Here is a 72,089-nt window from a genome sequence, read left to right as displayed (position 1 = left end):
AACGTTTCAGTCCTAGGACTGTCAGTGCTATCAGTGCTATGCTATGAATATGCATATAGGCTACAGGAACGACAGACTAAATAATGAAATAATTAAACAAATTATACTTTTACAAATGATCATACAACAAAATATGAGGAATGGTCATATGAAATTGACAACACTGTGTTCAATTGTATTCTATATATTATACTATCTAACCTCAACCCTATGAAATTAATATGCAATATAATGGAATGAATGAAGGGATAATTAGAAATGAATATATGCAATGAAGGAATGCAATACAATTACAATGTAGACTGTTAGTAGACACTTCAACAATGTCCAAGATGAGAGTAAATGACATGAAGCCTAGTAAAAATATGTATAAAGGTTTCTATACAAGAAACAAGAATGGTACGGAGATGTTTATAAAATCAAATATACAGTATGTCTCAGTCTATGGCATGAAATATCAAATATAAAAAAACAAATACATAAAATGTATGAGGATGTATCTAAATATAAATCACAAGCATGGTAATGTGATATTTAGACGATCAAATAAAAAAAAGATGAAATAAACAGTGTCCCTCAGTATGGTGTGTAAAATATTAAATATCAAAAATCTGATATACATCGCATATATGATGATGTATCTACATAACAGGCACATGACGTTATCAAATACACAACGGGTGAAATGTGCAGTGTTCCTCTGAGTATTGTGTCAAATATTAACACATCAAAAATACATCAAATATATGTTTGTGCTTCTCTCTCTCAGCTCAACATACGTGGTAAAACCAGAGAGAACTGGATGGAACAGGATTCAGGTAAGGTAAAGGTACATACTTGATCAGACAGCGAAAATGGATAACTAGTGTGTGACAGATCGGGACAGAAATAACTCCATGAACATGCACTGGACAAACACTGAGACACAGGCTGAATCCATCAGTGAGAACAGGGCAAAACAATGGATAATCAACATAGGTGGAACTAATATGGTGGAAGACAGGCACAGGACAAGATGAGGTGCCATCTGGTGGAGAACCAGGGAATTACCAGAGGAGACTGGGGAGGAACAGTCAGGAGGACAAAACTCCTGCTCCATCACGGCATCAATGACTTCCTAAGAGGACGACAACATCTCTACTGTTGTTACTTGTAGTTCTCTTCTCTTTCTCTTTTTCTTCCTCTTCTTCTGCCTCTTGTTCCTCTGTAACATATAGTCTCTCCTCTGATTCTTGTTCCTCTGTAACATTTAGTCTCTCCTTTTATTCTTGTTCCTCTGTAACATGTAGTCTCACCTCTGATTCTAGTTCCTCTGTAACATGTAGTCTCTCCTCTGATTCTAGTTCCTCTGTAACATGTAGTCTCTCCTCTGATTCTAGTTCCTCTGTAACATGTAGTCTCTCCTCTGATTATAGTTCCTCTGTAACATGTCTCTCCTCTGCTTCTTGTTCCTCTGTCACCTGTAGTCTCTCCTCTGCTTCTTGTTCCTCTGTCACCTGTAGTCTCTCCTCTGATTTTAGTTCCTCTGTCACCTGTCAAGGGGGGGGGGGGGGCAGTGGAGCAGAGGGCACAAGTAGCAGGGCGCTCTTGTGTCACTGGACTGTGGGGCACTGTGTCACTTATTCCGGGCTGACCACCACCGAGAAATGGGCCACCACACAGGAGACCCTGGCGTCGTCACCAGCGTCGTCAAAGGCGAGGGACGGGCACTGGGCAGTGTAACCACAGGAAGCAAAGGCAGCAGTGGGGTCTCGTTTCACAGGACGAAAGAGGGCCCAGAGGAAGAGGGGCGAGGACCCCCTGGAGTTTAAGAACCCATGGTATGGGACTAAAACACATACACGCATATTACAATCAATTACGATATACTATTGGCATTATGCACAAACATGTTAGACTCAAGGGGCTCTCGTTTATTTCACTCTGCTGTCTCACAGTGTCTGATAAGAAATGGACTGAGCTGGATGCAGGGCAGCACAGAGCTCATGCCATGCGGCTGTTGGATGGTCTGGAAGTGATTGGCTGAAGGTGGCCAGGGCCATCCTCTATGTGGCTCAGGTTAAAGCCATCGCCACTCACTTAGACTGTCCTCCAATGTGTTCAAGCCTATGACATCAGTATTATGATGTCACATTGATGACATCAGGTACCTCCATGTACATAAGGGCACAAAGGGACACAGACAGACACACAGACAGCATGTATGGGGCACTATAGTTCATTGTCATGGAAGGTGCCTCCAGTGTTATAGAAACAGTCAATGCTGCAGAATCCTGCAAGATCATTTTCTGAATACTTTCCCAACAGTTTTCCTCTACGTCCATGTCCCCTGTAGCCTTCAGTGTCCTGAGGTTGCGGCTCTGTCTGCAGTTCGAGATCTTGAACGGGATCCTGTATGTCTTTGAATGGGCGAGTAGGCGACGAGTAGGCGATTTAGACCTACCCGCGATTTGTCAGACCATTCATGGGGCGTAATCAGGAGCTACTGACCTACTTGGAGGCGGAGCAGTCCCCACAACAATATTTACGATTCTGTGCCTATCGGTACATAACTCGAACGGCGCTGAGTAGGCACAGGCGAACGTCACACCGTTCAGGACGGCAACTCGGTCGCTTTAGCTCCCTCGGTGGTCCTTCACGGGGTGACAGTTCGCCTGTGACTGCGCACATCCGTCATGGTCCGAAACCAAAACCAAAACCGAAACTGAACTATTTAAGTCATCTCCGTTGGTAGGTCAGTATGTCTTGATAACACCCAATGAATGGTCTGATAAATCGCGGGTAGGTCAGTATGTCGCATATTTCGCCCATTCAAAGGTCTAATAAGAGGTGATAATGTCCCATTCAATGCATTGATAGCATCCGAATCAGGTGCTTTTCCTCTGCACACACGTCATGCGAAGTCCGGCCATTCAGATTTCAACCACCAGGGGTCTGGCAGTACCAGGTCTCCTGGTTCCCTTGTTTATTTAAGCCAGAAGCCTACAGCTGCCACCCAAAAAAACTTCTCTCTGGCCTTGCTTCACAAGTTGACTGCAGTGAGTGAGTGACTTTACCTGTAGCATAGAGATGCTGTGCACATAAAAAGATGGGAGTATAAATGATAGCTTAACTATATACAGTGTGGGCGGCCATGGCTGAATGGTTAGTGAGCCCGACTGGGAAGCCTCCAAGCCTCAGAAATGTGTCGAAGTGTCTCTGAGCAAGACACTTAACCCCAAGTGCTTACCCGAGGTGCTGCCCCCATAGCACCAACTGCTCCTGTTACTTAGGATCGGTTGAATGCGGATGCAAATATACAGTGACAAACCTGAAGAAAGAACCAGCAAGCTAGTAACAATCAGACATTTTCAATCCATGATAAATCTAGACACAATTGAACATACAACTTACTGTCAAGCTAGGCAAAGTGTGCTTCCTGCAAAAAGTAGTCCTCTCTCACCACCTCCCAGAAACGTTTACAGGTGAGAGCCAGGGTGCGGATTGCAGGGTCGCCATCCTCCAGCACCACAAGGACGAAGATCTTACATAAAGTCAGCTCAGGCAGCTGTGAACATGCAACGAGAGTCATGACAAAATGTTGTTGGAATAATAATAACAATGTATTCATAAACTAAACATACCCTTTAGTATGCCAGTGTATGTTACTATGTTGGCTTTGTGCGTTATCGACATAGGATTTTTTTCCTTGGCAAACAGTGCAAAAGTCATGGTTAAGGTATGAGGCGCTTTGGCAGTGTCTCTACTTTCTGTGGTGAATACACATCCTTTGGCAGAACAGCTGGCAATTTCTTGTGGTTCAACAAGTAAAGAACAAGTGAGGTCAACGCGGTTCCCTCAGGTGGATATAGAATGTCCTCAGTACTGTGACCTTCAGGATCTGATTCAGCAAAGGTCTTAAACACATCACTGTCTGTCTGTACTTCGGACCTTTAGGAACAGTTCAGGTCGGGTCTGGTTCAAGTGCCATTTTGCTATCGACTTATGAGCACAGGATTTTTTTGGCTTTGAGCATGGGCCCTGCCAAGAAGTTATGTCATAACATACAGGCACTCTCCCTAACTGAGAATAATATGAGGTTATTATGGACATCTTGTGGCACATCTTCTTAAGGCAATATAAAATTGTAAACTGTATTCAGCACTGACACATAAACTCTCAATGCACCACGACAAAATGTGACCTCTTTACTCAGTGGGCTGTTTTCAGACTCTGCTTTCTCCTTTCTGACTAAATTATTATTTTTTTGGCCACTTCTTTCCGACCATATCGGACAGAACTTCCTCCTTCAGTGTGACGTCTGGTTTGGATGAAGTCGGACGGTATGTTAACAACCTGACATGAATACACTGAAACCCTAATAAGTCACTTCTGGAAAATTCTGACGCCTGTGTGCAATTTTCTAGCTCACAGACAACTTGGTGGCTGTTTCCCCAGGTGAACTTGGGGAGTGTGGGGTTTCTCAGACCAGAAAATGTTCTTCCAACAGCAAAAATTGCCTTTTTGTGGTCTAATTATTGGGATGGAAGATGGTGATTAGCAGTTATATCGGGAACTGATGATGAGTGACGTCTATCTTGAGGTTTTTCTGACGTCTATCTTGAGGTTTTTCTTCTCTCAAAGTGTGCACTCATAAACAAAAGGGGGCTCTTAAACAATGCGTGCACTCAATTAAACACAAAGTGTGCACTCATAAACAAAAAGTGTGAAACACATCATAACCTTAGGACATGAACAGTAAGGTTTACATTTGAAAAGAAAGTCAAGTTACACAAGTGTAACTTTAGTAAATGATTCATTTACACTTTTCACATGTCTGGAATGAGACTCTGAGAGAGACTCTACAAAAAGGGCATGTTGTTCTTTTGGCCCTTGACTGGACTACTTTGCTGCGACTCATGGCTTGGAGTGGAGTGGAGGCTACAGATGCTGTGGCAATTTGGGAGGCTGCAGAGCTGACAGTGTAGGCTTCTGGGGCGACAGTGCAGGCTGAGTAGGCCACCGTGGAGGCTACAGAGGTGACAGTAGATAGATTACATTATAGCAGTATTTGTACTTGTATTTGTATGAACAGGCATGAACTGAAAAGGGCAAGCACAGTGTTAAAGGTGATAAAGTTGTTATTGTGTACTTCTTTTGGATTCAATCATGATAAAAAAAAGTTGTTTCAACTGTTTGTAAACCAGTGTTTATATTTACCCTTGTTTTTTGACCAATATTCCTTGGCGTCTTTATCTTTGTACTCATAGGTTTGGGTAGAACTGCCCCAGAACATCTGACTATTGAATAGGAGTGCCTGGTGTAATTTGTGGCCATTTCTATGTATTATTATTATTAATCCATTATTTGGCCTTTCACTATGCAGTTTTTTCTGTTAGTTGTCCTTAAGCTATGTTTTTTCCAGATACATGGTGTACGATGTGGCACAGGTGAACCTGAAGTACCTGCTGAAGTTCAACTACCAAACATCCTTGTGAAAAGACATGTAGTTTATCATTTATCTATACTTTATCTAAAAACATATTGATTACTATATCAGCTTTGTACAGAAGAAAATGTAGCGCATAGTAATTATTTAGGAATGGAATCATCAACACCGATCAGATGCTGGAAATCAAATCACCAGGGATCAAGTGATCAAGGGATCAATAACTAATATTATTCTAACGTTAATTTGAATACAGTTTACATTATTATATTGCCTTAAGAATTAAGTCATTTTGTAAACTGGATTTCTCTTTGCAGGATACACAATGTACAGGCGCAATGTTGAGTGTTCAAAAACCTCCCATTTCCACTGCTGCTAATGTGGGGAGACTAGAACCCAGCCAACTATAATGAAACATGCAGAAGTGCGCAGCGACAGCCTGCACTGCCTGCATCGCTTTGCCAGAGTAAGTGATGCACATGAACACACCAGAAGGAGTGGTCATAATCGTATTACCCCTAAACACAACTTTTAAAAAAACATTGGAAAAACGCATTGTACTCTCTAGGTCGTCCTCAGACGAGCCCTCCATATTTGCTTCCAGTCATCCCGACTCTCCATACATCTGGCCAGCTCATTGGTGCTATGGGCTCCTGCATCCTTCTTGCGCGTGTCCACATATGTTAGTGTGGGGCGTCCTCTTGACCGGTGCCCATGTGTTGGTTCCCACAGCACCAGTTTGCTGGCTGGCAGCTCTCGGTGCCTTTGGCAGTGTCCTGCTAGTCTCATTCTCCTTACAGCAATCTTCTCGCTCACCCTTGGTATTCCCTCATACAGGATTCTGTTGGTAACATGCGCACTCTTGCTGATGTTAAGCACTGCACGCAGCATCCTGGTGTAGCACCCGTCCAGGGACTTCTCAAGGGCTGGTTTCAGGGTCCAGCATTCACTGCCATAGAGAAGAACGGACTCTACTGTCGCGTAGAAGAAGCTGAGTTTGATTTGGCGGGGGAGATTGGAGTTCCATACACTGGTCATGCCATTCAGGGCCCTCCATGCAAGTGCCTTCCTCACTTTAAGATCTCGCTCAGTTGAGTTGACCCATGAGCCCAGGTATTTGAAGTCCTCGACTTCTTTCAGCACAGTGCCTCCTGCTGTAGTCAGAGGTTGATGTTCTGGTGGAACGTTGTAGGTGAGGACCTCAGTTTTCTTGGCGTTTAGCCTGAGGCCGACCTTGGCGCACTCTAGCTCTACCCTGTTCAGTAGTTCTTGTGCTTGTTCCACGTTGTCCGAGAGCAAACTGATGTCATCCGCATAGTCAAGGTCTGTGAGGACCACTGCGGGGTGTCGCCTCGACTTCCTTGGCGTTAGTGTGAAGCCAAGTTCCTGCTCTCGCCCACTGATTGCTTTCCTGAGCGCATAATCGAGGACTATAATGAAGAGAAAGGGGGCTAGTGTATCCCCTTGCATAACCCCAGCCAGGATGTCAAACTCCTCGCTGTTGCCGTCTGGGGTCACCACCTTGGCCCTTGTTCATACAGCAAGCCAAGGCTCGACTGGGCACAACAATAAACCTTTCATTTCAATGTTGTCTGGCAACGTCTTCACTCATCGTGCCATGACGTGTTGCAATGTTGCCATGTGCAAGTGGTAAGACAAAAACTTGTCAGGACTTGTGGTGGGACACACTGGCACCTTCTTGGCTGTGCTGGCACCTGGCAGTAATGCGTACCCTGCGCATATCATGCCATAGCTGTTCTTCGCTCTGGCCTTTGGTGTGCTGCTCAATGTCCATCAACTGTGTTGCAGACAGACAGACAATATATGTCAATATATTGATTATAAAATGTTCTGCATTTCAGACAAGCCAGAGGTGTGTCATGCGCTTGGAGCGGTGGAGGCGCTGTCTCTTCCAATAGGTTCAGCAGAGAGTTCAGCATGAAATACTTTGTGAATAAGGGCCTTGTGAATATCCATATGCCATCATGATTTTTTTTTTAAAAGCCTAACACATAGGCTTCCTGTTTTTCTCATGATTTAAATGCCATTAGGCTATCTTTATTTCCTCATGTTTTAAGCTGCTATGCATTGGTTTAACTGTTTAAATGACAAGATGTTACAATGAAGATATTGAATCTTTCGTTTGGAGTTGACCTCATTACCACGTTACAGTCATGTACGACTGTAGTGCACAGTCCACTGTTCAAAAGCACAAGTTCATGACATATTTCCAGGCATCTCTCTATTTGTGTGAATTTCAGATTCCATGTCAAAGTGCACCGCAGCAACTTCACTGATAAGTCTGATCCCAGCTAATTAATTTAGACACAGAAGGTTGTCAGTTGTTTTAAATATGGCTCAATGACATGACCGTTACTCTTCACCTTAAGAAACTACAGTTTTTTTTACAGGCTAAAAACTCAAATTTTTTTGCTACCCATCATCTGTTTGCTCTCCTGTTTTTGTTAACGACTTGAACCCCAGCATCCATATTCTAGGGGGAACATAAGCCAAAAGTAGCCGATCTATAAGCTCACTACGTGATGCGTTGTGAGCTTGTAGATTGGTTATTATTGGCCAAGACATTTGGTGTAGGCAGAAAAAAAAAGACAACTCAGGTCCAATTTACCAAGTAATAATAATAATAATACCTGGAATTTATATAGCGCTTTTCTGAGTACTCAAAGTCGCTTTACAAAGCTAGACTAAGTAGAACACAATCAAAACAAAACAACTTTAATAAGAAAATACAGAGAATAAAAAGTTAAAAAGGCTACAGAAGGCCAGGGAATAAAACAAAAGTTGAGACTAGGGTGGTAGGAGAATCAGCTAGGTGGGGAAAGCAGTAGAGGGTCTAAGTAGTAGTAGTAGTAGTAGTAGTAGGTGCCAGGTAGCGGCTTAGGGCGGGATGTACCCACGAGGGTCACAGAGTGGCCCACAGCGTTGAAATGATATGACAGCAGTCAACAGGTCCAGGTGCGGATTGAAACATACCCGCAAGGCCCATAGTCTGGGCCTATTGCGTTGAATTGGCGTCGGGTAAGTCGAGAAGGTGGTCTCCTCTCTGCTGGTTGTGGTAGATGGTGTTGTTAGCCTAGGCAGGCTAGCTGTCAAAACGCTGTCAAACGCTGAGGCCAGCTGAAGCTGTCAAACCGGCGAGTGCTGCCAGGCAGTCAGCAGATACACCGCAAGCCGGATAGGCATAAAACTGGTGATCAAAGAGGCCGATCGCGTGTTCTTGTGTTGAAAGTAGTGTGTAGTGTGTCAGATGGATACAGGACAAAAGGACGGTGATCAGAAGAGCAGGTTCATGGTGTAATGTGATAGTAGATGCAGTACAATAATCCAAGGTGAAAAATTAATCTCTCAAGCTGTGAAGTGCGTGAAGAATACAAGAAGTGCGTAAAGAATACATAATTAACATGGTGTTTTTGCAAACATACAGAATACCCTCCCACATATCTTAACTAAGCACATACTAAGTTTCTCTTCAGATTACAAAGGCCATCACATATTTCTAACATCTTGCAAAATTTTGGTAGCATGTTGATTGGGAAGGTTTGGGATACAATTTTAAAAACCTTCAGCCTTCTGATTGCCCGTTGAACATGAATGCGCACATTTGCAACGCCTCTTTAGTCAACTGTGCACGCTTGAGCGTGAATGCTGGAATCAATTCAATTTAACCTTTCTGTCTGATAACTGTTTTCTAAATGGATTCTAAATCCGCGGTCTTCCAGTTTTAAACTGGTTTTAAACTGGATGTGAGCCGCTACAGGGAGCCAGTGTAGAGAACGAATATATATATTAATATCACGCTCTCAGTTTGTTTGCATTTGCATGCTGATTCAGTCTGGCTGGTGACAACATCTGTAGGTGGTCGCTGTAGTTTGACTGTTCATTCTTTGCTGCAGTTTTCGTCTCTTTCTGGCCCTTTTCGGCTCAGGTCCTAAAAGCAGCGTCGGGTAAGGATTTTCTGAGTTTGGATTTCGGTCAACGAAATGAAAAGAACAAACATAGACTTGCTTCGGTGGTTTCTTCAAACGTAACGCCTTTAGCCACATCTGTGAAACCACAGATGATGCTGGTTTGGTGTGGAATGAATACCGTGCAGGACAGGAACACGCCTTCTTCGTCAAGGTTCGGTGAATAAGACACTCGTTGGCCAGCCACAGTTTTAATTTTCTTCTAATACATCAAGCACTCGCGTCGCCGTCGCCGTTGTAATGCAAGGTCTGGGCCGTCTTCCTCTTTGTTTTTCAAGGCGGTTGGCAATCATATCATTAAGGTGCATTTACCGCCACCTACTGCTGGGGGGGCGGGGGGCCGTGGGCCGGAAGTGAGAAGATATGGAATGAAGCATAATTTTTTCCCTCTGAAACAGAGAAAAAACTCAATGGCGCCCTCTGTTGGAGGCAATGGCGGTGCCCTGGATGATTCTAAGAATAAGGTGAATTAGGCCACAGTCCCCCATCTGAAAATATTTTGTGCCCCCATACAACTATTCCTTTAATGGCAGATCTACAAGCTCACAACACGTTGCGATGTGACGCGGTGTTAGCTTGTAGATCTGCAATTTTTAAATAGCCTTACTATAAAATATGGTTGTTGTTTTTTTAGCTGCAGGGACCCCCTGGAACCCCCTCAAGGACACCTGGGGGTCTGCGCACCCCACTTTGAGAACCACTGCTCTAGGGCACCATCCCCAGCTAATAAGTGACCAACCAGGCTGCAGTGATATGACCCCTAAGCTTTCTTATACAGAGGAATCAGCTTCCCTTTTTTCTTTAGATTTTCAACATCCCTCAAAAGGTTTGGATCATTAATCAAAACTTCCACAAATGTTTTTGCAAAGTCCTGCAGTCTTATAGTCCTGTTGTGTATAGGCTCCCAGAAGCTGTCTGTATTTCTCCAGGGCCACTACAGCCAGCTCACAGATTGGGGCGTTAGCAACGATAGTGTTTCGGTCGACACCAACCTTTCGATGTGCCACACTCAGCTTTTTTCCTTTCTTGTACGCCTTTAGGACTTTCCGGTACCTCTTGATGACCTCCTTAGGATGGCGTGCTGAAACAGATATAAATCTGGTTAACTATAACAAAGTATTGTATCGACACAGGGAAACGTACACTCAACATTTGAACAGTTGAGGGGATCAGCCTAACTACCTTCCTCTCTTTACATTTACCTCTCTGTCTCTGCCATGTTGCTCCGTTTTCTTCTCTTTTTTCTTCCTCTTGTCTTTGTTTTTCTTGTGACTGTGGTGGTGGTGCTTCTTCTTTTTCTTCCTCCGTCTGTTATTCGATTTCTTGTCTGAATCAGAAGAATCAGTTGATGAGGATGAGGAACTGGATGAAGAGGAGCTGGATGAACTGGAGGATGAAGAGGACTCTGAGGATGGAGTATCAAGAGTTGCATCAGAGGACAAGTTGGCAGAGGAAGATGTGTCAATTGTCCCAGCATCATCTGTAGCTAAAACATAATAGAACATTTAATACCAAATGTATTACTAAGTGTAAACACTATATCAATAGTCAACTCTCAAATAAATTCTCGACATTAACATCTTCCAGGTATTAACTGTACATTTATATTGTTAGGGTAATAAGTTCCACACTCATGCTCCGATGCAGGTATCGTCACCGAGAAATTTGATTTTAACTGTACATTTATATTGTTAGGGTAATAAGTTCCACACTCATGCTCCGATGCAGGTATCGTCACCGAGAAATTTGATTTATTAGACATCATGGTTAAAAGAAAAACACATGCTTCTCAGAAAGGTCAAGGATAAAAACACAATAAAGTCAGTGACTTATTTCCATTGTGGCCCTTGGTCTGAGACAAACACAACGTAAAACAGGCAATGGAACAATAAATAAAACACTCTAGAACTATAATGCTTAACACTGATTACGCCATGAATAAAATATATGATAATAAATAGTGTCCATGCTATTCTGCAACGTCAGAATGACCACTCAAAAAAATGATAAATGATGATGAAATAAAACATAGCAATTAACTCACGACCATGTTCACATGATATGGAGCACAGATATCATAGATCATACATTACATAACAGTATTCATACAGATGTAGTAAAAGGCATGGCAGGCCTTATTTGAACAGACCCGACAGTATAGTGCCCATGCAATACTGTCAGGTGTGCACACATGTTTTCCCAGGAATGTGTTAGGCCTACTTACTTTGACCAACTTGGTGGAGGAGGGAGTCTCTCTCCTTGGTCAGGTCCCTGATTTCTTCCGTAAAGACGTGCTCCTTCTTCTTGGCCTCACGGAGCTTATGCTGGTTTCGGGTCCATTTGGTTTCATTTTACGCTCTCAAGGGTTAAATAATAACATATCCATTACTTAATTTACAAGAAGTCTACACAATTAGAGAATGTAGAACAGTTATTTTGGTAAACGTTTGCCTGTCATCTCTCCTATGGTACCACATCAATACAGCATGGAATTGTGGACAAAATATTAACGATATCAAAATATTCGAAGTTTTGGGTCCGAGAGGCTAAATCTCATCAAATGGTGGTCCGTGGCTCAAATGCCAAATAAATAATGGACCTTGATATGAAAAACTTACCTGCCTAACTAATGAGCACATGTCAGATAAACCATCAGATCCATAGCCTGTTAAACCATCCATGCAACGCTTCCCTCTTCTGTACAGTTATACTAACTAGACCATACCCGGTGCAGTGCGCAGGCGAAAGTAGTTGCAAGCGAGGGGTTAGTGCGCGTCCTGTCACGCGTCCTCCTCCCGCGTGTCCCATCGCCCCGTGTCCCAAATCTCTCCTTTTGTTTATTAATGTTCCACTGTTGAAGTTATAGCTTGGGGGTTAGGTAATTACAATTTATTTTGCCTTAGACAGTCACAATGAGTCGCAATGTCTGTTTCACTGATCACCCAGTATGATGATAAAAGAACAATTATAAATGTAAATGACTACTTCAACATCAGAAAGGAGCCTATGCTGATGCTGTCTCTCCCAATAAATTGATTTGTGGATGGCCGACGCCTGGAACTCTGACTTTATTTCAGCAAGGGCTAAGAGTTAAAGAGGTTTTCACAGCTTCTGGACATTTAATAATAAACTTTATTTGTATAGCACCTTTCATGACATGAAATGCAGCTCAAAGTGCTTTACAGAGCAATAATACAATTACAGTTACAACCAATTTAACAATAAGGCAAACAAAAGAAAAGCAAAAGCATAAAACAACGTTAAAATAATAGCAAAAGGCAGTGAATCAGGCAATACAGTGAGGACCTGGGTAACAATACAGAGATTTAAAAATCAACCAAAACAGCAATAGCCGGTGACCTTTCACATTCCAAAGAAAGTACACATACTCTACTACATTTCCTAAGTGTCCTTTGAGACTGTCAATTGCACAATGGTGCTTTTTAAGAAATGCCAAGTTGGTGTTGCAAGGATTTTTATTTACACATTAACCCTTCCATTGTGTTAGGGTCTTTTTTGACCCGTTTTCAAGTTTGAATAGGTAAAAAGTACCCTTTACATTTCTTTATTGGAACGAGGCTTCACGATATCCTCAGAAATAGCCATTTGACCCGGAATGAGAAGTGTGGCTCAATTCCCCCCCAAATTGTCAATATTCAATGTTTACATGTTTGAGAGTGAGAGAGACTTTTCCTCAATTAGCATTTGCTATCAGGAGTAAGTTAAATAAATGTATTTTTACCTTCTATGGTATACGGGTCATTTCGGACCCTAACACCACTAGTGTCACTATTTTTAATAATTTTAACATTTTTTAAAGTTAAAAAACGAAAACAAGTATTTTTTTTATTATATTTTTTTGGAAGTGTGTTCTAATTATTATTCTTAATTATTCTATTATAGCTAGATAACATCATTATCCATTGCCTTCATTATAGGAAATTTAATGAGTGAATTTTAACATTTTTATAATAGAAAACGAGATATATTGAAAGATGAAACCCTAGCCCTAACCCAACATATGATTTTAAAACGTGTTTACATGGGTATGAATGCATTACAAGTCAGCTATGAGGTGGGAGGAAAAAAAAATGAAAATACGTATTTTTTGAGTATTTTGGGCTGATTTAAACACCACAAGTGGATGCAGTTTTCTAACACAATGCAAGGGTTAAACAAAGATGTAATTATAAATAAAAAGCAACATTTACATATATACAGTGTTGGGCTATATTACTTAGGAGAGTAATATGTTACTTATTACTCCTTTGAAAAGTAATAATATTATATTACTTATTACTTGGAATCAAGAGTAATATATTACGTATTACTTTATATTACTTTCCCCGCGCCCCCCGCAAAAGAAAAGACGTGTACAGTGTTTAGCCTTTTAGAACTGAATCCAATTTAATGGAATTGGAACAACAATAATTATCCTTACAGGAACAACATCAATCTGAACTGCACACACTTGCCGCAGCCTCTCAAAAAACTGTATTGTATACACATAACAACAAACAATAAAGTAAACTTTTTGAACATTTCTTAATCTTTTCAACATATCTTACACCAGTCAATAAATAATTAGCCAAAGTGCAAAACTGTAAACAAGTAAAACAAATAAATACAAAATAAAGCAGCAGTCTCTCTGACTTTTTAAACTTTCAAATGCAAATAAAATATAAAATAAAGCAGTAGTCTCTCTGTCTTTTTAAACTTTCAAATGCAAATAGAATATAAAATAAAGCAGTAGTCTTTCTGACCTTTTAAACATAATGATTGTCACAAATCACGATACAACCAAGTGTTTCAAAAGGAAGCCAACAAAACCTGACAGTCTGAAGATATCTTATATAAAAAAAAAAAACGAAAACAGCAGCAGCAGTCTCCCTGACTTAATGATTGTACATTGTTTATTTATCTCTGCCCTGCCCCTAACATAAACAAGGTTCACTGACACTGTTCAGTGAAGGCTTTGAATTATTGCTTCTCTTGCTGCTTTTCTTTCACTGGTGGTGTGAAGAAAGAGTGATTGTATCTCATTAGCACAAGCTTTTCAAATCGCGTATCACCCAATCTGTTTCTTTTAGGGGTGAGCACCAAACCTCCTAAACTAAAAAGGTGCTCCACAGGCGCGCTAGACAGGGTTGGGGTGTTGTACTTCAAGAAAATCTTTTTAACGTTGGAGAACTTGTTCAGACAATCAAGTTCGGGCCCTGACCTCAAATAATCCACGACTTCTTGCTTTACAGAGTAGATGTCCCCATGTCCCAATGTCCCCCACCTGTATGAATGAATGAACCACTGTAAAGCGCTTTGAGCACTTGGAAAAGCGCTATAAAAATGCAATTCATTATTATTATTATCATTATTATGTCCTTGGGCTCTGGCGCAAATTCAAAAAAGTCCCTTTCAACATCGTTGTGTCACGCGGACGCACCCTCCTCTTCTTCAGCAGCAGGAGCGATTTTCCTACACTCAGCTGTCAGAAGCTCCTTTGCATGCTCCCTCTTACCCTCATCGCTCAGCCATCTGAGTTTAAATTTCGGACAGCTGACAGCAGCAAGAAGTGCAGCATCATTGTTGTCCAGCACCGCAGAAAAACGAGTCTGGATGGCCTGAAAAATACAATTTGACCTATTTATAGTATTGCATTAATTTATATAGGGGCCGGCCGTTTGCTCTAAAGCAATGTTTAATTTTGATAATTGTACTGACTGGCTGCTTTAAAAACAAATGCAATGCAATTATTCGATATGCAAAAGATAACGGTTTAGGAGGATATATGCTTACCTTCACAATGACGTCTGGAAGGCCAGCTGTCATCCGTGACACTTTGTCCTTTGTTTTAAGTGTCCTTATCATTAAGGTTTGGAAGGTTGGCAATAAAGACCCATAATGGCAGTTATCCCCTTGTAGTAGGTCCAACGCTGCTGTAAGGGGCTTCATAACAATGCAGTACTCCTGCAGGAACTGATACTCTCTCTCACTGAAACTCTTAACTCCTAGTTTCATGCACAGATTGTTGCGCTCTGTCGCGGGGATTTCGGTGACTCTGGAAACCGCCTCGTAAAATGAATTCCACCGTACACATGACGGCACCAATAGCTTACGGCGGCTGGCCTCCTAGATATCTAGCAGGTTTGGTATTTGGCTCTGTCGCCGACTGGACATCATACAGTATCATACAGTATGAACAGGGTTGTAATCACGCTGCGAGGAGATCCGCGCTACAGCCAATGAGAGCACATTACAGCCACCGTGACTAGGGGAGGGTCGCTGGACCTGACCGCAACAAACAGACCCCCGCATAGTACCGCAATATTACCGTACAGTCCTGTATTAAATTAAACATTATAAAACAGATGAGAGAGTGAGCGATCGTGCTTGAGGGGGGGCTGTTAATTTGAAAGGAATGCACACAGAGAGAGAAAGAGAGACTGAGAGAGCGAGAGCGAGCTGTGTGTGTGTGTGTGTGTGTGTGTGTGTGTGTGTGTGTGTGCAGCGTGTGTCTGAACAGTGTTGCCAGAGTTTGCGAGAGAAATAAGCAACCAGGTCTATGAAAACAAGCCCAACAAAAGCGACTAGGCCACATGAGCACTCTAAACCTATATACAAATACATTGGATATTTGAAAATAGCCGATGACAGCCAATTTTTAGAAATGGACTTCTGTAGTGTGAAATGCTTAACGATCGGATGACTCCCTGACCACTTTAAAAGTAACCTCGCATCACCAGTCTTTCCACCTCGGAGGAAAGCCTGGTCTCTGTTACTAAAGACCCATATGATCCGGTCTAGGCCACGCCCAAAAAATAATCCTCTTTCCGGATTCTGCCCATCCGGTTTTGCGGTGCCGCTTTGTTTTGGTTCCCCAATCCCTATTTAAATGGAATAGAATTTCCCCGTGGGATAATACAGACGCTAAATAGTCTCCGGATAGTGCACGCACATTTAAAAAATAAGCTAAACTATGCCGCATCAAGGATTTTATTAGGACGGACCTATTTTGGGGTGAGACGTGTTTCCGGTTCTGCCCATCCGGCCACTTTTTATTTTTTTAACTTCCGCTCCCGACCGGATCATATACCCGAAAAGGAATGGTGCCCAGGCTACTTTAAAAGTCCTACAGTGTGTACTTGCCCTTAGACACTCCAGATAAAGAACAACTCCTTGACCACAGAATTAGATGTGCAGGAGAAACCTGAAGTACTAATCACATGTCTGTGTGTGTTCACTAGGCGAAGAAACACACCTTTATGGAAAGTTAAAAGTTTTATTGAATGAATAAAATGTAATGGAGGGAGGGGAAGAGGGTTCCGGGGAGGGTCGCCGACAGGGCCGTGCCAAGGGTAGTGCGAACGGTGCGGCCGCACAGGGCCCCGCGCTTGGGGGAGCCCCGCAAAAAAACGAAAAAAAAAAAAAAAAAAAATTTAATGAACAGAATCACATTTATTAAGAGTTACAAAAAGAAATAACCGCAAATAACCACCAAAAACTCGGAAATATCCGCCCAAAACCGCCAAAAAATCGCGCGCAGCGCGCGGGACGGGGGCGTCGGGGACTTCGCACAGGGCCCCGCATTTCTCCCGCACGGCTCTGGTCGCCGACCCTGGAGTCTTTGGGGAGGAGGTCGTTAGCGTAGTCAGCAACAGTACACGTGGACGGCCGATGGCGTAGTCAGCACGGCACTCATGGACCGATACCCCCAGCAGGAACCTGAGAAGTGGGAGAGAGAGAAGGAGGGAGAGAGACGGGGAGGGACATAGAAGGAGAAAAGGGAGTGGTGGAAAGCACAACCTGTGGAGGTGAAAAGGGGTGGTGGAGGGATGCTGAAAACGTTATGAGCTTGAGTACGGATGTACGAAAGCGAATAAGGGGCTTCTGGGTAGTTCTGACAAGTATAAATAGCGCCAGGTAGATTGGTGAGTGGGCGGAGTAAGTTGTGTTTCGCCGCCTCCTGAACATCTGTTGTTCCAACGCCATTTCCTGTGCCTTCCAAAGATGCTGTACGTCTACGACATAGGCCTTATGTACCCAACAGAAGACAGAAACGACCAGTTAAGAGACAAATACAACTTCACCTGTGACTGCCAGGAATGTCAAACTAAGTCCAAAGTCATGAAAAACCAAGACATATGAGTGACACATAGTACAGTTAATTTCAGAAGTTTTCAGAAGTTTTGGAATCCTGTGAGGGAATTTGGAAGTGTAAACACAGAGATAAAAACCTTAGAACATAGAGCAAACACTGTAAACCTGGGATTCCATAACCTTTTCAACTCGAGACCCAAAAGAGAAATGTGGTGTCTGCACAGGACCCAAATGTGCAAAAATACTATTATTATTATATTATTACGGATTAATATATTATTATTAATCACTTAAGCCCTATTTTTCAGAAAATTGTGAATATTTTCAGAAAATTTCTGAGAATCTTTTGAAACATTTTTTAAATAAATAAACAAACAAACAAACAAACAAACAAACACAATCATCACCTCAACATCACACACAAGAGCACAGCAGCATTAATAGATCATTGATAACAGAATTATCCTAGTTCACAAGCGGCTAATGTTCCTCGACTCTAACATGTCATCTTCTCTCCTTGGTCTCAGGACGAGGCCAAGCTCAAAGTGCGTGAGCGGAGTGATCCCATTGGGCCAGACGTCATCAGTAACATGGTCCGCTTCGCTAGGATGGCCATTGGACGCAAAATATTAGCCATCAAGAGCAAAAATATCCTAAAGTTGATGATTAATTGTCACTCAAATAATTGCGATTAACGATTTAAATGTGTGTTTAGCGTTGAGCATTGGAACAAATTCAGCCTTTTAGGCTTCGTAATCCAAAATTGCACAGGGCAGATATGACAAATAACTGAAATATACAAATAAATTATTGACATATTTAATACTTTTATTCATGTAAAAAAAAAACAGAAATAGCGGATCTACAGTACAAGCTTACAACGCATCACAAAGTGACTCATTGTAAGCTTGTAGATCTGCTATTTCAGATTTTTTTTTTTTTAAAATGTGTGAACATTAAAAAAAAAAAAAGTAAAAGCTGTTGAATCAACAAAGTATAGCATCCCACCGTTAAAAGAGTCTGATCTGAGTACCTTTAACAATAGCTTTTCAGGTTCAGCCTGTGCCATTGCATCCTTAACTCTCTTGCACCCCATAGCGAGTTGCTGGATATGTGTAAACAGTCCCTGGACAAGATGGGAACCGTGTTCGATGACTCCAACGTGTACATGCTCCTTGTGATGTACATAGCCATGGCGATGTACCTCCATGGGAGATCTGAATGGTGCGATCCGCTATGGCGAGAAGATCGCACAACCTATCAGGTAGCCTACTACTACAACTTTCAGGAATTGCCTCACATCTCAAAACCTGGAGGGAGCGAGTCATAGAGCCGGGCTATTAACCGAAAATATGTCAAAATCGATATTTAGGCCTACAGGTTAATTGACTAATCAGGAAGCTTTAAAAAAAAACATATATATTTATATCAATGAATCAACAATTTGATTCGATGTTTTATTATTCTTTATTAAATCGATTGTCTGATTAACCACTTAAGCCTGTATTACGTATACTTCAGTGTACAATGGTGGCATACACAGAGAGTAAATAGCCGATCTACAAGATCACACGCTTGTAGATCTGCTATTTTCAGTAATATTATTATGTGTGTGACAGGGTGTAAAACGGGACATTTTTGTTATTTATATTGATGCACTGTTTCATCTCTTAACACCCTTTTATTCTTATTGTTGATGAAAGCACTGTATTATTTATGAATGGACATGTTTTCCCCCAGTCCCGAGCCACTTGGTATGCCCCGATTGACAATGGCCGCGTTTCCCAAAGAGATTCGTAGAGATGCTGCGTAGAGATCCTGCGCATTTTGGTTAATGGTAAGTTCAATCCTCCAGATCTGTAGAGGGCACTGTGGAGTAAATAAAAATAATTTCCGTCTCGCTGACATATTTTATTTTCTGCCCAAAAAGTGTATTTTACAGAGTAGGTGGGGTGCTGAGAGGCTTCCCACCTCCGAGAATAGACTTTCAACAACACAAAACAGCCTTTGCTTTGGTGAGTAGCAAAATGGTTTTGTTTATTTTTACTACTCTTGAGCACTCGCAGGGCAGCGGAATTCCTTGTAAAAGCGCAGAGCGAGGGGTCTTCCAGGGCGTTAGAGGGAACTCACTAACGCTCTGAACCAGGGCTACGCTGCTTCGTCCTCTATGCATGAACCCGAAGTTTACAAATTGTACTCTCACGGATGATCCGATCGTCTGATAAAAATATTAAGCATATGCCAAGTTAACTAAAGGTATAATGATGCTGAGCTAAACATGTTTCCTTAATTTCGAAGTTTTATAGTTAAACGTTATGATGAAAGTCCCCAGTTCCTCTTACAAAGTGACAGCTGTTGCGCTCGCCATGTTTATGAATGGTTAAAAAATCTTTTGAAAATAGCAGATTTACAAGCTCACAACGCTTCACAAGCTTGTAGATCTGCTATTTTCAAAAGATTTTAATACATATTAAATTTGGGAAATTGGACATTCTGCATTCCTTTACTTTTGGTATTTTAAGTATATTTAATTTACTTGCATAATGGGGACACTTTAGTGTTTTATTTACCTTGCAGATGTCACCTCACCGCTGTAATTTAATTCATACATTTATTATTCAAAAGTTGTATTTGGAGTGGACTGCTTCAGGACATCTGACAGTTGGCTCTGGTATTTTTTATGATCCATTTCACTTTCGCAAAGGGTGTTTAAACTGCTGTGTAGCGTAGGACAGCACTACGTAGTTTACGTAGGCTTTACGTAGACTTCGTCCAGGACGTCTTCACGTGCATGCTGTCTCGCGAATGTAGTTTTAGCACACACGTAATGCCGTGCGCCATTATAGACAGACCCGTAAAAGACTGTGTGTGCAGAGGGGAAGGAGAGGACGACAGCAGCAGCGACCAGACCATATAAGGAGCGAAGCAGGGCCTGGAGTGGAGCGGACGACAGGAAGGCTAAAGTGTTGCAACGCGCAACTCCATCAGTAGGCAGCGAAAGCTGCCTTCGGAGTAAGTTTCAATCCACGCAACACTCGTTTTGTGATAGCCACCACCGCTAGCAGCCCACAGTACCTTGTCCGAAAACAGATGAATTGGCCCCATTGCTTCTGTATTTTCAGACGGTGATAAAGAAACAGACGAACATTGAAGAGTCCTGGCTTGGCTTCCCTCCACCTGTTTTCCCCCAGTATTTGCACACAATTGTCTTAATTATTTATAGCATTTTATTGTATTTTAATAGCACCTGCACTTTACTTTTTAATAAGTATTTGATGCACCTTTTGCTATTAATTTGCACAATTTGCTATTTTGCACACTCTGCTATTGGCCGAAGAAAACCCCCGGTGTTGCACTTGAATGGCCTAAAGTCCACATAGTACTGAACACACTTTATATAGCACCGCACTTTACTTTTGTAAAGTATCGTTGCCTATTTTGCTATTTATTTGCGCTCTTGCTATTATTGTTGTTCCCGTCCATTGTTTGCATTTTAGTTTGGTAGTGAATACATTTTACTTAATTTAGCGGCGCCATAGGAGGTTAGGGTTTATATTTTAGGATTGTATTATTTTGTATGTGTTTTAAAGGCACAGAGGCCTCTTGTATCAGGGACAAATCCTAATAAATGTATGTTTACCCCTTTTTATCCACTGTGTTGGTCTCAGTTCCTCCTTGGTTTTATTGGTGTTGTGTTCTCCTAAAGTCTAAGTACTTACCCAGTTACCTCGAACCTATGAAAAGCCTGTTAAAACAAAAAGAGTTAATCAAGGAGTTCTTAGGCTCCTCCAATCCAAACCTAAGTGGCGTAGTCTGCAAAGTTAATCATTTTATTCCATTGGTATACGCAACAATTACGCACCCCGCACTTTATTGTGCATCTGATATTTTATTGTTGCCAAACCATTGTGAATAAGTTAAAGGGTGTCATTTATCCCACCAGTAAATTGACACAGTTACATGTGACTCAGTCAGCAGTAGCTCACATGTGTTTAATAATCGTTCATTAATCGTAATCTAGAAATAATCAGGATATTAATTTGAAGTCATAACTATATCGCCCAGTGTGTCATATCGTTATATAATGGCTGTGCAAATCCTCCTTGTCCTGTGCAGTGAGCTGTATCCACCATTCTCACCATTCGTGTCCACCCTCTACATGAAGTTGTTTACCCTCTACATGCACGTGAAAAACCCATTCATGGCTAAGGGTTATCTCGAGAAGGTAATGATTTAGCACACTATAGTCTGAAAGACTCACAGTGGGTTGATGAACATTTTTCAAATACAGTGCACCAGTTACTAGCCTATACAATACAGTTGCTACATATCAACTTACTATGTAGTCACAAAAGTGAAGAACACTACATAGTGTGTACATTTCTCTAGCTGTGTGTGTGTGTGTGTGTGTGTGTGTGTGTGTGTGTGTGTGTGTGTGTGTGTGTGTGTGTGTGTGTGTGTGTGTGTGTGTGTGCGTGCGTGCGTGCGTGCAATACCCATCCTGGAGGTGAATTATGGGAAGGATCATCCGTACCTGAAAGAGCTACAAAAACATTACGCCAAATTTGGACCCCTTTAAGATAAGTCATAAAGTGCAGGGGGCTTCAAGCTAATACATGTAAAAAGGATTACCCAAAATGATATGTATTTGTCCGCGGACTCTCTATCGTTTTCGTCTTTGTAAACATCCGCGTCTACACGCCCCGTTTACAAAAATCTCTCTGTCCACATGAAAACGCATTAAGACGGTAAAAACGCAGCTGTCATCGCGAGACTGTCTATTCAAAGCGGTCAACAACTGTAGTCTCGCGATGACAGCCAAATATATGTTATTATTAAAGATTTGTCTTTAAAGGATCTACACCATGATTTTAAAATAAATATTTGATATATAATATCATATGGTGTATGTCCCTCAAACCTTTTTCAAAAGGTTTGAGCCTAAATCATCACTCAGATATACTCATCCCAAGTCAATTGTCTCTGGCTTATACAGCACTTTCAGCTGCAGTACCAAAATGGCCTGAAATGTCCTGTGGCGCTTTCTATGCAAATGATTTCCTCAGCCCCACCCTCATTCCAGCTACTCTCCGCCCACATCATTGACTGATACGCCCCCCCCCCCCCGCCCTCACTCATTCTAGCGTCGTGGAGTCATAGCAACAAGCCACCTTTTTTTCTCAGCTCGCAACTTTATTTAGCATTTTAACCATGGCCGAAAATGCACATTTATTCGACCCAGAATCGGACGAAGAGCCGGATTTAGTTGATTCAGACGATGAGGCTGCCGTTCAGCCACCTAGGAGGATGGATGCACCACTCGGATCGACAACAAATTGGTACTATTATTGTTATGTTTTAGCCCGCACCGGAGCACACTCGCCAATTAGTTTGTATTGGCTTGTTAATGTTAGGCCTTTCTGTGTAGACTGTTAGCGTCTGAAAAGTAATTAAAAATACGGAACTAACATAAAGTTCCCGTTGCCAACATGTTTTGACTGTAGCAGCCTATATTTTTCCTTGAGCTCCCGATCTGTCGACCAAAGTAAATAAATAAATAAGTCAACGTAACGCTCAGTTGTATCATTCAGACATTCATGCTGCTGGCTTACAGTAGTTTATTCCGGATAGTTTTAATGATCCGATAATAACGATGACTCGACTTAACTATTAATCCAGTAGTGTTTTCATACAGTCATTAAGCAACATGTGAAGCATTGTTTATTTTTTGGTAAATTAAAAAAAAACTACTTTACAGTACCATGATGTTAACGTGATATATATTATTCTGACTCATACACAGACCTGTAGGCTATAACTTCAGGGTTAGGGTTCATATTCCATTATATATTTATAATTAAAGCCTTTGTTCTTTCTGTAGGTGCCGATGTGGTGATAGATGTAGAACCATGGCGACTGAACCGGAAAACATCTGTTGCATGGAAGTTGCAAAGGTAATCTTTATTGGCAGTGGTGTAAAAGAACTACAGTACATTTACTCAAGTACACAGTATGATGTTGAGTTAACCTTAACCTGAGCAGATGTTAGTATTTATGGGAGAAAAAAAGTATATATATATATATATAGATGCCCTGAACAAATAAATAAATGACTGGTCAACAGTAATATTTCTCGAGAATTTTTCTATGCAAAAACAGTGATGGGGTGAGAAATACCAGATTAGGTAGCTCCCCTGTTAACGATGTGTGATTTTGAAGACATTGAAAACAATACTAAGGAATGCACGGAGGAGTCTTTACGTGCGACATGGTGGGGGGGGGGGGGGGGGAGAGACGCTCACAGACGCTGTTAGTGTTCCCAGTATTGTGAAGTACATTTTGCAAGTACAGTACTTAAGAATAAGTTCGAATTATTTGTGCTTTACTTGAGTACTCTGGTTTTCAATGCTTTTACTTCTACCTCACTACATCACAGAGACAAATACAGTTTTACTCCACTACAATTGTTTGAAAACGTTGCAAGTTAATTTGTAGATTTAGATTAAAAAACACACATCTTTCTCTCTAGAGAGATACCACATCAGCCCTTTACACTTTTAGACCATATGAAAATTGTCTTCCAACTTATCTAAAATAATCCACAAGCTCACAATGAGTTGCAATGACACGCATTGTGAGCTTGTAGATCTGCTATAAAAAAAATATACTGTATTACTTTTGATAATATCAGTACATTGAAATTGATACCTTTACTTCAGTAAACATAGTGAGTACTTAGGCCAATGTATATAGTGTACATATAAAAGGTTTTTGATAAGTAGTAGAATTTTAAAAACATGAAAATCAATATGTGAAATGTCCCCTATAGGTCAGAGCACGTTTCAGGCATCTGGATAACAGACCAACTCCAGACTGCATGACCATACACCCTGGATTTCTACCTGTGGTGTTGAACATTTTCACTCTCCAGCATGCTCTGAATACTTACAGAGCCGATTATGGTCCTCTAGTGAGACGAGGAGGGTTGCACAGGTAATTCTATCATTATAACTAGCATTTAGTATATAACATGTTTAATAGTACAATGACTATAGAAATTAGATACCTTTACTTTACTTATAACTTCATTGAAAGACAACGCTTTGATCATCAGTTATTCCCACTTGAGTGAAGTCATGATAAGAAGCAATTATTTGTCAAGTTTTATTAACCACAAACATGTTCTAATAAAAGCAAGCAGCAGCAACAGGGATTGAAGCACCTGTCCAGTATAAATGTGCACACACAAAGTAACCACACAAAATTATCAAAAACAGAAAATGTGTACTCACATTTTATACATATTGGCTATTCCAAAATAGCCGATCGACCAGCTAAACACGCATGGTGTTGCTATGTGTTTTGAGATTGTAGATCTGCTCTTTTCAATCAACAACAACAAATTGGAAATAACTTGATAAACAGTGGTTTAGTCAACAAGCTGGCTTTCTCTTCATTAATTTATCAGTATTGTCAAACTTTCCTTTTTTTTAAAAATACACTAAAACCCATGTTTTCCCTTCTTTCAGACGCTACAGGTATTTGGCGTATCGGATGTTTGTCAGCTGGGTGTATGGCATGTTAGGACGACGTACTCGACGTGTCATCCCTTCCTGTGTGGTGACCCGGGTTCGAGCAGAATTCCCGAATGCCCGAGGCCACTATGTCGGCTTCAGAGCGCACGCCCTTAACTGAGCTCACCACGGAGTTCTTCCCCTCGGTTGAACCGGGACACAAAGGCAGCAATGACCTCCTCTCGGTCAGGGCGTTCGTAGCGTGCATTCAGGTCTTCTGGTACCACGATTTCCCTCAGCGCTGCTACGTAGGGGTTTGGCTCTGGCTTCATCATGACCTGGTTGAAGACACAGTCCTGCAAGTCGGCTACATAACCTGTTGGGGGAAAAAATGACATTTTTTTTTATACCTTCTCATTTTCTAACTTTTTGGACCACGGGTTGCTAAAGTGTGTTGCACTGGTGTGTTTTTTTATGTCACTAAAAGTTGATAAACACTTTATTTTATATTGTTATGAGAAGTGCTGCTTCTAACTTTTTGGACCACGGGTTGCAAAAGTGTGTTGCACTGCTGTGTTTTTTTTATGTCACTAAAAGTTGATAAACACTTTATTTTTTATTGTTATGAGAAGTGCTGCTTCTAACTTTTTGGACCACGGGTTGCAAAAGTGTGTTGCACTGCTGTGTTTTTTTTATGTCAGTAAAAGTTTATAAACACTTTATTTTTTATTGTTATGCGAAGTGCTGCTAGAGTATTTGTACTTGTACTTTGTACTTGTACTATTTTTTTTCATTTAATTGTCAGCACTACATTTGTAATGACAGCAGTGTAAAAGAAATGTAAAGTAATTAGAGTTATTGTAATATTTTGTAATACTTTTATTTATTTTTTAATGTAAATAAAAGTAATTCTTACCAAATGTGGGATCACACTTGATTGCCTTTCCTCTGCATTCTCCTTTTCTTGCTTTTGGGAAGGCTAATTTGAAGAGTGGTTTTCCATTCAGTCCAATCCTGTGAGGCCGTCCTGCATTTTCGTTATAATGCAGTCCGGCAAGGTAGAGTCTGTAAGCAGAATCAGAATCAGAATCAGAATCAGTTTTATTGTCACATCACAGGTTTACAAGGTAAAGAAGTGGGTGAAATTCGTTTTTGTACATCGTTCCCATCGCAACGTTAATTTCCATAGAAAGAAGAGGGGGGGGGGGGGGAGAAGAAGAGGGGTGGGGGGCAAGTGGGAAGGAGATCAAAACAAGAGAGCAACAGAAGGCCAGACAAGTTATCTACATATTTACAAAGTACCTGAGATAATAAAAAAACAGCAGATTTTAGATTAAAACTATAAATTGCAATAAGGTTAAAAAAATATAACATTTATGTTCATATTACAGTTTATAGATTTAATTACCTGCAAAGCATTCCAATGTATTTGAAGCCGACGCTTTTGGGGGCAAATCGAATCACTACGCTGTGGTAAGATTCAATTGAAGAGGTCTGGTGGTGTGGGCTGAGTTTTTCAACGTCTGTCATGAGTCTCTTGTTGTACAACATCTTGTCAAGCTTGTACACTGCAGCACTTCCTGAAATTGATAATTATAATATTTTAAACAATTATATTCATTCGAATACTAAACAATACACAACAAAATTAAGCATTTTCTTTTGTTGAATGATATACAGGAGGTTTTGTCCATATTACTAACTGACCTGCTGTAAGCCATTTCTTTGGATCCCTGGTTCGACGCCGTTGATGCAAGCATCGGGGGAAATCTGGTTCATTCTTGTGTGTGTGGATGTTACACACATGGTTCACTATGGCTCTCCATTTTGCTGCTCTCACTTCTGGTGTGGTTGATGTTGCTGCAGTCCAGTACATGTGATTACGTATGCATCGAATCCAAGCACGTACTTTTTCACAGTCCTTCACCTTGCTCAGGCCCTCAAGTTTCTTGGATAGACCTGAAATGTAGAATAACATGAATGTAGAATGCCTTTAATCACTCATTGCATTGTCACCAAAAATTAACGAACATAGCAGATCTGCAACCTAAAACCATGTCACAAAGCAAATAGTAGAAAAGTGTCACTTCCCTATCAATTATGATAACACATGTTAACTTCAATTACGCTTTTGGACACAGTGTTTTAATCTGTCTTGTGTAAAACATCATAGTGACATATACCTTTCTCCACATGCCAGACATCGTAGAATTGAGGTAATTTTTCAACCTCCCGCAGGAACTTCTGTATCTGCGGGTGGCGATCGGTTACAATGCAGTTAACCTTCACCCCACGGTCCTTCAATAATTTTAGGCTCCTCTTCAGGCCTTCTAACTCCATGTGGTAGCTACTGTCCACTTCATTGCTCTGTACAAAAAAAAGATTCAAAAGCAAAGCAATGTAAGTTGTGCTGTAGTTGTAAAATAGTCCATCTGAATGAGCACAGGTGTTATTGCTTTTCAAGTGGGAAAAAGGGGCCTTGTCAGGGGAAAATAGACCCCCCCTCCCTTTGCCTAATGTTTCATCCTGTTGAATAACATTACTCTGAAACGTGTAGGGCAATTGTTGAATCTGTTGGAGAATTACCCCCACACCTTTTTTTACACTCACCTGAACCAGTTGGAGATCAATGACCCTGTCTTTCTGCAAGTCCATCATAGTGTAGCTACCATATTTTGCACAGTGGCCTTTGAATAAAGCATAGAAAAATTAAAAACAGCTTCAGTATTTTAATCAATGGAGATATTCTATTTTGAAAAATGAAGTGCCACTTATATCCACTGTGTAAAGCACGAAGACATTATTTCTATTTGAAAAATAAAATAAAAATGTAAGTTAGTTACCAGGACTGTCTGCTCTCATGTCCCCACCAGTGCCTGCCCTCAGTTTGCAGTCCTGCAGCATCTCATTCTGTGAGTTTCTCCAGGTGTGTATAATGGCTGGCTCAATCAGGCATTTGGCGTGGCGAAGGAAGGTGTTGTTTGTATGAATCTGCAAATTCATCGCTTTGGAGATCTGTAGAGGGACACAAATTCATCAAAACAAAAGAAAAAAATCAAATAATAGCAAACAAGTACAAGTACAATAGAACAACAGAATTGATACATACATTCAATTACATACATTATGTACCTTTTGTATTTTGCTAAATGATCCCCCAGAGAGGTACACAGCTGCCGAAAGCTGGACATTGCCGGCTGGACTTGATCCAATCATAGGCTGACTCTCCCACTTGCTTTTGGAAACACAGTAGTTGCAGTCATAGAAGACTTTCAGTAGGGTCCCTTGGTTTTGAAGCGTAACCACCAAAGCCCCCTGGCACAATGAACATGTTTTGAACAGCTCCATAACTTTGGACTCAAATTAGGCATGTAACGATTTATCGTATATCGATTTAAATCGATTCAAAGTGGTGATGATTTAAATCGATGCAATAAAATATGACATTGCGATGCAACCAGCAGAGGGCGCAATCGAGTCAGACTCCCTTCGTTGTTATCCGCCTACTATTTTGTCCCCTCAGGGCCACCATAGCTGCCTGCGTCGGTCTCTGCTTCACTCACTCAAAGGCAGGCTATGAACGGCAGAGAGGGGTTCACGTCCTCTCAGGCTATGAAATCTAAACAACTAGGATCGCACTGCATAAAGGTCCGAGGGAAATGTGCGTTGCATGCAAACATGTGTATTTGATTGATGAATAGCCCAAACTAACGACGTTGCTAGCTGTCTGATTTAAACTGTAGGAAACATACAACTGATAGGCTTCTAATGAAAACGTCTAATTCTGGAGTACGGCTGTAGAGTGCAATGAATAATAATTTAATTTAATAATTTAACAATTGTATCAGACTGCTGACAACGTCAAACTCCTTTCAACACTGTCTTTCAGATATATAGCGAATTTCATTGATACTACTAATCAATTAATTATTATCTAATCTCATTTGGAGCAGTTTAAAACAGTTTCCCTTAATGTGTTGTTTTATACAGAATGCTGAGAATGTAGCATAGATAAAAAATAACTTGTAAATCCCAAGGCAAAGCCTTAGTTTGTTTATTTGAAGAGGTTTTCTTTATCATTTATTTCATCTGGGATATGTTTCAAAATTCATTTATTTAGGTTTATTATTTATAGACTTATATATTTAAAGTTATTATTTAACAAATAACATGTCTTAATGTGTCAGTTAATTAGGCATGTAACGATTTATCGTATATCGATTTAAATCGATTCAAAGTGGTGACGATTTAAATCGATGCAATAAAATATGACATCGCGATGCAACCAGCAGAGGGCGCAATCGAGTCAGACTCCATTCCTTGTTTATCCGCCTACTATTTTGTTCCCTCAGGGCCACCATAGCTGCCTCCGTTGGTCTCTTCTTCACTCACTCAACGGCAGGCTATGAACGGCAGAGTGGGGTTCACGTCCTCTCAGTCTATGAAATCTAAACAACTAGGCGATCGCACTGCATAAAGAGGGAAATGTGCGTCGCATGTAAACATGTTTATTTGATTGATGAAAAGCCCAAACTATACCGTTTACCCCCTCCCCCATCTGACAATATTGTTAGCTGTTGTTAGCCTGTCTGATTTAAACTCTGTAGGAAACATACAACTGATAGGCTTCTAATGAAAACGGCTAATTCTGGAGCGCCTCGGTGCGGCTGCCGCTGCAGAGTACAATGAATAATAATCTATATGAATAATGATAATTTAACAATTGTATCAGACTGCTGACAACGTCAAACTCCTTTCAACACTGTCTGTCAGATATATAGCGAATTACATTGATATTAATCAATAAATGTTTAATCTAATCTCATTTGGAGCAGTTTAAAACAGTTTCCCTTATTACATAAATGTGTACAGAATGCTGAGAATATAGCACAGATAAAAAATTACTTGTAAATCCCAAGCTTGGAACAAAGGCTAAGCCTTAATTCGTTTATTTGAAGGTTTTCTTTATAATTTATTTCATCTGGGACATATGTTTTAAAATTCATTTATTTCATAATACTTATATATTTAAAGTTATTATTTTACAGATAAAAAAGTATATGTCTTAATGTGTACCTTACAGTTAATGCATGTACCTCATGAATAATAAAAAAGGCTTAATTTCATATATTGAAAAGAGGACAAGAGAAAATACAGTTGTTAAAAAATACATGATTTTTGTAAGAGAAATAATCAAGATTTTTCAGTAATTTGTCTCGAAAATAAATGTGCTTAAAAATCGTGAAAAATCGTATCGTGAACCTCGAATCGTGATTCGAATCGTATCGTGAGTTGAGTGAATCGTTACATGCCTACAGTTAATACATGTACCTCATGAATAAAAAGGCTTTATTTAATTTCATATATTAAAAAGAGGATAAGAGAAAATATAGTTTTTAAAACATACATGATTTTTGTAAAATAAATCAAGGTTTTTCAGTAATTTTTCTGGAAAATAAATGTGCTAAAAAAATCGTGAGAAAATCGTGAGAAATCGTATCGTGAACCTCGAATCGTGATTCGAATCGTATCGTGAGTTGAGTGAATCGTTACATGCCTAACTCAAATACAATGTATTTGTTTTCCTTATGAGCTGGAATGGGTTGTGCTGCTCTGCAACAAAAGATGAATAAGGAAACATGTTTAGAGGCCATATTTATTTACTGTTCCCGCTCTGTCAAACCAGTAATAATCCTAAATGTTAATTACCCTTTTTGTCCACATTGCCACCTTAGGAATTACTTTTGTTCAGCAATGAACACATCTAAATGGTGTCGACATTATTCAAAGGTGTAAAATATAGCAAATATGCAAGTGCACAACACCCTGCTGCTGCTTTTAGAAACATTTGACACAAATATATATGTGTTACTTACAACAGTTTTTGGGTATCTTGCGATAACTGTAGGGATTCATCAGGGTTGTATTCTGAACCGGACTCTTCAACAACCATACTGCTAGACTGACTAGACTGTCCTTCGATGGTGTCCTCTTCCTCCTCATCTTCCTCGTCAACATCATGTAACCTAGGCCTTTTACATGGTGTTGACCGAAGCCGTGGTGTAAAGCTGGCTGGGTGCTGCCGATCTGTGTTAACTACACGTTCTTCTGTGTTGGGAGGCGGGGGAGACGAAACTGGATCTGTCTGTATACCTGAAAGAAAAAAAATTATAAAGCACTATCATAAATACAGACCTTAGCCAGTAGCACTTGTCGTAGGCTCTACGACCATGGAGGCTTATGCAAAGGCTATATATATTGAAGATAGCATGTTATGTAGACGGATGTGAGGTGATTGTTGACCTGACATCCTACAGTGTGTTTACTTTCAATGTACATATTACTGATTTTATTATGGATATTATACTGTTAGACTGATGTTCGGTTCTTGTAGAACTTCTGACCCTACATTACCACTTCTATGCATTTGATGTATTACCTTGTGTTGTCCTTGCCTTGTACAAGTGCACAAACAAGGACTGTAATTCACTATGGAATAATAGTGTCTGCTAAATGCCTAAATTGTATAGAGGACACAATACATTTTAACCTACCAATGCTACGAAACTGTGGTTTCCTCAACTTTAGCTGTGTGCCAGATGTACGTTGTTCAGGCTTATATTTATATTGACTATCAAAGTCCTCCATTCTTCTCTGCAACAATCCGGATGTGTTTAGCTGAAACACCTGTGATGTAGTATCCTGTACCTTTAGTGTATAAATATACAACAAGATCAATTAGATTTTTACTTCTATATTTATGGGAATTAAAAAAAAAGGTTATATATGGAGTTATAAATGACAGTGGTCTAAATGCAAGTAAGTAAGTAAAGTAAACCAAATGAACCCTTATAGATCTGAAACTGTTGAGTGTAAAATGAAACCAAATGTACCATGATGGGTCCATTTGGTTTTATTTTACGCTCTAAAAGGTTTCATTATTGCTAAACATCTGCATAAATTAATTGTTATTTCAAACATGGATTGGATTTGTGGACACCATCCTATTCAATGTTAATACAAAATATAATTTGTGTGTCCGAGAGGAAAAATCACATCAAATGGTGGTCCGTGGTTCAAATGCAAAAAGAATAATGGACCACTATATAAAAATGATTTGAAACCACTGCTCTATGGTAATGTTTTGATTGATACTGATGAGAGATTTTTAAGACGCTGAAGACAATTTTCAGGAAATGCACGGGGGAGGGGAGGGGGTCTACAGAATAGGGCTATTCTGTAGACCCCCTCCCCTATTTAAATAGATTAGATTATTGGGTTTACATGGGGAGGGGGGAATTTGTGCTCAGTGGTGGAAGGCAACTAAGTACATTTGCTGAAGTACTGTACTTTTTGTATTTTCTCTACTAATGAAAGTCACGCATGAGTTCACGTCGTCTAGTTCGTGCAGAACTAGACGACGCTGGTTGCTTACTTCTTCCACAGAACCTGGCGTCTGTGGAAGAAGTAAGCAACCAAGCATCATCTCGTTCTGCATTAACGATAGCTCGTTTGCGACATTCAGTGCACGTTTGAGTATCATGAGTCCACAATGAGCAGTAGTATTGTAATGCTAAAATAGAAACTATAATTAATTAAATCGTTGGAAAGTCAAAGTACAGTCAATCACTGTCAGTCGCATTTTCTATACAAAACAGCACACACATGACTCAAATAAATATAATTATAAAATACTTACTGTAGAGAGACGTACAGTTGGTATAGATGCTTTCATTAGTTTTAGGTGGCTTGCATGACCAGACTTGTACATGTGCAGATTAAAGAAACAATTATCCAAGAAATGATTTGCGCAAACAAATAGAGTCTTCTTCCTCAGAGGAAAGACGCGACCCTCATTAATAAATTGCATCCACGCAGTTCTAATGACATCGTCCTGCATTGGTACTCTATAAACATTCTTGTTTTGGTCTTCACAGCCGAAAACACAGCAAAGTCTAAGGTCTTTAGAGTTAGCCATGATGTTACTGTGCAAACAATACCGAGCGACTGAAAAAAACAATGGCGGATGGTTGTAAACAAAATAAAGAGGAAAGGGGTGGAGAGTGAGACTGAGAGGTGGAGACTGAAAAGGAGGGGGCGAGGTTAAAAATGTTTAGGACGTCATAAACATTGCCATTCGCCAGATCGCCTGTTCAGACACGCCCATTCTGGAAATCCATGAAATGAGAAGGAATGACTGAATTTTAAAAAAAAACATTTTTTTGGGTACAAGAGACACTGGGGACCCCAAAAAATACAAAAAATCAAGAAAAAAGTGATTTTCATGGTGTAGACCCTTTAATAATAAAATACAAACCAATGCGCTGTTGTGCATATCTAAACACACCCACACATCTTCTAATTCTCCAGTGATTATAATTTTCAGCAGCATAGTGTCAATTCCTCAATTGTGTTTATATAAGATGATAGTCTATTCAAAGAAGACAATTTGTGCCGCGCCATGCCATTCGCTCCAAATGACACACTTCAGTTTTATTCATGGATTACACAGGAAATAATGAACTGATCATAGGCATCAGTGTTACAGATCTACAAGCTCACAACAACGTGTTGCTGATCGCCGTGAGCTTGTAGATCAGATACATTCGGGCTATCATTACTGGACTGATAGTGGGGGGGGTGGGGGTTTCCAGCGTGCGTAATGACGCACAGAATACATTAGTGGATTTCAAGTGCAAGCTGTAGGCTAACATACAATACACAACATACTGTAGCCTACATGTAGCCTACTGTACATTAATTGGGGGTGCCTAGGGTGTGTTGAAATAAAGCTCACCCACTGTCTATTGGGCTGCTTTCTGCGTGTGACAAATGCGCTCTGAAAAAACTGCTGGTGGGAATGGTTCTGATATCTCCCCGAAATAATGCACTCATCTGTGGGGTTCGGTGAGTCCGAAGCTATGGGGTATAGTATAGGCCTACAGACAGTGGTAGGACTAACGGGAGGTCGAACCACTGCCATGTTACCGTTATCATAATGTCTAAAATATATACAAATCTTTTGAAAATAGCAGATCTACAAGGTCATGAGTCACATTGAGCATTGTGTGCTTGTAGATCGGCTATTTTCAAATAGCCAACGTTTAAATAGGGCTGAAGTGGTTGGGGATGTAATGATATAAATCGAAATCTACATCGTAACTAACATTTTCAAATAATTGTTGTGGATTAAAAGTACAATATTTGCCTCTGAGATGTAGTGGAGTAGAAGTAAAAGTATAGAAAATGGAAATACTCCAGTAATAATAATAAAGTCTATTATTGCAATGGTAAGGTCTTTGATTGATTGATTGAAATTTTTATTAGGCAAAAGAATGTAAAACAACACAGTTACATTTATGATGCTTTTGTCTAAAAGGTCCGGCCAAAAAAGTCCTTGCGGACTTGTTTCCGTTGGGGTCCTTGAGTTAATTTCATAGACATATATAGTAGCAACCAAACAGTTCAAAAATCAACATGAAAATACAGATAATACAGAAAAAATACCACTATAGTAATAATAATAATAATAATAATAATAATAATAATAATAATAATAATAATAAGTGTAATAATAATAAATAAATACAAATCCCAGGAAGATAACTATTTTGCACAACTTTTGCCGTGTTGCCACTCTGTAATTTATAGTTTGGTGATGTGGTGAACTGGTGAAGCCTCAATTTGTAAAATGAAGACACAGCTAATGACAATAACATAACATGATGGCTGTTGAACACATCTTTGTTCTGATCTGAACCAATCTCATCCCAAGCTGAAGCTGCTTCTTGATTTGTATTGTGATTCTTTTAGTTTACTGTGATTTACTTGTTTTTTAACCTGTTTTTATATGGCTCATCATGTGCATGTGCATGTGCATGTGCATGTGCATGTGCATGTGCATGTGCATGTGCATGTGTTGGGTCAAAGAGGAAACTAGTGGCTCCAAAAGAAGAAAAACAAACTAAAGAAAACATTCAGTAGATGGAACGTTGCTGCCACTATGTGGCACAAATGCACAAGGCTCATTGGTGCACTCCGGCTCCAACACCAGAAGGGTTTATATTACAGTATTTGGAGGCAATTATTTATGTTGGTAGTTACAAGTAGAGCGATCAACCGATTGGTTACCTTTCCAAACTTACAGTTGGAAAGGTTTATTTACCTTTTAAATGGGGCCCTATTTGTACGGAACATTCATTTGTGGGATGAGTAGTGCGGCACAGTATATAGGTGGCAAAGTGGGTCCCGAACCAGTGGTGTAAATGTACTAAGTAGCCTACATTTACTCAAGTACTGTAGTTAAGTACAATTTTGAAGTATTTTTTACTTTACTGGAGTATTTCCAATGTTCAGTACTTTTACTCCTACTACTCCGCTGCATCTCAGAGGCAAATATTGTACTTTTACTCCACTACAATTATTTGAAAACTTTAGTTACTAGTTACTTTGCAGATATAAATTATTACATTATAAAACATACATTCACCACTTCAGCCCTATTTTATACCTAGGCTATTTGAAAAATAGCCGATCTACAAGCTCACAACGCGTCGCATCGTGAGCTTGTAGATCTGCTATACATTTTACTATGTTTACTTTTGGTACTTTGAGTACATTTTGATACCAAAACTGTTGTACTTTTACCCAAGTAAATTTTTACTTGTAACAGAGTACTTCTACATTGCAGTATTGATACTTTTACTTAAGTAAAACATTTGAGTACTTTTTCCACCACTGCTACTAATGTTGGTGTTCAAGAATGTGTACTCAAATGTGAACTCAAATAAATATGTTGAATGTGTGTGCGTACGTGCGTGCGTGTGATCTTGTTATGTGTGCTTCCTGTGAACCGTTGGCCTAGTTCGCCGCACCCACAATCCTTTGTGCTTCTAGCTACAGCTCACCTAACACACACACCCACACACCCACACCCACACCCACACCCACACCCACACACACACACACACACACACACACACACACTGAGAGAGACTCTCAGGCACTGTGATCATGTAACATCTTAACAACAGAAGATCTGGGTTGTCAGACAATACAGAGACCTGCATTGTCTGATATATGTATGGTCGGGGCGGATAGCTTGTATGGCTCCAATGTAGTTATTATTTAGTCACAAACTCTAGTTAACACTTTTCATTGGTTCAATATTTATAAAACACACACACATACACACTTTCACTTGATTTTTTGTTTTCAAAAGTAGCAAAAAATAGCCGATCTACAAGCTCACAACGTGTCGCATCGCTTGTAGATCGGCATTTTTTTGCTAACGGTGTTGATTTTGACAACAAATTTTCATAGTCTTTTGAATAAAATTACATTTAGTTTTAGTCATATTTTAGTCATCTGAAATGTTTTACTTTTAATCTAGTTTTAGTCGACTAAATATCATAAGATTATAGTTGACTAAATCTACAGTTGATTTTAGTCAAATAAAATGTATTTTGGCGGAGTCTTGATGGCGTCGTAATGGCTGATTTTACACTTGCTTGCATGCTGAAAATAGCAGATCTACAAGCTCACAACGTGCCACAGCGCGACACGTTGTGAGCTTGTAGATCTGCTATTTTCACCCGAGTGCAACCAAACATAAAATGACTTGTCTTTTAGTTCTACTGGATCTCTTCTCCACTAGTCCCTCCCTATAACATTTTAGTCTAGTTTTTATTTGTTAACAGAATTGTCAGTATATTTAGTCATAGTTTTAGTCGTCATAGCTTAGTTTTTGTTTAGTTTTCGTCAGTTAAAAAAGGTGGTTGACGAAAAAATGTTGTCATAGTTTTAGTCGACAAAATCAACACTGTTTGCTAACCTTTGGGTGACACTGTAGCATGAGGAAGTAGGGCGTTGATTTACGTAAAATCCTAACATGTTGTAACATGAAGATGCGTGGTTTCGGCCCTGGGTTGTCAGACAATGCACAGAGAGCTGGGACACTGACACCGGCCGGATCCATGCTTTAAAAAACGTCAACAAAGGAGACAACAAGTCTTTTTCCCTTTGAGGAAAAGTTTTTTTAGAAGTCAACAGGTGGAAGAAGTACTCTGATGTTTTTCTTGCGTAAAAGTAGTAATACCACAATAAAAAGTAAAAGCCAAGTAAAAGTGCTAAAATTCTGAATGAATTGACTCATGTTTTTCTCCTTTTCTTTTATTGATATAAAGCATTATTTTTTGACTATCCATAATAACAGGGCTTTAATGGTTTGTGTATGTTTTGCAATAATAATCTAAATCTGTAACTTGTATAAAGCTATATAGTCATATAATTGTAGTGGAAAAGTGCAATATTTGAGTTGTAGTGGAGTAGAAGTACTTCAGTAAAAGTGTGAATACAGGCCTTTTACTTGTTGTTACTTTCACGTTAAAGATCTGAGTAATTCTTCCACCATAGAGTAGGCCTATAAGGCCGTTAAAGTAAATACATGACGGTCCTTATTTATTCAGTCAGAAGTATTTCTTCTAATTCAGCACGCCAACTGTCCAGGAAAAGAAAGGCTGTAGTTTCTATTATCTTAGAATCGATGATGTCACTGGTAGGCGGGTTTCTGATCTATCCACAGCCCTCCTCCGAGACACAGTAATGGTGCCATCTTATAATGAGCATCAGTGAGGACCAATCAGTGGTGGAAAAAGTACTCAAATGTTTTACTTAAGTAAAAGTATCAATACTGCAATGTAAAAGTACTCTGTTACAAGTAAAATTAAAAATGTACTTGAGTAAAAGTAGAAAAGTATTGTTATCAAAATGTACTTAAAGTACCAAAAGTAAAAGTACTAACATTTTTGAAAATAAATTATAATATTTAAATAGCCTAGGTATAAAATAGGGCTAAATGTATGTTTTATAATATATTTATATCTGCAAAGTAACTAGTAACTAAAGTTTTCAAATAATTGCAGTGGCGTAAAAGTACAATATTTGCCTCTGAGATGTTGTGGAGTAGAAGTAAAAGTATTGACAATTGGAAATACTCCAGTAAAGTATAAGTACCTCAAAATTGTACAATACTTGAGTAAATGTACTTAATTACTTTACACCACTGGGACCAAACATATGAAGTTAAGGTTGAAAATTAGTGAAGCATTCCTTTAGGGCTCAGTAAGAAGACTCCTCACCAGGCCTGCAGTCAGCTGTATCACTGTGAATAGGAATGGGGTCAGGACGGTGCCCTGTGGTGCTCCCGTCTTTATAAGGATGCAGATTATTTCACTCTGAAATGACCAAGAAACATGCAACGCTTTTAACCCATTAAGACCAGTGGTGTAAAGTAACCAAGTATATTTACTCAAGTACTGTACTTATGTACAATTTTGAGGAAATTTTGCTTTACTGGAGTATTTCCCATTTTCAGTACTTTTACTTCTACTCCACTACATCTCAGAGGCAACTATTGTACTTTTACTCCACTACATTTATTTGAAAACTTTAGTTACTAGTTACTTTGTAGATTTTGATTATTACAAAACATACATTAACCACTTCAGCCCTATATAAATGTTGGCTATTTGAAAATAGCTGATCTACAAGATCACAATGCATCGCGATGCGACGCATTGTGAGCTTGTAGATCTGCTATTTTCCAAAGGATTTTAATACATTTTAGACATTTGAAAACTTGTGAAATGGGACATTCTGCCGAACGAGTACACTTTTACTTTTGGTAATTTAAGTCCATTTTGATACCAATACTTTTGTTCTTTTACTCAAGTAAAATTGAATTCCGGCCTTTTACTTGTATTGTAACAGAGTATTTCTACATTGCAGTATTGATACTTTTACTTAAGTACAAAATGTGAGTACTTTTTCCACCATTGCATATATCTCTGCTTTTCAATCGTGGCTGTGAGCAGAAACCCTGTTATATCACCACGATTCAACTTTTGCATGTGTTGCCTTTTTTCCTGCTTTTCCCATGAATTAACGCCTTATTACTTCTTATACTACAGCAGTGGTTCCCAAACTGGGGGTCGGGACCCCACATTATTTTGTGGGGGTCACCAGATGATTAGCTTAATGTCCAACATTGTTTTCTCACTCAACAGTAAACAAACCAACATACAGTATAAGTATGTATGTATAAGTATAACCTTTTTTTATCACAATTGGCCAAATTGTCAAATATTACGTAAAAGCAAGGCATTGTGAAGTTATTGTCAGGGTGAGGGGTCCCAGTTCAAATATGATTATTTTGTGGGGACGCGGCCTGAAAAGATTTGGAACCCTTGTACAGTTCACACTTATAGGTAGAATCAGAAGCAGATCTACAAGCTCACAACGTGTCTCATCGCAAAGGCTAGTAGATCAATCGAGTGTGTTCCACCTTGGACCAATGGCACAAAGTTGAGGATACTTTAATTTCTCATTCATTGGTGTGATTGTTTTATATTAGTGTTGCATTATCATTCAAATCCTAGTCATTTATTTTGGGGCCCACTTGTGATGGGCTCAACAGTGGGCCCCCTGGATGCTGGGATTCAAGTGTTTAACCCATTAAAAATGGGAAAGCATCTGTGCAACCACTTTAACCATTCATTTGTATTTTAGTTATTCTGTTGAGTAAAACTTTCGCACACCTAGAATAAGAGCTTAAGGGCAGGTGCGTAGGCAAACAAGTGCACATCAATAATAAAAGAATACAGCCGCACACAAGGAGGTACAGGAGCACATTTATTGAGATCTCAATAAATGTGCTCCTGTGCCGTGCAGTTTGGCAGTGTGTGGGTGCATTCTTTTATTATTGATTTACTTTGGCTATTCAAAAATAGCAGATATACAAGATCATAGTGCGTCACTTCGTGCCGCGCTTTGAGCTTGTAGATCTGCTATTTTCGGAAAAAATATATCTTTGAATATATATGGTTTTACCTCAAATATTTGGAACCAAATATGTTTGAGATGGGAGGGTCCGCAGCCAAATACATATAATTTTAGGGGGTCCTTGGCATGAAAAAGAGAACCACTAGTATAGCAACATAGGTTTTTCATAAAACTATTATGATTTAGAAGACATTTATAGAATCGCCCTCAGGTCTTAATCAGTGGTGGAAAAAGTACTCACATGTTTTACTTAAGTAAAAGTATCAATACTGCGATATAGAAATACTCTGTTACAAGTAAAAGTCCAGAATTCAAAATTTAGAGTAAAAGTACAAAAGTATTGGTATGAAAATGTACTTACAGTACCAAAAGTAGAAAGTACTCATTATGCAGAATGTCCCATTTTACAAGTTTTCAAATGTATAAAAAATCTTTTGAAAATTGCAGATCTACAGACTTGAAGATCAGCTATTTTCAATTATGTTTTGTAATAATAATTAAAATCTACAAAGTAGTAACTAAAGTGTTCAAATAATTGTCGTGGAGTAAAAGTACAATATTTGCCTCTGAGATGTAATGGAGTGAAAGTAAGAGTACCGAAAATTGGAAATACTCCAGTAAAGTAAAAAATACCTCAAAATTTGACTTAAGTACAGTACTTGAGTACATGTACTTAGTTACTTTCCACCACTGGTTTCTGCTCGACAGACACGATTGAAAATCAGAGATATGTGACACCTGGGATGGGACCTGCACAGGGAGACAATGACAGCAGATCACATGTCACACATATAAAGGGACATTTCAACTGCTTTGCGACTCATTCACTCCTGGTTCTCTACAGCTACAGAGGTAAGACTACTTACAATACAATACAATATACTTACTATCTGTATTTAGCAGGGGTGGGGTACTCTCCTTATTTTCTTGAGTAAAGTTGCTATATCACATATTTTAACCCATTCAATCCGGGGACGCATCTGTGTCATTTTAGATTTCTTTGGGCTATGAGCTTGTATATTTGCTTTATTTTTATTTTTATCGTGAACATTTGTACAAATCTTTGAATATATATGTTTTTAAAGCGAACATTTGTAACTCAAATCTTACAAATGACATTTTACAAATGTCTTCTAAATCACAAACTTTTTTTTTTTTTTTAAACGGACCCCAATCTCAAAATATGTTGTTCCAGGGACCCCCAGAAGCAAAGATTTTAGTTAAAAATGTTTGCTTTAAAAAACATGTATTCAAAGATTTGCACAAATGTTCACAATTTTTCAAAAATTGCAGATCTACAAGCTCGGTGCCGCGCTATGAGCTTGAAGATCTGCTATTTTTGAATAACCAAAGTATAAGATAATGGTTAATGAGTAAAAGTACACTATTGGCATCAGGTTATTTTTTATATTTCTAAACGAATCGACGGGCTCACAACACATCACAATGTGACAAAAAATTAATAATAGAAAAACACATCTGAGCTTTGTAGATCTGCTATTTTCAAATAGCCGAACTATAAAATAGGGCTTAAGTGGTAATAATACATCTAAATCTGCAAAGTAACTAGTAAATAAAGCTGTCAGATAATTGTAGTGGAGTAAAAATTAGCCTCTGAGATGTAGTGAAGTAGAAGTATAAATGGACACACACAAGTAAACTAAATGTATCTCAAAATACATAGACCCCCATCTGAAAATATTTTGTGCTAGGGACCCCCATACAAGATTTGTGATGTTGAAATGATTCCAAAATAAAAAAAATCAACCTGGCAAACATATTTCAGGCATGTATCGGCGGAAGCTTTCATTGTTTTGTTTTAAAAAAAGAAATACAAATAATAACAGATATAGCTATTTTTGAATCGACAATGAGTAGAAGTAGAAGCATTAGCAAGTATTGAACAATGTAAAATATATAAACTTAGATACTTTTCACCGCTGCGGATTGGATTTCACTCCCCTGGATAACAGACTAATTAATTATAACAAATTAATGACTAATTAAAAACAACAATTACATTTTTTTTTTTAATGAATTCAATTCATATATTGTTGCTGTCAGACAGGATCTAAATAACCTATTTTTTTTGTTTGTTTTTTGGTAAATGAATACCCTACTTCATACAAAACATGCTACGATGTGACCCATTTTGAGCTTGTAGATCGGGTATTTTTTGCTATGTTTGAATTTGAATTCTGAGAAGTAACAATTTTGGATATAATGAGATTCCCCTCGACAGCATCGATATGTTGTTTTAGCAGTGTAGAGATCAATGGTGTAAATTTGCATTTACTCAAGTACTGTACTTAAGTACACTTTCGAGGTACTTTTACTTTACTGGAGTATTTCCAATTGTCTATACTTTTACTTCTACTCCACTACATCTCAGAGGGAAATATTGTACTTTTACTCCACTACAATTATTTGAAAACTTTAGTTACTGGTTACTTTGCAGATATAAATGATTACATTATAAAACATACATTAACCACTTTAGCCCTATTTTATACCTAGGCTATTTGAAAATAGCCGATCTACAACGCGTCACATCGCGACATGTTGTGAGCTTGTAGATCTAGAGATGACATTCATGTTATAGAATACGGGGCAACCTGAGGCACGGGTGCCAATATTGGCACAGGGCAGGGTGATCACTGGTTCAAAAATATCAGATATACAAGCTCATAGCGTGGCACCGAGTGCCGCACTATGAGCTTGTAGATCTGCTATTTTTTAGGGGAAAAATCGTGAAAATGTATTTGAATATAAATATAAATTTTTAACTGCTTCTGGGGGGTCCCTGGAACAAAATATTTTGAGATGGGGGGTCCGTGGACAAATACATATCATTCAAAGAATTGCCCACCATTTCCCCCCCCCCCAAAATAGCAGATCTACAAGCTCGTAGCGCAGCACCGAGTGCAGCGCTACGTGCTTGTATATCTGCTATTTTTGAATAACCCAAAGTATAAAATTATGGTTAAAGCTGTATTGGGTTACAAATAAAAATCAATTAAATTAAGTCCCCTCACATCTGTATGCAAATGATATCCTGCACATATTTCTATATTCCTTCAAACTCTGAACTCTGACTGGGGAGGGAGTCTGGGAGATCAGCATGTTGCTCTGATTATCATTACATTGTCCTGATGTGAATTGACATATTTAAAAGAAAAAGAGGAAGAAAAAAAAAGGTTATGTATTGTACATGGACAGTCAAAATCTGTTGGAAATGTTTCATTTTGATGCGGTGTCATAATTAAACTTAAAGGGATAGTTCACCCCCAAATTAACGTATTTTCTCACCCCATGGAGACTTGAATTCATGGATTTCTTTTTTGTTTGCATTCCTAAGCCAATAATTTGCTGACGAACAGTTAACATCTAGATTCTAGAACAGACGAACAGTTAACATCTAGATTCTAGAACAAAATAACTGCACTGCACTTCATGTCAAAAAGGTCGCCGACATTTCATCATGTTGTTTTAACAGAGTAGATATGACATTCACGTTGTATTTGATTTCATTGTGTTGTGGGTTTTTCTTTTTCTTTTTCAGAGTAGATATGGCGTCCGTGACTTGGCTTTGTGTGGTGGTGGCTGTGCTGTCTGCTCTGATGGAGAGTCATTGTAAGTACTCAAAATGAAGTCATTCATATTAGGTTTTACTTGATAACCTGATTTAACGATCCATGTTGTTATTGCAGCCCCTCAGGCGCTGACCTGTTACAACTGCACCAGCATCAAGGAGAACCACCTGTGTGACCAAAGCTACCAGAAAGAGATGGAGTGTGGCATGGGCTTCCCTTCCTGCATCCACATACACATGAGCATCCCTAACCGTAAGATACACCACCATAATAATAATAATAATAATAATAATAAAATGACAACCAGAGGAATATGGGGATCTCAGGGAATGGCAGTTGCCACCCCCTAGAGTTCACATTTAACATAAAAAAATATATAAAAAAATAAAAAAATGTTATTGTTGTCATTCTCAGACGGTGAACATCATGTGCTACGCTGCGCTACGGCAAAGGAGTGTGAACAGCAGTCGACCACCTCGGCGGTCCAAAAGACCTGCTGCAACACTGACCTCTGCAACAAGCTCCCATAAAACCACACATTATATAGTAGAAAAAACATTTACGTTAAATTAATTCTTAATCAGACATTTTCTTAATATTTATCATAATTGTCACTGCCCGGTGGAAAAACCTTGCATCTCCGTAGCTCATCTTACGTTTTATTTCACAAATAAATGTCCTGCTTTTATTCTCTGTCGTATGCCACTGTCACGCAAAAAAAGTAGCAAAAATAGCAGATCTACAAGCTCACAGCGGGTCGGATCGTGACACGCTGTGAGCTTGCAGATCTGGTATTTTCATACAAGGTCTTTGGCCGACTGATGATCCGTTCATGGCTTTATTTTGTACACGACTCATTTTCAAGATATGAAATCAATAAAATGACAAAATTATGAAAATGTAGTCAAGCATCGGGTCCTGGATGGGAAGATATTAAATGATAAATAAAGGACTGAATGATTTGTTAAATGGGGTGTTTCTTTTGTTGTTTTTATTTTTGTTTGTTTAATACGTGCTGAAATGTACTTAGTTACTTTACACCATTGTGTAAAGTAACTTGTGTTGTGAGATTCACGTTAATGTGTATTTTCAGACAGCTAAACCAGTTAAACCATTGATACTTTGAAAACTTGGTCTGCTCTTTTCCCCCGCCCTAAACCAAACCTCTTTGTTTGTTCCCCTCAGAATAGGAATGCTAAGGTTCAAGTGGTTAATGTAAAAAAAGTTCCTATCACACAAATATTTGGTGGCCCCCCTGTAGTTACTCTGAGGACCCCCTAGGGGTCCCGGACCCCCTGTTTAAGATCCGCTCGATGCAGTTTTGAGATATCTGAGATACCTATCTTTACTCTGCTTCAGTGTGTCAATTTTTTTATACAAATGTTGAAATGTGTTCTCCTTATGTGAAACCTTTATTCACCAGTTACTTTGTATAAGATTATTATAATTATTATTATGTTATACAAACACAATACAAGGATGCTGAAATTGTATTCTTAGAGCCGTTTCACACTATGGTCCCGGGTGCGCACCCCGGACCACATGGCAGATGTTGTGGTAGTGTGAACGTAGCGAACCGTTCCCCGTCGCCAGCTGCTCCTCTACAAGCAGGCTCCTTTTATCATTTTAACACCGTAACTTTTATCCACCTTTTTACTTTGGACCTTTATTCATTCATGTTCACATGGCCATTGGATTTTATTGATTGGATACGCTGATATTAGTGTATTTATGTCACTAGTCGGATTGCAAGCAGTAGCCAGCAGCGGCTCATTCTGACAGCTGTCACCCAGTCACTCTCTGCCTGATCCTTCCTGCACTGACGATCGGATGCACTGCTTTGGATGTGTATTGTTGATCTGTTGTTATTATAACTCAAGACAATGTCAGGAACACAGTCAAACTTTATTATTCACTCTAGAGTGACTTTTCTTCTGTGAATGACATTTGCTCTCCCAAAGCCCCATAGTCAACAGCGCCCCCATGAGGCACATATTTACCATTACTATTCAATGAAAATGGTCTCGAGTGCGTTAGAATCTTGGCCAGTGTGAATGCTGGCCAGCCAAGCGTACTCGGGAACGGTTTGATTCAAACGAACCCAGTCTGAAACCGCCCTTAGTCTGTTCGGGAATAGGTTCTTTTTTTCTTTCTTTCTTTTTTTTCTTTCTTTCTTTCCCTTCTTTCTCTCCTTTCTTTCCTTCCTCAGTTACACATCTCCTCCACCAGGGGGCGAAAGGCAGGCAACGGGCGCAGTGTTGCCATGTCCGCTTATTATAAGCGACTTGGGGCTTATTTTTTATAGTTGCTTGTAAGTCGTTTTTTTAGGGCTTGTTTCTAAAATCTTGTATAAACCAGTGGTTCTCAAACATTTTCATGTAAAAGAAAGGACCCCCAAATTAATATGTAATTATCCAAGGACCCCCATCTGAAAATATTTTGTGACAGGGACCATCAGATTTGTGTTGTTAAAGGAGGAGTTCACCCAAAAAATGACTTATTTTCTATCAATTGCACACCCCATGAAGCCTTGATTTCATGGATTTATTTTTGTTTTTGTGGCATTCCTAAGACAATAATTTGATGACCGTGTGTATTTCCGGTAGGAGACACAAATAATCTGCTTTGTGTCTCCTACCGGATACATTAGCCGGTAGGAGACGGGAATCAAATTATTAGCTTAGGAATGCGACAAAAACAAAAAATAATCCATGGATTCAAGGCTTCATAGGGTGTGCAATTGATAGAAAATAAGTCATTTTTTGGGTGAACTCCTCCTTTAAATGTTTTTAGAATATTCAACATTTTCCACTTTTTTTCTAAGATTCTTTTGAAAATTGCCGATCAAGCATCGGGACACGTTGTGAGCTTGTGGTGGGAAAAGTACTCAAATGTTTTACTTAAGTAAAAGTATCAATACTAGAAATGTAGAAGTACTCTGTTACAAGTAAAAGTTCAGAATTCAAAATGTACTAGAAATGTAGAAGTACTCTGTTACAAGTAAAAGTTCAGAATTCAAAATTGACTTGAGTCAATAAAGTACAAAAGTATTGGTATCAAAATGTACTTAGAGTACCAAAAGTAAAGGTACTAAAATGTTTGAAAATATCAACTCTACAAGCTCACAACGGTCGCCATACGAGTCATACGTGTTGTGAGCTTGTAGATCTGCTTGTAGATCTGCTATTTTCAAATAGCCCAGGAATAAAACAGGGCTGAAGTGGTTAATGTATGTTTTATAATGTAATCATTGATATCTGCAAAGTAACTCGTAACTATAATTTTCAAATAATTGCAGTGGAGTAACAGTACAATATTTGCCTCTGAGATGTAGTGGAGTAGAAGTATAAAGTATAAAGTGCTCATGTGGCCTAATAATAGTCGCTTCCTTTGGGCTTGTTTTCCTAGACCTGGTTGCTTACTTGTCGCACAGAATCTGGCAACAATGAACGGGGCGCCTGTATCGATAACGAGTTATATCTAGAGGAAGGACGGCCCTGCCCCCACCCATTCATTTCAATGAAAGTTGCTCACAAGCGCATGAAGCACCCGGAAATACCTCTACTTCCTGTTTTGGAGCCAATAGAGCAGGCGCACTAACGTTCCAGACGATGGAAGCATGCGCAGTAGCGTTTTGAATGCCACAGTCCTGCAATACAGGGTTTTACCACCAGGCGCCTTGGCCTGGATCTTTTCATTGGTGGAAAGTAACTACGTATTTACCATTTTATACCGATCTACAAGCTCACAACGCTTCGCATCGCAACGCGTTGTGAGCTTGTAGATCGGCTATTTAGAAACAGTTTTACTTTTTAACATTTTATTTTTATACTTTAAGTACATTTTGATGCCAATACTTTTGTACTTTTACTCAAGCAAATGTTGAATTCCGGACTTTTGCCTGTAGTAGAGTACTTCTACATTGCAGTATTGATACTTTTACTTAAGTAAAAAAAATTGAGTACTTTTTCCACCACTGGATCCTTTACAGCGCATGCGCGAGCTCCCCACGTTGACCCGGAAGTATATACTTGTATATTGTTGTTAGCAGTTAGCGTATTAGCATGCAGCAGCTCATTGTTCTCACATTTAAAGGGATAATTCACAACAATAAGAACAACAACAATAATAATAATTAGTGATACTTTATGCTCATTATGCACCACGTGACAGACGCTGCGGCCGGTGAGAAGCAGTGTTGCCATGTCCGCTTATTACAAGAGACTTTGGGCTTGTCTTTTCTGTGAAGTTGCTTGTAAATATGTTTTAGCAGTGGTGGAAAAAGTACTGACATTTTTTACTTAAGTAAAAGTATCAATACTGCAATGTAGAAATACTCTGTCACAAGTAAAAGGCCTGTGTTCAAAATATTACTTGAGTAAAAGTACAAAAGTATTGGCGTCAAAATGTACTTTAAAAAGTGCCAAAGTAAAAGTACTAAAATATTTGAAAATAGCAGATATACAAGCCCTGAAACATGACTGTCATACCATGACAGTCATGGTGCCGAGTCCCCCTGGTCTAAAGTTGTGTTCGATTTTTTCACATTGCCATCTCTCACATAAACATAAACGTTCAGATTTCAAATATAAAGTGCTTACCACCGAGCCATGGATGTTACAAGGCGATGCGGACCGCGATGAGTACCCGTATCTCCCGTATTGTTCAATAAAAAGCATTTTAATCCCATCGCCGGCCATTTTCTCCAAATTGTCTCCGATACTTTCAACCATGCGATACTAATGGTTGGGAGGTGTATTGCACTCTGATACATTACAAAACAAAAATAAAACAAAAAAGAAAATGGCCGGCGATGGAATTAAAATGCTTTTTAGTGAACAATACGGGAGATACGGGTACTCATCGCGGTCCGCATCGCCTTGTAACATCCGTGGCTCGGTGGTAAGCACTTTATATTTGAAATCTGAACGTTTATGTTTATGTGAGAGATGGCAATGTGAAAAAATCGAACACAACTTTAGACCAGGGGGACTCGGCACCATGAGCGTCATGTGAACCATGGCTACAGATATACAAGCTCACAATAGAGCTGCTATTTTCAAATAGCCTATATGCCAGGTACAAAATAGGGCTAAAGTGGTTAACGTATGTTTTATAATATAATACTTCATATCTGCAAAGTAATTAGTAACTAAAGTTTTCAAATGATTAGTGGAGTAAAAGTATAATGTTTGCCTATGAGATGAAGTGGAGTAGAAGTAAAAGTATAGAAAATGGGAAATACTCCAGACAGTAAAGTAAAACAAATCCTCAAACTACACTAAAGTACAGTACTTGAGTAAATTTACTTAGTTACTTTAATCACAAAGCACCCTAAATCCTAATCCGTTACTTAAAGTACCAAAAGTAAAACATACTCATTATGCAGAATGTCCCATTTCACAAGTTTTCAAATTAAAATTAAAATGTATTCCAATCATTTGAAAATAGATCTACAAGCTCACAATGCGTCGCACCGCGACTCATTGTGCCATTCACATTGCGACTCATTGTGAGCTTGCAGATCGGCTACTTTCAAATGGCCGAAATGTATATAGGGCTGTAATGGTTAATGTATGTTTTGTAATAATAATCAAAATATACAAAGTAACTAGTAATTAAAATAATTGTAGTTAAGTAAAAGTACAATATTTGCCTCTGAGATGTAGTGGAGTAAAAGTGAAAGTACTGAAAATTGGAAATACTCCAGTAAAGTAAAAAATACCACTTTTTTGGGGGGGGCTTGTTTCTAAAGTTTACATCCTAATATACAATAGATATGCTACATTTACGCTAAATCTACATTTGTAAATGCAGGTTCAAAGCCACAAGTGCTTATAGCCAATAAAAGACTCATGTTCCATTCACAATTTAGGTGGCATTTCAAAGACTTATTCCTTCATTAATCCAATGCTATAAAGCTGTTTATCCTAGCTTAGAAGTGAAACAAATTACGTGCGTGTCGGGTAATAGTGTCGCCTCAGTGCTTTAACTCCGATCTGTGCTTCTGGGGGTCCCTGGAACCACATTTTTTTAGATGGGGGTCCGCGGCCAAACACATATCATATTGGGGGTCCTTGACATGAAAAAAGTTTGAGAATCACTGATATTATAGCAACAGTTTTTTCAAAAAACTTTTAGGATTTAGAAGACATTTGTACAATCCCCAGAAGCAAATATCTGAGGACCTGTGCGCACATTACCGCACACATACTAGCAACATGCCATTGGTCACGCCTCCACATCGTACGTTCAGTAATAACACCTGATGTTAATTACGACGTGCTTAAAAGGGCCCAAGGCTCAATTAAGGTATTTACGTGTATGTAATAACAGTGAATATGTGAAAAGTGCATTAACGTGATTTGAATATGTATTTTGTGACCTGGAATTGTCATTAATGTACAATGCAGAACTCCACTGAACCTAAGACGGAGATGAATGGAGGTGCAATGTATTGTGATGACATCATGCAAACGCCAGACACATCAGGTAATGTACAACTCAAATTGTTTCTCTCTGTACATGGTGTGTGTGTGTGTGTGTGTGTGTGTGTGTGTGTGTGTGTGTGTGTGTGTGTGTGTGTGTGTGTGTGTGTGTGTGTGTGTGTGTGTGTGTGTGTGTGTGTGTGTGTGTGTGTGACTCTGCGCTCATCTGTTGTGCGTCCTCTGTTGTAGCATCGCGTTTGTCATTAAATATGTAGCCATGTGCATGACATTTGTTACATTTCTGCCTAATAACATATTCAATCAATCAATCAAAAAACACAATAATTGTAATACCAGTATAGAGCCTATATTGGTTCTCTTATTATCACAAATTATTCCAACACATTCTGTTTCACACAAAGCACCCTAAATCCTAATCCGTTACTTAAAGTACCAAAAGTAAAACATACTCATTATGCAGAATGTCCCATTTCACAAGTTTTCAAATGTATTAAAATGTATTAAAATCATTTGAAAATAGCAGATCTACAAGCTCACAATGCGTCGCACCGCAACTCATTGTGACATTGCGACTCATTGTGAGCTTGCAGATCGGCTACTTTCAAATGGCCGAAATGTATATAGGGCTGAAATGGTTAATGTATGTTTTGTAATAATAATCAAAATATACAAAGTAACTAGTAATTAAAATAATTGTAGTGGAGTAAAAGTACAATATTTGCCTCTGAGATGTAGTGGAGTAAAAGTGAAAGTACTGAAAATTGGAAATACTCCAGTAAAGTAAAAAATACCAAAAAATTGTAGCAGACCTTGTATTGAACTGTACTTTCCTGTGCTTTTTTTTTTGCAAACTGCTAATAAAGTATTCAATCAATCGATCCAAAGCCGACGTATACAGGTTTAAAGTGCTCATGTAGCCTAGTCGCTTCTATTGGGCTTGTTTTCATAGACCTGGTTGCTTGTTTCTCTCACAGAATCTGTCGACACTGCCGTCAGACCAAGGCTGCTCCACCGGGGAAGGATGCTGGTGGAAGCCCGCCGGAGAAGACGCCGCCAGGCCCGGCAGGCTGCGCTGCGACGCCCCGCCGCTGACTCCTCCCCCAACTCCACCTCCAGCAGCGACACAGACTCTACACAGCATGGTCAGTCTCTGCTTTGTTACCGCTTGAGCTTGTAGATCTTCTATTTTTGAAATAAACATATTTTAGTTATAGAGGGCAATAATAATGTATTAAGGCATATTTGGCTTATAGATGGGTTTCCGCGCGACGTCATCACAGAGCAGAGTGTGCATTCTGCGCATGCGGGAGGTAGAACGACCCGGAAGTGCCATTCACTCTATTGTTATTTTCGGGATTTAGATAGGCATAATGCTGCTATTATAGGCATAATAGGCATAATGCTGCTATTATATACAGACAGATCCAACTTCCGACAAATCATTTTTATTGAGTAAAGAAGATATTACAAACTGCATCATTTAATCTACTTTCATTAAACCCGGTGAAGACCATTTATTTTATCAATGTACAGTGGCCAGAGATGCTGCGGGTAATAGCGCCCTCTACAGGCTCTTCCCTCCACTGCGCGCGCATCATCCTCTCATGTTTACAAACGGGAAACCCATCTATTAGCCAGGGATCCTTTTAACATCAGTGGTGTAAAACAGTGGTTCTCAACCTTTTCAGGCCGTGACCACCCATAATAATCATATTTGAACTGAGGACCCCCCCCCCCCCCCATAATCATATTTGAACTGGGGACCCTCCCCCCCCAATAATCATATTTGAACTGGGGACCCCCCCCCCCCCCCCCCAAATAATCATATTTGAACTGGGGACCCCCCCAAAATGATCTTATTTGAACTGGGGACCCCCCCAAATAATCAAATTTGAACTGGGGACCCCACCAAAATAATCTTATTTGAACTGGGGACCCCCCCCCAAATAATCAAATTTCAACTGGGGACCCCCCCCCCAAAAAAATAATCTTATTTGAGCTGGGGACCCGCCCAAATAATCAAATTTGAACTGGGGACCCCACCAAAATAATCTTATTTGAACTAGGGACCCCCCTAAATAACCATATTTGAACTGGGGACCCCCCAAAATAATTACATATTAACACATTGAGTGACAAACACGAGAATCCCTTGTGTTCAAATACACCCTTCGAGTGCCATAAACGAGAATTCTCGTGTTTGCAAATTATTTAGAGTTAGAAATATTATTGTTCCAGTCGTTGGACGGGACCCTCGACCATCACGCAGACAACCCTTTGTTTACATCCGGGTCCTTGTCTTGACGTCTACAGCTCTAAACAGATCAGCGTAAACGATAAGAATGCTGGCACTGGATGTACCCTGTTTAAAAAAAACTCTGGCACTTGATGTGTTAACTGGCGACCCACCACCCTGACAAGCACTTTGAATTGTAGGAGTTGAGCCATTACATTTACTTTGACTCGGTTCCACAGATAAATATTGTGAACATAGCCTAGTACTAATTTCACAATGTTTGCCTCTTTCTTATATTATTTGGCAATTTGGCCAATGTTTTACCAGTTGTATAGTATAAAACAATCAAATACTATACTTTTAATGCAGTAATGATGGTCTTTTCATTTCCTTTGTTTTTCTTTAGGTATTAAAAAGGTCTTAAAAGTCCTTCAATTGTCACTTTACTGTCATCTGGGGACCCCCCCACAAATCATGTGGGGACCCACCTGGGAGTCCTGACCCACAGATTGAGAACCACTTGTGTAAAGTAACTAAGACAATTTACTCAATGACTGTACTTAAGTACCATGTTGATGTATTACTTACTTTACTTTTTCTACTCCACTACATCTCGGAGGCAAATATTGTACTTTCACTCCACTACAATTATTGTGGAAGTTTTAGTTACTCGTTACTTTGTACATTTTGATTATTATTACACAACATACATTTAACCACTGCAGCTCTGTATACAGTTCGGCCATTTGAAAATAGCCGATCTACAAGCTCACAATGCGTCGCGATACCATAGTCGTGCAACTTCAACTGAAGCGTGATGAATGACGTGGTATCCGACTATCCAATTGGCACAGACTGGCATACTCGCCGATACGGTTACCAGCATTTTAGGGAGTATATGCAGCTTTTCCGATCGGAACAACTCTGCTGTTTACAAGCAGTGGTGGACAAAGTACTATTGCAACGTGTTGTGAGATTGTAGATCGGCTATTTTCAAATAGCCGACCAGGTATAAAATAGGGCTAAAGTGGTTAATGTATGTATTATAATGTAATAATTTATATCTGCAAAGTAACTAGTAACTAAAGTTTTCAAATAATTGTAGTGGAGTAAAAATACAATATTTGCCTCTGAGATGTAGTGGAGTAAAAGCAAAAGTATAGACTTTTCTGTAATTGGAAAAACTCCAGTAATACGATACGATACGATAATACTTTATTGTCAGTTCACACTGAAATTTGTCTTTTGTCTTGACAAAATACATACATAAAGACATACAAAGACAAGAGCAATGTCCACCTCTCAGCCTACCCCAAGTCTACAACTCCTGATTAAGCCTCAGTGTCGTCTGATGGACAAAGGACCTCTTCAGTTTGACCTTATTGTATGTAGGAACACTGTATGGATCAGTAAAGTAAAAGGACCTCAAAATTGTAAGTGTTTTAAGTACAGTACTTGAGTAAATGTACTTAGTTACTTTACACCACTGTTTACGAGCCAGTTTGCTGTGGTGTGATCTGTCTAGGGCCTGCAGCCTGTGAGAAGAGCGCGAGGCATCTGGACCCGACTCGCGCCGAAACCAAGGAAGAGGCAACGCCACTGCAAGAGGAAAACACTGTAAAAGCAGCGGATGGAAGCCAGGTTTGTCCATGTTTTGATTAACCCATCCAGACCGGGAACGCATCGGTGTCATTTTTAGATTTCTTTGGCTATTCAAGAAATAGCAGATCTTCAAGCTCATAGCGCTACGAGCTTGTAGATCTGCTATTTTAGAAACATCTTGAAAATGTGTAGATATATTTGAAGATATATTTTGTAACATCTGTAACTCAAATCTTTGCTTCTGGGGGATTATACAAATGTCTTCTAAATCCTAACTAAAATTTAACTTATGTGGCTGTGTATCAGTGGTGCTCAAACTTCTTCATGTCAAGGACCCCCAAAATTATATGTATTTGGCCGCGGACCCCCCATCTGAAAACATTTTATTTCCAGGGACCCCCCAGAAGCAAAGATTTTAGTTAAAGATGTTCGCTTGAAAATATACATATTATATTCAAAGATTTTCACTATTTAAAAAAAAAATGCAGATATACAAGCTCATAGTGCGGCACCGAGTGCCGTGCTATGAGCTTGTAGATCTGTTCTTTGTTTCTTTTTGAATAACCAAAGAAATCTTAAAATGACACCGATGCGTTCCCGGTTTTAAAAGAAATATGCCAGTGGTTCAACTTCTCAAACGTTTTTGGCCCGGGGCACCCCTGTAAATAACTTTTTCATCCATGGCACCCCATTACATTGGTACTTTATATCACCTTACATTTACATTTGTCGTATTTACGGCGCATAAATATGTACATCTTTCACCCTAATATACAGTATGTTACGAGGAAAGCTTTAGAGAATATCCGTTTCCACTAGGACAAGTTGAAAATAAAAAAATAGCTGTTCCACAAGCTGACAACGCGTTGCAACAGTTTTGGGTTGTGTAGTTACCTTGCCATGATGTAACAACAAAGGTGGGCAAGAAATCAAGGAAGAAATCATACCCGGGGATGTGCGCAGTCAAAGTATTTCAGACTTTTAGTTATGTATGGGCAGGGCCTGTGTTTCCTCTAGGTGTCTTTGAGATTGACAGGAGTAGAGCTTAAGACTTCTGCCCGAGCCCGTCGGAACCCGCGTGCCGAATTTTTCACATATTTGTTGGGCTTTGGGCCGGGCTCGGGCAGTACATTTAATAGGCTACATTTACAATAGCAGCGCAGCCTAATAGCCTTTTATATTACGAGCCTAGGACCCAGGACCCAGCTGCCGTCTGTCTGCAGCCCGCGAAGCAGACAGACAGACAGCCACTGAGACAGAGACAGTGTTGGAGCCACAGTAAATAAAGTTAACCGCCTTCGTCAACAGTCTTTCGGGAGGCTAAGTGTTTTCATTTCCCCCTTAAGCCGCTTGTTTTGATAAATTAGATAGATTCCGTTGCGGCCAGCAGCATTGCATGATGAAGCATACGTTGAATGAATCCAACAGGATAAAGTAAACGTTAAAATCACGTCTTTATGCAGTGCTGCAGGCAGCAGCTGTCAGTCTGTCATTAATGAATCGGCACACCTCCTCACATCTACAATATAAAAAACTTTATATTAAGTTTTTGCAAATGCACCCGTGGAGTGCCATAAACTCGTTTTAAGACCCAAAAAAAGGGCCTTTGTCTGGCTGTGCCGGGTCGGGCTAAAATTTCTAGGCCCAATTAAAGTTGTAGACAGGAGTCCAGGCAAAACATTGTGACTTTGGCCTGTCACAATTATGACATAATCGCTGAATCGCAGATCATAAATGATCATAAAAAATAGTGGAAATAGCCGATCTACGAAGTAGATGCGTCATTAACTATGTCAGTCATTTCTTTGTATATACTTAAGATGGATCTTCTTTGTCGTAACATCCATGTATGATGTATTAAAAGAGTAATTTATATATTGCTTGACAGTGTTGCTTGCTTGACCAAAAGAACCAATCCACAAGCTAACATGTTGCTTTAATCGTGATGATCCTGATCAGCGTTGGTTTGCTTCAATGTTGACTTTTGCATTTTTAACTTCTTATAACTTATAGTTTTTCACTGCATTCTATTTCTATTTAATTGATATATTTTTCATCATGCTTCTTTCACTGACAAATCTGTATGAATGTATGGCAACTGGAGCTGTTGAACAGAACACATTTCCTTCGGGATTAAGAAAGTATCTATCTATCTCTCTATCTATCTCGCTCTATCTCTCTCCGAGGGTTGGGATCCTTTAGGATTGTGACGATTACGGTTCCTTAACGATTCCCTCTTAACTGTCCGATTCCTGAACGGTTCCTTTTAACGATCGTCGATTTCTGTATATTAAAACAAATATTTACATACATTTTGACCTTCATAAACACAAATTCATTCATACATACAGCATTGCATACATATTATTGTTGTGGCTCTCAAAGTGAGGTCCATGGACCCCCTGGCTGCCAAATGGACCGTTAACAAGTAGAGCCCGACCGATACATCGGTGAGCTCGGTCAATTTGGACCCCGATGTCAATATCGGTCATTATTTCCCCCGATGTTCCGATGTTTTTGTCATTAATATTTTCACTGATTGTGCACTTGCTGCGCAGCTGCGGTAAAGGTGTTTATATTTATGTATGTGAAATCCACAGATTCCTAGTTTTTCTCAACAATCTCTCAATAATACTGAGTGATATTAAAGTTATCTACCACTACAATGCCTTCCAGAGAGACCTATGAGCTCAATTAACTAATAAATGATATGAATGACTCGACGCGAGGCTCGTTGTTAATTTATGGATCATGCAACGGTTAGGTATATATATTTATATATATATATATATATATATATATATATATATATATATCAGAGGTCGCGTTAGTCCGATAATTGCCAGTTTTGACCGATTTTTTTATGACAAAGACCGGAAAAAAATTATCTCTTCGGACATCCTGACCGGTTGATAATGACACGGCAGTTCATTAATTATCACCGCAAATCAGGCACATTTCAAATCCTCTTTGCTCTCTCTCTCTCTCTCTCTCTCTCTCTCTCTCTCTCTCTCTCTCTTTCTCTCTCTCTCTCTCTCTCTCTCTTTCTTTCTTTCTCTCTCTCTCTCTTAACAGCGTGCGTGTGTTTCTGGGAGAGAGAGAGGTAGAAAGAAAGAGTGCGTCACACGCTGTTAATTTACACCTATTTCCTGTTAACTCATTCACTGCCAGAACTTTATTTTTTTTGCGTTTGCCCACTGCCAGAGATTTTTCATTGAAAAAAAAAAGTACTCAGGAGCCGAGATACAAAATGTTTAAGTTTTAAGTTAACAAGGAAGTGGATGGGAGTCTAGATCTTCAAAAAATCATATCTCCTTGGTCTTTGGGTTAAAAATAAATGAAGAAAGATTTTTCTTTTTTTTTTATTTATTAAAAGTCGTTTTAGTCGTTCTTGGCAGAGGGGGTTAAAGGACAGAAGTCGTTTTAGTCGTTCTAGGCAGGGAATGAGTTCATAATAACCAGTGTAAAATGTGCTGCATAGGGCGGTAAATGGGAGACACTTTATTGTGAAGGTACAACAGGAAGAAGAGAGTTGTTATTGTTGCTGCGTAGTTGTTGCTGCTGCTGCGTAGACCGCGGTCCGGTTACAAGTTACATTACATAAAGTTGTGTATTTAACAGTCAGTCACACACAAGTTGTATCATTACGAGTTAGAATATGTCACAGATATAGGCTACTACAAGGGCACTTGTGAGTAAAGTTGGCAAGTTGCCCTACAGTTTAACAACAGTGCAGGGTGAATATGAAATATCCAACACTGTAAATACTCTCCACAACAGCTATAGGCTACTGCATCCAGGTGAAACACGACGTTAATCATAATCGTGGACCTATTTTTAACTCTATATGAGGGGGACGCGTTAAAACGTTAACACTTTGAACTGAATAGCTCTATGAGGAGACGACAAGATTCTCACAACTCATCAACTTTCCCACGGCTGTCCCAACTAGACGCACGGAGGGCATCCACTGCCTAACTATACAGTATAACCTCCCGTGAGTGAGTAGTGGTCTATCATTTATTGCCCTAACAGGTCAGCTGAGCCACGTTATGAAGGATTCATCTGAAATGCCCAATGTTGTGCAGTGCCCTTTGATTAGAAAATGTGTTCAAACGCAATTGATTATTGAGAAACCATTACGCACGCAGTGACGCAGCATGCGCAAATGGTAATGAAGGTAATTAATGTATTTGTGTAAGATGACCCTGCTATATAAAATGTGTATATTATGATGGTTCATGTTCAAATAGCTCAATCCAAAATATAATGCTGTAGGCCTAAGTGTTAGGCTGTATTTACGCACCTGCTTGTCATTAATGCATAAAAATAATTATGACCGTTATTTTTGTCAGATGTCCGATAAATTTGAATCCTTCCGGACATTGGGACCGGCAGATTAAAATCCTAGCGCGACCCCTGATATATATATATATATATATATACATAGCAGATTTTTATGGGCATACTACAATCTTCTAAGATACTTGTATATCATCAAAGAAATGTATATATATATACATCTGTCAGAGACGTTAAATTAACATCCCAACGCCATTTCTGAGCGGAGGAGGTGGTGCTACGCAGTCCCACGGTGAATACCAAAATGCTCGCCCCTATGTTTTGTAATAATAATCAAAATATTCAAAGTAACTAAAGTTTTCAAATAATTGTAGTGGAGTAAAAGTATAATATTTTCCTCTGAGATGTAGTTGAGTAGAAGTAAAAGTAAATAAATCTGGCATCGGTCGGGCTCTATTAACAAGTGTAACTCTGAGAGTGTACAAATGGAACCAAAACGGACCTGTAAGGTTTCTATTTGGTTCCATTTGTACACTCAGACTTACGCTCCACATGTCCCAGACTCTTCTCCCTTCTGGCTCCTAAACTGTGGAACGAACTCCCCGTTAGAACTGCAGACTCCAGTTAGAAATGCAGACTGCAGTTAGAACTGCAGACTCACTCCCAATCTTCCGCCGTAGTCTGAAGACTCACCTCTTCAGACTCACCTCTTCAGACTCACCTCTTCAGACTCCACCTCAGCCCGTAGCACTTGACCTAGCCTTGACGACCTTGCAGACTTATGCAAAGTTAAAATGTAATTTAGATAGCATGTTATGTAGACAGATGGCAGTTTCATTTGTTGACCTGGCATCCTATAGTTTGTAGTTTCAACAGATTTTTTTTGTTTTGTTGATATTATACTGTTTTAGACTGATGATAGGTTCTTGCCTAAATTGAAAATTCTAAATAGGGATCTTTGAAAAAATAAATAAAAATAAGTTAAAAGCACAGCTTAAAAAAAAAAAAAACGAAAAAGTTTGAGAACTACTGATTTAGAAGGCTACAACGGCAACGATTACCATCACAATATAGAGCTTATTTTTAACCCCCAAAAAAACTCCCTTCCAGGACGAGCGTGCTGCCAAGGAGCCAGCGATGCGGTGCGAGGAGTGCCTGAGCAGCCACGCCACCGGGACCACCCTGTGTGCGTGTGTGCACTGGAGGGCCGAAATCCATCGACTGCTGGAAGAGAACGCCTGCCAAACGCTGGCCGACGGTAGGGACGGGACGGTAAATCCTTATTATCGTTAATCGTGATTAACCCAATAAGACTGGGGAACGCATCTGTGTCATTTTAAGATTTCTTTGGCTATTCAAAAATAGCAGATATACAAGCTCATAGTGCGGCACCGAGCTTGTAGATCTGCATTTTTTTGGAAAAATCTGGAAAAGTTGTGCAAATCTTTGAATATATATATTTTTAAAGACAACATTTTTAACTGAAATCTTTGCTGAAAACTTATGTTGCTATAATATCAATGGTTCTCAAACTTTTTTCATGTCAAGGACCAGCCAAAATGAAATGTATTTGGCCGTGGACCCCCATCTCAAAATATTTTGTTCCAGGGACCCCCCAGAAGCAAAGGTTTGAATTAAAAAGGTGTATATATATATATATACATTCAAAGATTTACACACATTGGGCCTCATGCAGCAACCATTCTTAACTCTCTCAGTGCCAATGAAATAAAATATGTTCATACTGTGCCAGTAAAAAAAAGTTTTTAAAGTTTTTAAAAAAGTGCTTAGGAAGCGAGATACAGCCTTTTTCAGTTATAAGTTAAACAAGGAGTGGATGGAGCTGCAAATCTTCAGATGATGATATCTTGGGTTCTGAACATTTTTATTTTTTATTTTTTTAAACTCGGGATAACTCGTTCTGGCACTGAGGGCATTCAGAAAAAACTCGGGATAACTCCTGGCTTGGCACTGAGAGAGTTAAGAAGACATTTCTTCTTAAACCCACTTAAGAAGATTTTGAGAAAATGTTGGTATACTCCAATGTTTTCTTAGCTGTGATCTGTTCTTAGGTAAGAACAGAATCTACAGACACTGAAGAGCACTCTTAGGGTGGCCTTTGAGTTCTTAAGTGTGACATGTTCGTGCAAAAATTAATTATTCTCGAAGTTTCTTCAATTCTACGGTTGTATAATATAGGATTTAAATTACAATAATATTTTTTATCATATCTTTAGAGCAGTGGATCTCAACGTGTGGTTCACAACGCGTCCCATTACTGGCCATTTTCGAAACATTTAGATAAATCTTGAAAATGTATTCAAGATTTATTATTGAAATAATTTGCTGTTCACCTCAGAAGTACCTCCACAGAACTATTGATTTATTTATTTTTATGTTTGGAGTCTGGCATTCTCATACCCTGAAGAAGGCATTTGTGCCGAAACGTTGGTAACTTTTACTCTGCGTCCTATAATAAATTTGCACTTTGGTTATAACGGTGTGTGCGGCCACTTTTTGTCTTTTGACAATTTACCTTTCGATTTTTCTGCCGTGAGCCAGCACCACTATAAGGATCTGGTGTGCGTAGCATCTTTGTGCACAGGAGTCTGGTGTTCAACCATCTTTAGACTTTAGTTTAGGTATTCTTTACTTCATTCTCACAACTTTAATTCTGTGTGTGATTTCCTGTGATTTCTGTGTGCAGCAATCACACACAGGTGTGACTGCAGGCAGAGCCATGCAGTCATGCCTTATATGGGGATTGGTGGGGCGGCTCCATATGGTAATTAGGATTAACTGGCACACCGCTTCAAGTTACGAGGATTGGGATTCATCATCATAAGAACATATTACGAACAATTCTGCCTTTTAAGAATGTTTCATGAATCTGACTCGACTTCTCTTAGGAATTCACTTAGGAAGAAATGTAAGAGGAAACATTAGGAACTTATTGCTGCATGAGGCCCAATGTCACCGTTTTTCCAAAAATTGCAGATCTACAAGTTATTTTTGAATTTTTTGAATTTTAATAGCCAAATAAATCTTAAAATGACACACAGATGCGTTCCCGGTCTTAAAGGGTTAAAAAAAAGAATGCTCGCAATAATCGTATCACAGAGATTCTAATTTATGGTGAAATTGTCCTCTCTCATACACTACTAGGATGAATTAGCTTTTGTTGAGCTGCAAATTCAGTACCACTTAAACCTTATAAAGCGGACCTGAGTGCATTTGGTACGCTCTTATTTCTCTCTACACAAATCGATTCGCCCAAAAATAACTGATCTACAAGCTCACAACACGTTGCAACGCAAGGTGTTGTGAGCTTGTAGATCGGCTATTTTGGGCTAAAGTTCCCCCAGAATAGAGTCGTTAACAAAAGTGGCATTTTTACGCATATTGTGAGTGTCGCGATAATACCGTTAATCGCAATTATTTTCGCCACATTAATCGTGACATGTCATTTTCATATGGTCCCATCCCTAGCTGACGGCGACAGGCCCAAGACGCTGGACGAACACTTCTTCAAAGGCAACGACGCCAAAGTCAAATACTACACCGGCCTTCCCAGCCTGTCGCTGGTCACGGCCGTTCTCGCCCGGATCCAGCCCTTTCTGTCCAAGAAATCGAACCCGTCGTTGAGCGACTTCCAGACGCTCCTCCTGACGCTTGTGCGCCTGAGGCTGAACATGACGGTCGACCGCTTGGCTCGCCTCTTCGACGTCGGCCCGGGGACCGTCGACAGAACGGTCGGCGCCACCGTGAGCGCTTTGCACGCACGACTTCACCCGCTGGTCCACTGGCCCAGCCGCAAGGCCTCGCAGAGGAGCGCGCCCCCGACGTTTGCCAAGGCCTTCGGGAGTCAGCGCGTCACCGTAATCGTGGACTGTTTCGAATTGCCGGCGCAGCTACAGGGACAGAGGCTGAAGGCACACAGTGGTGCCAGGAAAACGGACCCTACATTTTCCTGCCCGAAACGCAACAGAAGCGCTAAGTACCTTGTCGGCGTCACGCCACAGGGGACGATCTCGTTCGTTACCAAGGGATGGAAAGGTCACGGAGAAGCCATCATCGACAGGTACACAGCGGTGGACAGTAACTTGGTGCATTTACTTGAGTACTGTACTTACTTCTTCTTCCAAACACATGACTTTCACTCCGCTACATGAAATATTGTACTTTTGACTACATATCAAAGGACTCTTGGTACCCAAACTTACAAATATTCTGCATTAACAAAAAAGTGGTGAAAATGACAGCTCTAGATCTACTATTTTCACTTAACCCATTCAATCCGGGACCAAGTGCCGCGCTATGAGCTCTATTTTTTTTAAATCGTGAAAATGTGTGCAAATTTAAATGTATATATATTTTTAAAGTGAACATTTGTAAAATATTTTTGTTCCAGGGACCCCCCCCAGAAGCAAAGATTTGAGTTACAAATGTTCGCTTTAAAAAATGTATTAAAAGATTTGCACAAATGTTCATGATTATTCAAAAATAGCAGATCTATAAGCTCATAGAAGAGCTTGTAGATCTGCTATTTTTGAACAGCCAAAGAAATATAAAATGACAGAGATGCGTCCCCGGATTAAATGGGTACATTTAGAAACTTTCAAGTTGATATAAAAATTAAAAAAACCGAAAACGTACTCAGTAATTTGTACTTTTGAATACTTGGGAGTATTTACTCACGTATATGTGTACACATTTTGTCCGCCACTGACAGGTACATGGCGGAGAACTGTGGCATTCTGGACAGACTGTGGCCCGGTGACTTGGTGCTGGCCCGGCGTGGCTTCCGCATCGGCGACGATGGTGGCAGCCACCAAGGGGTGATGATGATGTGCGGCGAGGTGAGACAGCGCCGCTGCCTGGACGCTGTCTGGACTGGAGAAACAGACACACACGCCAACCTCTGGGTCCACGTGGACAGAGTGGTCAGTACTCTGCACAACAAGTACACCATACTAACGGGCACAATCCCTTCCGCCATGTTTCTTCCGTGCGAGGGCGAGGATGACGACACGGACACGCCCTTCCTGGACAAGCTGGTGGTGGTGTGCTGTGCGCTCGCCAACCTGTGTGGCAGTGTGGTGGTGCAACACAAGTGGCTGCTGCACCACTATGGCTAAAATGTGCTTACAAGCTCGTAGCACGGCACCCAGTGCCACCCTACGAGCTTGTAGATCTGCTATTTTTGAAAAATCGTGAAAATGTGTGCAAATCTTGAATATATATATCTTGAATATATGTTTTTTAAAGCGAAAATTTTTATTTCAAATATTTGCTTCTGGGGATTCTACAAATGTCTTGTAAATCCTAAAAAGTTTTTTGAAAAAAATCAGTGGTTCACAAACCTTTTTCACGTCAAGAACCCCCAAAATGATATGTATTTGGTCGCGGACCTCCATCTCAAAATGTTGTTCCAGGGACCCCCCAGAAGCAAAGATTTTAGTTAAAAATTTTGTATTCAAAGATTTGCACACATTTTCACGATTCTTCAAAAATAGCAGATGTACAAGCTCGTAGCGTGGCACTCGGTGCTGCGCTATGAGCTTGTAGATCTGCTATTTTTGAATAGCCAAAGAAATCTTAAAATGACACAGATGCGTTCCCGGTTTGAATGGATTATTGTTTAGCTGTAAATTACATGAGCCAGGTGCTCTTTGATTAGACAGCGGTCTGCTATAGGTCATTATTAAAAAAATAACAGACCGCTGGATTCAGTCATTGACCAATCAAAATCAAGCATTCAACAAAGCCGTGTAATAATGACTGTTAAAGGGATATGGTTCAAACTCCAAAAAGGAACATTTTTTTTTGTGCTTTTTAGCCCTTTTTCTCCTCAATTTAGCCGTTATGGCAATTCACTGTTGTCACTGCTGTTGTACTCTACTGACTCACCTGCCAGTGAGGAGCCCCCACCGGGAGGACGTAGAGCCCTCGTCCTACTCCTCCCGCCCAACACTCCCTGCTGACAGGTGCCGCCCTCAGCCCGTAGGATTACATTTTCTTTAAAGATGTTTTTGTCACATTCCTGATAAAAAAATATTTTTTTCGTAAATCAATGCCCTACAGTTTCACACAGAAGCAGCAACACCTGCGGTTCTACAAGCTCAGAACACGACACGTTTTGAGCTTGCATTATATCGTCAAATTGATTTTGCTGCTTTTGAATTTGAATCCTGAAAGGTTTTGGACGTTTCTACCCGACAGCAACGATATTTAAAACTATCGCTTATATCCTAACCCTGGACAGTAGTCCTCCCTGGATTACTCTGTGAGAGTTTGTAAGTTCATACATTATCATCTTTGATACGGTTTTGCCTTGGCCTCCTACTTTGGATCAGAAATGGGACGAAAAATCGCATTTTGGGGGGTGAACTATGCCTTTAGTTTTACTCTGAGGTGCAGACCTGTAAGGGTCCATTTGTTTCCATTTGTACTACTATTGCTCACTTGATGTTTCCTAAATGTGGTTTACGTGACAATTTTGTATGCATTACTGCATTAGGCCATGGACCCCAATTGATACAGTTTGTTTTATCTCTGGGACCCCAATCACAAACACTGGACAATCATCATTTGTTCATTTAACTGTGAGAACGTATTTTCTTCTGCTTTTGAAACCTTTTTGAAACATTTTGAGGGATAAAAGCAAGTTATGGTTTTGTGCAACATGTTTAAAGGAATACTTCACCGAAAAACAAATAATTGGAGATTTAGTTTGCCAATAATCCAATATTTGAAGTTAATAAGAGACCAATCTTAACAAGAGCAAAACCATATTTAACCCATTTAGAGACCTGAAGCCGATTTTTAAAAACCCCTTCTAAATCCCAACCTAAGTTTTCAGAATGTGTGTGTGTGTGTGTGTGTGTGTGTGTGTGTGTGTGTGTGTGTGTGCGCGTGTGCGTGTGCGTGTGCGTGTGCGTGTGCGCGTGTGCGCGCGTGTGTGAAAATTATTTTGTATTCAAACAATTTAAGAACATTTCTGTTGCTATATACACATATACATATAGCAACATCTAAAATGACACAGATGCTTTCCCGGTTTTAAAAGGATCCCTGGCTAATAAGCCAAATATGCCTATTTCTAAAATAAATCAAACATTTAAGGTGTTTTTAATTTTACATTTTAGTTATAGAGGACAATTATAATGTATTAAGGCATATTTGCTTAGGGATCCTTTAAAAGGTATAACAACGTATAGGCTTTACCGGGCTTAATGGGTTCAAAGTTAACGTTCTCTTTGAACCTGAATCCTCAGTGATTACACTGAGAGTTGTTTTGGACTTTATATTATCATTTTATATAGTTTTGTATTGGTCACCTACCACAGCGGACACCACAAATATTGAATTATTGGCTCAGGAATTCGATAAAAACTACCTCCATGAATCATGTCTTTGAAGTATTCCTTTAAAATGTTTATTTCGTCTTTTTAAATGTTTAAAATAGTTTAAAATGTTGGACTACCTCCGAACACAAAGCCTCACGAAACTGAAGAGCAGTTGAAATGATACTGTTTTTATCTGGTTATACTTGTTTTTTTATTACACTAATTCTTCTAGTTTTTAGGATTCATTTATTTAGAATGATACAGTATTATTTTGTTTGCACTATTTGTCATTTTACGAATTTTTGCTTTCTTTAACTAGGAGAAACATAATCTTGTTTATTTATTTATTTCTGAAGCTGCTTGCAGATGGAAAACAAAAGACAAATAAAGCAATCTTGAATCTTTATTTACTATCATTTTAGGCATTTAGCAGACACTCTTAATCCAAGTGAAATTGGGAGTGATGACACAAAGAAATGAGCAGACAGAATTGGAACTGTCACACTATAAAATATAAGCTGATAATTGGGTACCCTGAAATCTGACAACCCGCCTGAAAATGTATTTTTGTGAATGAAAAGTGCATTACAAATACAATTTATTATTATTATTATTATTATTATTATTATTATTATTATTATTATTATTATTATTATTTTCTCTTTATTAAAGAGCTAGATAGTCGGGGAGACCCTTGTTACTGAACAAACACTTGATGATGATTATTATGTTTAATTACTATCATAATGTAGTGTTTAACCTTTTAATAAAAAAACACTTAATAATAACACATTTTCCAACTGTTGACCTTCGCTGACCTTTGAGCTACACTTTAAACTGATGTATCTTAACCCATTAAGACCGGGAACGCATCTGTATCATTTTAGCTGTAACTTATTATTTTATACTTTGGGCTATTCAAAAATCTACAAGCTTGTAGATCATACAAGCTCATATTTTGTGCAAATCTTTGCACACACATTTTGTGCAAATCTTTGAATATATATATTTTAAAGTGAACTTTTCTAACTCAAATCTTTGCTTTTGGGGATTCTACAAATGTCTTCTAAGGGCGCGCTCCCACCAAAACATGGTCGGCTAGCGTTAAACGCAGGTTGTGCGCGGCCACAGTTTTTTGCAGCCAGCGGATTCAAAAAAACGGGAGTGACGCGCCTGTCACTCACTTTCAGGACCCTCCCCGTAGCCCGCACCGCCTTCTGCCTTGAGCACCATGTTGCTTCCTGAGTCTTGGGACGGTCCGCCTTCGACTCACCCGATTGGACAGAGGGGGAAAATCAGCTCCTGCCTCCAGCAGTTTTCTGCTTCAAATGGACAAGTCGTGTAGAGCGGATAAACGTACGGTCTGCGCGACAGGCGGAAAGATCCGCTCTTGCGTGAATCCACGCATTTACATTGACAAAGCATTGGCAGATTCTGCCCCAGAGGTAAAATAAAAGTGCGGTGGGAGCGCGCCCTTAATCCTAACAGTTTTTTGGAGAAAACTTATGTTGTCTCACTTTTTTCATGTCAAGGACCCCCACAATGTGGAACCCCATCTCAAAATATATTGTTCCAGGGACCCCCCCCCCCCCCAGAAGCAAAGATTTGAGTTACAAATGTTCGCTTTAAAAAATATATATTATATTCAAAGATTTGCAAAAATGTTTTAAAAAAATAGCTATCTACAAGCTCATAGCTTGAGCAAGCATGAGCTTGTAGATCTGCTATTTTTGAATAGCCAAATATATCTAAATATTCACAGATTATTTCCCGGTCTATTTCTGGGTTAAAGGAGAACTTCACCCATTTTCAACCTTATCTTCATATAATTGGTCATCACTAATGTTCATTATAATATGGCACCATGTCTGTCTACTCACTCATTGTCTCAGAGGGGGCCTGTGGACAGTTCAGGAACCTGTCTACCAGTAACATCATAATAGGGATTCCAAGCTGACAGAGACTACAGCCTTTCTCTTCCTGGAAAGTTAGCATGCTGAAATAGAAGCCTTTGTTCTTACAATAATTCTAAAAAATGTAATAAAAAAAAGTTTGAAATATTGTTTGAAATGACCAAACATGATGTCATTGGTAGGCAGGTTTTTGGACTGTCCACAGTCTGAGACACAGACCTAATATAAATGGTACCATCGTTTAATAAACATCAGTGAGGAGCAAATATATGAATATATGATGAAAATGGGTGAAGTGGTCCTTTAATTAATGCATTATTTAAATAAGTATCCACTGGGATTGTGTTTATGACACAAAACAGCACCCCATGACACAGCCCTGGGTAGGCAACCCGGCCTGGCAGAGATCTGTGCACAGAGGAGGGCTCTTTTCCAGTTGAGTATTATTTTTCTATTCAAATGAATAAGTATGTATTTATTTTAATTTGTTGAATTTATTCAAATAAACGTGATGCTTCACAGAGCCACGCGGGGGCAGCGTGGCTTTAGATGTGGAGGTAATTTGGTGAGCGTCTTTCCTGTCACTTTTTACCCCCTTTTTCTCAAGCCCCCAGAGTTGCTGAGAAACATTGAAGCCGCCACCCCAGTGGCCAAAGCTGGAACTGCAGGCGGGGAGAAATACATGCACAAGCAAAACATAAACTGACTGAGAGATATGTAAACATATTATACATAAATACATATGCATTTACATATAAATATGCATATCGAGTGTATTTAATAAATATCTCGCGTTCATTCCTTGACACACGGACTGCCATAGGACGCAAAAAGGACACTAGTGCGCATGCTCATAACTCTATGGTGTCCCCAAAAACGACTCAATGCTTCCGGGTGCTTCAAAACGCCAGTGAGCACTTTCATTGAAATGATAGCTGGGGGCTAGTTATATTATACCTCTATGCTTTTTCTCCCCAATTTAGTCACTGTGCCAATTCCTGTGTGTGTGTGTGTGTGTGTGTGTGTGTGTGTGTGTGTGTGTGTGTGTGTGTGTGTGTGTGTGTGTGTGTGTGTGTGTGTGTGTGTGTGTGTGTGTGTGTGTGTGTGTGTGTGTGTAAATATATATATATACTATATATACATACATACTATATATAAATGGTGCATTTGTATAGCGCTTTTATCCAAAGCGCTTTACATAGATTATGCATTACATTCACCCATTCACACACCGATGGCGGAGGAAACCTTGCAAGGCACCAATATATTGGTACAATTTGCAATACTTTTACTTACTTTACTCCACTACATCTCAGAGGCAAATATTGTACTTTTACTCCACTACAATTATTTGAAAACTTTACTAGTTACCTTGTAGATTTTGATTACAAAACATACATTACCCACTTCAGCCCTATATACATTTCGGCCATTTGAAAATAGCAGATCTGCTATTTTCAAAAAAATGATAAGTACATTTTGATGCCAATATTTTTGCACTTTAAATCAAGCACATTTTGAATTCCGGACTTTTATTACTTTTGTGACAGAGTATTTCTACATTGCAGTATTGATACTTTTACTTAAGTAAACAAATTGAGTACTTTTTCCACCACTGGTGTGTGTGTATGTGTGTGTATAGCCTCACAATTCCCAGCCTCACAATTATTTAGCATTATCGTTATAATCGTTTCCATGTTGAAAAATATGCATACATTTTCAAATATAAAAATGCAGAAATAGCAGCAAGCTTACAACGCAAGCTTGTAGATCAGCTATTTCTGATATTTTCCAATATTTCTTAAACATATTTTTTCATTTTGTTTATGGAAATAATACATTCTTTTAATTGTATTTATGAAATACTTTTTAAAAATCTTTGTTTCTAATTGATGAAATGTTTTTTAACTTTCCTTTTTTTACTTAAATTTTTTTTTTGAAATTATGCATATAAATATATATTAAATGTAGGAAATGGAAAAAAGGGGATATTCACTCGCGACCCCTAAAAATGTATCCGTGGCCCAAACACGGGTCCCGACCCACTGTTTGGGAAACGGTACACTATAAACCCAACCTTTAAGTAAAGTGTTACCAAACTAAACTGTGAGTTGTGAACTGACTTGCATAGTCCACAAATGTCCTCTCGGCGGAGGCTCACAGTTGCAGTTTTAGCGGAAGTGAAGGCATATATAATCAAGGACAAACCATTCTAGTATCTGGCTGTGACAGTACTCAAGTAGTACTACTCAAGTTAGAGTACTTAGGGTACATGCGGTCGGTTGCTTTGCAGCAGGCTTGGTAAATAGGTCAGAGTCGTATTAAGAGGATGGATGTGAACACTGGCAGAAAGAGGTTGATGCTGACTGGCCTGGAGGCTGTGCATCTATCTACACAATGCATGGAGGGAAGGGAGAGGGAGGGAGGGATGGATTGGTGGGTCGATGGATGGATGGATGGTTGGATGGATAGATCGGTGGGTGGGTGGTAGCCTGGTTCCAGACATATCTCTGGCCATGCCAGGCTTGGTGGGTGGATGGATGGATTTGTAACTATTGGACCCTATTCTAATTAAAATAATAATAATAATAGTGTGTGTGTGTTACGACCTTATATGGTCTAGAGCAGGGGTGTCAAACTCATTTTGGTGTCCGGGCAAGATTGGTCAAATGGTGACTTGAGGTGGGCAGGAACCAGTTGCGGACGCACATGCGCGCTCACACGCATTCAGTTAAACAGCATTGTTTTTCAATCTGTTGTCTTGTCTCAGAAAACAAACAATGCAATTTGTAACAATAATAATAATAATAATAATAATTATTATTATTATTATTATAAACTATTTTAAGTAGAATAATTTGAAGTTAAACAATACCTGGTAATGTGTGTGGGTGGTTAAATAATTACATTTATAGAACAGTGGTGTAAAGTAACTAATTACATTTACTCAAGTACTGTACCTAAGTAAAGATTTGACGTATTTTTACTTTACTAGAGTATTTCCAATTTCCAGAACTTTCTACTCCACTACATCTCAGTCACTGCTATAACTACAGTATATCACTTTAAAAAATGTTTTATGAAGATTAGCTACTTTAATTATTTACATTTACAAAAATAGCAGATCTACAAGCTCATAGTGTGGCACTCAGTGCCGCACTATGAGCTTGTATATCTGCTATTTTTGAATAGCCAAATAAATCTTAAAATGACACAGATGCACACACACACACACACACACACACAGAGAGAGAGAGATTATTGGGCATGCAGGAAACCTTGACCATTACAAATATATAAATCTTTGGCCTACAAATATATACACTTGGGTCAGTGCAATGAATGGAGGAGTCTGAAAACCTTCCCAGAGTAAAACTTCTTTGGTAAGTATATTTGGTATCCAATACACTTCTAATATCTGATAATAATATCTAATAATCTGATCCTGATAGCATTATTGCGGACGCATGCGCTGTTGCCCACTACAGACGAACACCAAAACTCTCGCCCCAAAACAGTCACCCCGGGGGAAATCCGGTGATATTCACCTGGTATTCCTAAACGTAACCTCATTAAACTATGCCTAAACCTAACCTTATTCCTAAATGTAACCTCAGTAAAACTAATAATATGGCTAACCGTAAACTTATTTCTAACCTTATCCTCAGTAAAACAAATACAGGAGTACAAGAACCGATTGTCAGCGAAAAGAAATGGGGGCGAGCGTGTATTGGGGCGAGTTTTCCGGTTATATTATATTGACGGCACGGCGGCTTGAAGTTGCAAGAGATTCTCTCTGTATGTTGACACAAACACACTGGAGCGATTTAGAAGCATTTTATAAGAAAACGAACGCTTATGTTGATTTAACGTTAGTAGGCCTGTATGTGTTTTATTGTTGGACATGCGGCAGGTTATAACATGGGCTTGACAGCCCCCCTCTTCTTCGCGGTTTGGCGGATCTGCTGAACGCCATATCGGCCCGCTCAGACCCACGGCACTTTCATCCCTGAGTACCTGCCAGGGGAGTACATGTGATGGCCCCATGAAGACAAAGCCACACATTTGCATTCCTATGGGCGAGGGTCGATTGGCTGTGTGTCCGCAGCGGACTATGACGGTGCGTTTTAACAGCGGGCGATCAGCGGGCGATCAGGATAGTATTTTCCGGAAGTGCATTATATGTCTATGAGAGCCGGCGACTACTGGCGATAGGGCGAAGTGGGCGGGGGGGCGATGAAAGATGGATTTTCTTTATCTTTTGGACGATGTCGCCCGGGATCGCCCGAGAGTCGCCCGCTGTTAAAACGTACTGTTAGTTTAAGGCAGTGGCAGCCTGAGCCCATGTTATTGTTCTCGAGGGGCTGGGTTCACACCTTCTTCAAACGGCGCGGAACACCTCAGCAGTACTCGCGGACCAAAATTGGGACGTTTGCCAGGGTTGATAAACACTGTGTTAGATGTAGTTTCAGTTTACTATTTTTAAAAGTATTTCGCGGGCCGCTATGGACCTTTCCGCGGGCCGCAAAACGCCCGCGGGCCGCGAGTTTGACAAGTCTGGTCTAGAGGATAAGGAGTAACATATTTCAGACCAGTCAGGTTCAACCAAAAAAGTGTACAGTTTATTAATTAACTCAAATTCACAAGGGAACAGAAACAGGGGAAGCACCAACGTCAGGGTGGCCAAAGCCAGAACAAACCCTACCTTAAAAGAAAAACAATCTAAGCTACACCAAAACAAAAAGTACAATATAAACTCCCTACCTAAGAAAACAGGGGGAA

The 72,089-nt window shown here is 39.5% G+C and overlaps 4 protein-coding genes across 4 annotated transcripts; 2 read left to right on the top strand and 2 right to left on the bottom strand.

Moving 5' to 3' along the window:
• Window positions 1–25,157: 25,157 nt before the first annotated feature.
• Window positions 25,158–26,833, bottom strand: LOC308104578 (uncharacterized protein). The gene is made up of 4 exons (XM_080455026.1): window positions 26,730–26,833; window positions 26,431–26,602; window positions 25,939–26,087; window positions 25,158–25,398 (listed from the first exon to the last, which is right to left on the bottom strand). The coding sequence occupies exons 2-4, from the start codon at window positions 26,571–26,573 to the stop codon at window positions 25,196–25,198; spliced, it is 495 nt and encodes a 164-aa protein (XP_080311152.1). The 5' UTR covers window positions 26,574–26,602; window positions 26,730–26,833; the 3' UTR covers window positions 25,158–25,195.
• A 272-nt stretch (window positions 26,834–27,105) lies between these two features.
• LOC308104321 (uncharacterized protein) lies at window positions 27,106–28,226 on the bottom strand (the record flags this gene model as incomplete). Its single annotated transcript, XM_080454730.1, has 5 exons — window positions 28,155–28,226; window positions 27,866–28,037; window positions 27,633–27,709; window positions 27,206–27,389; window positions 27,106–27,113 (listed from the first exon to the last, which is right to left on the bottom strand). Exons 2-5 carry the CDS (start codon window positions 28,023–28,025, stop codon window positions 27,106–27,108), a joined length of 429 nt encoding a protein of 142 aa, XP_080310856.1. The 5' UTR covers window positions 28,026–28,037; window positions 28,155–28,226.
• Window positions 28,227–43,363: 15,137 nt separating this feature from the next.
• On the top strand, window positions 43,364–44,267 carry LOC308105371 (uncharacterized protein). Its single transcript, XM_080456049.1, has 3 exons — window positions 43,364–43,496; window positions 43,574–43,708; window positions 43,871–44,267. The coding sequence occupies exons 1-3, from the start codon at window positions 43,367–43,369 to the stop codon at window positions 43,984–43,986; spliced, it is 381 nt and encodes a 126-aa protein (XP_080312175.1). The 5' UTR covers window positions 43,364–43,366; the 3' UTR covers window positions 43,987–44,267.
• Window positions 44,268–47,510: 3,243 nt separating this feature from the next.
• On the top strand, window positions 47,511–65,864 carry LOC308104490 (uncharacterized protein). Its single transcript, XM_080454925.1, has 7 exons — window positions 47,511–47,641; window positions 49,870–49,948; window positions 50,880–51,047; window positions 53,667–53,782; window positions 59,156–59,303; window positions 61,535–62,126; window positions 62,778–65,864. The coding sequence occupies exons 2-7, from the start codon at window positions 49,894–49,896 to the stop codon at window positions 63,181–63,183; spliced, it is 1,485 nt and encodes a 494-aa protein (XP_080311051.1). The 5' UTR covers window positions 47,511–47,641; window positions 49,870–49,893; the 3' UTR covers window positions 63,184–65,864.
• The last annotated feature ends 6,225 nt before the right edge of the window (window positions 65,865–72,089 follow it).

This window comes from Gymnoscopelus braueri (genome assembly GCF_963280865.1).
Source record: "Gymnoscopelus braueri genome assembly, chromosome: 17".
Classification (NCBI taxonomy): Eukaryota; Metazoa; Chordata; class Actinopteri; order Myctophiformes; family Myctophidae; genus Gymnoscopelus; species Gymnoscopelus braueri.
The sequence above is the reverse complement of the archived record's forward strand: the minus strand, read 5'-3'. Positions and strand labels throughout refer to the sequence as shown.

Coding starts and splice junctions, on each gene's coding strand:
- LOC308104578 (XM_080455026.1), bottom strand. CDS start 26,573: ATGTTGTACAACAAGAGACTCATGACAGACGTTGAAAAACTCAGCCCA. Junction 26,088..26,430: donor TACATTGGAATGCTTTGCAG/GTAATTAAATCT, acceptor TTCTGCTTACAG/ACTCTACCTTGCCGGACTGC. Junction 25,399..25,938: donor CAAGTGTGATCCCACATTTG/GTAAGAATTACT, acceptor TTCCCCCAACAG/GTTATGTAGCCGACTTGCAG.
- LOC308105371 (XM_080456049.1), top strand. CDS start 43,367: ATGACATTCACGTTGTATTTGATTTCATTGTGTTGTGGGTTTTTCTTT. Junction 43,497..43,573: donor TGCTCTGATGGAGAGTCATT/GTAAGTACTCAA, acceptor TTGTTATTGCAG/CCCCTCAGGCGCTGACCTGT. Junction 43,709..43,870: donor ACACATGAGCATCCCTAACC/GTAAGATACACC, acceptor TGTCATTCTCAG/ACGGTGAACATCATGTGCTA.
- LOC308104490 (XM_080454925.1), top strand. CDS start 49,894: ATGAATGGAGGTGCAATGTATTGTGATGACATCATGCAAACGCCAGAC. Junction 49,949..50,879: donor GCAAACGCCAGACACATCAG/GTAATGTACAAC, acceptor TTTCTCTCACAG/AATCTGTCGACACTGCCGTC. Junction 62,127..62,777: donor GGAGAAGCCATCATCGACAG/GTACACAGCGGT, acceptor CGCCACTGACAG/GTACATGGCGGAGAACTGTG.